The sequence below is a fragment of the Natator depressus genome, chromosome 8 (genome assembly GCF_965152275.1).
Source record: "Natator depressus isolate rNatDep1 chromosome 8, rNatDep2.hap1, whole genome shotgun sequence".
Classification (NCBI taxonomy): domain Eukaryota; kingdom Metazoa; phylum Chordata; order Testudines; family Cheloniidae; genus Natator; species Natator depressus.
This window is the reverse complement of record NC_134241.1, coordinates 21,656,196-21,716,701: the sequence shown is the minus strand read 5'-3', so window position 1 is coordinate 21,716,701 and position 60,506 is coordinate 21,656,196. Positions and strand designations below refer to the sequence as shown.

At 52.6% G+C, this 60,506-nt stretch overlaps 1 protein-coding gene across 2 annotated transcripts; it reads right to left on the bottom strand.

The window, feature by feature from the left end:
• Nucleotides 1-2,743: 2,743 nt before the first annotated feature.
• AFAP1L1 (actin filament associated protein 1 like 1) lies at nucleotides 2,744-58,053 on the bottom strand. 2 transcript variants are annotated; one of them, XM_074962103.1, is made up of 20 exons: nucleotides 57,929-58,015; nucleotides 56,114-56,213; nucleotides 23,672-23,800; nucleotides 21,855-21,938; nucleotides 21,121-21,218; nucleotides 20,601-20,712; nucleotides 19,223-19,321; nucleotides 18,131-18,342; nucleotides 17,142-17,321; nucleotides 15,526-15,621; nucleotides 14,988-15,072; nucleotides 14,313-14,465; nucleotides 10,518-10,729; nucleotides 9,291-9,436; nucleotides 8,415-8,493; nucleotides 8,053-8,164; nucleotides 7,155-7,319; nucleotides 5,519-5,697; nucleotides 4,258-4,386; nucleotides 2,744-2,972 (listed from the first exon to the last, which is right to left on the bottom strand). In XM_074962103.1, the coding sequence occupies exons 3-20, from the start codon at nucleotides 23,724-23,726 to the stop codon at nucleotides 2,949-2,951; spliced, it is 2,220 nt and encodes a 739-aa protein (XP_074818204.1). In that variant the 5' UTR covers nucleotides 23,727-23,800; nucleotides 56,114-56,213; nucleotides 57,929-58,015; the 3' UTR covers nucleotides 2,744-2,948. The 2 variants fall into 2 exon arrangements, with proteins under 2 accessions (XP_074818204.1, XP_074818205.1); XM_074962104.1 differs by lacking the exon at nucleotides 56,114-56,213 and having other exon boundaries at nucleotides 57,929-58,053.
• Between the last annotated feature and the right edge of the window lie 2,453 nt (nucleotides 58,054-60,506).

Here is a 60,506-nt window from a genome sequence, read left to right as displayed (position 1 = left end):
TGGCTGAGCTCAGTAAATGGGCAGTGCCTGGGTTCTGAACAGCAGTCTCTTTATTAGGGGAAAGGACACAGCTCCATGGAGTGCAGATGGTTCTTACAAAGGAAGCATGGGGCACAATGTGCTGAGCCAGGCGCCTTCCACCCCCACATCCAAAAGCAGGTGGCACAGGGCTACCCGGGCAGCAGGGAGGCCCACCAGGCGTGGCCATTCCCACGTTTCTGTCTCCACGTTCCTGCTTGTTTCCCTACCCCTCCCAGCTTCTGTTAAGGCGGCAGGGCTGAGAGACGCAGAGACTGAGCCCCCATCCCGTAATCATAGGGCACTGGGCAGGCACCGTACGGTGAAAGCCTTAGTTTCTTTGTGGGAAGTAGCAGCATATGTCTGGCTCATTAGTGAGCGAGCACACCTGTGCCCCTGCTGGGCTGAGTTATAGGAGAAAAGGATGGCTGCCTATCCTGAAGTGACACCTGCCTTCAGCCAGGAAGACCAAACAGAACTGCAGGAGACAGAGGGAGCAGTATGCCACGGCAGGGACATGCTGAGAGATGCTCTAGCATATGGCAGGAGCAGCTGTGGTTGCTCGGAGGGGGACAGTGTTTCAAGGAACAGAAGCATCCAGTTCCCCTTCTTCCCACGTCTTTGGAGACAAGGCCCAGCCTTCAGCCAAACTATCAATTAGCACCAATCACAGCATAGCCTTGGGCATAGCCAGGGCAGTGAGACCAGCAATGTTCTTTAGTAGCCTCAGCCATAGCATCCCACCACAGCTTGGAGACTATCTAGGGGCCAGGCCAAGGTTACTGTTGGGGGCAGGGAATGGGGAGTCTCCGCAAAACTGCACAAAACTGCACTAGGAAGGAGCACAGGGTTATCCAAGTGCGCCATTCACTTCTGTTCACTGATGCTGACTGCATCCGAGGCAGGGAAAAATCCCACTCAGGCACCTACTGGTGCAATACCCTGGTTTGACACTAAGACAACTGAGGCTAGCAAGAGGGAGAGTGAATCAATATTAACACTGCTGCAGCATAATCTACTCTGAACCGTACTTAGACTGACTGTAAACCAGCTTGAGCTCTTGTGTATGTGGATGCAGGGTGCATTCAAATTGGATGAAGAGCAAGTGATGTGGCTTCCCCTCCTCCCCCCATGTATTTCTTTAGTGCAGACACTAGCTGGGGGTGGGGGATTTACAACTACCAAACAGCTCACGGCCTGCAGCTGCAGGAAGGAACACACAGATGGTTTTGAGCCCAGCTGTTTACCAGCAGTTGCTATTTTTATTAATGGTTGCTTAGCTAGTTATCATACGAACACCCCGAGGCAGTGAGTTCCCCAGGTTCTGTTGTACTGAAAGCTTACTGGCACCGTGTTCCTGTACTGCACCAAAGAGTAAAGAGGAGTGCATTGGGCTTTCCCTCTAGCCCCCAGGCTTCCTGGTTCTGCTTACTCTTCTCCATACTACACTGGCTGAAATGGTTTCCCTTCTCTGTTCTTGCCCCCTTCCCTGGCCCTTCTCATCTGCCGCAGGCTGTCGCTGAAATGAAGGTGTCCTGCCCTGCATGCAGTGTTGAGGACGTGCCATTATTTCAGGCAATACCCTCATCTTCTCCCCCCCCCCACACCCCCCGCCCATCCCCTTCTCCACACAGCTCACCGTCTGACAGTGCTGTGAGGAGGCAGCTCCATATGGCCCCGCCAAGATGCTGAGCAAGGCCCAATGGGGGTGCTTTCAAATGTTGGCAGCAGAGCTTCCCCAGAGTTCATTCTCCAAAGGCAGTCAGCCCTTGCCCTGCACGGGGCAGCACTGCCCTGCACCACAGCCATTTCCAGCAGGAAGGAGACAAGAATTAGATAAAACAGTTGAGCCAGAAGCTACAAACTTGAGACAAGCTGGCGCCCCACTGCTCAGAGGTGCTGAGCACACAAGCTCCATGTGCAGTCAGGAGAAACTGGGGGGGAGCAGAGAATTAAGCCCAGGGTGGCTCATGAACCCCAAACACAAACATCCAAAATCAGTGGCCACTAAAGTTTTAGCCTCATCGCTGTAGTAGCTTCATAGCCTTCCTCTTCCCCCGTTGTGCTGAATTTACCTGACGTATAAAAAATATGAAAGGACACCTGCAATGAGACAGAAGAGACTGCAAAAGGGCAGAAGCACACCAACTAAGTCAGAAGCTCTAAGGGTTGGAGATCTAACAAACAATGCACAAGAAAGCCCCATGGTGACACGGTCGCCTTCTTCTAGGGCCTCTGGGCTTGGCCGCTGCAGAGGGAGGAGACTAGGCTAGCTCCACACAATCTCTGCTCTGGTTTGGGATAGAGGACTAACTGCGCCAATAGCCCAATCCAGTAAAAATCACACGTAAATAGCATCACTTCCATGTAATGCCTATAACGAAAGCTCACCCCACCCTTGCTGGAGGATAGATCATACTGACCCACATTTGAGAGAGGGGGGAAACTGAGCACCAGAAGGTAAAGCACAATCTAAAGTCACAGACCACCTGTGGCACAATCGAGACTAGAACCCAGGCGCTTGGACTCTGAGTTACCTGCACTCTCCCCTAGCTCACGCTCCCCCATGTTTCTGTTAGTTTGTTACCAAGAGCAAAACACATCAATGGGGATGGCTGACGTTCCAGTCCCAGTGGGGTGCTCCTCCCCAGAGCTGGGCATTCCAGCTGCATGGGAGCCTTACTCTTGAAAGATTCCCCCCGCCCCATTCCCAAATATCCCTCCCCTCTCCCCCACACCCAATCTTGTCTGCTTGCCAAATGTCCCCACCCTTGGAAGGTGGGTGCTTTCCCCATGCCCCCATCCCCCTGCTGGAGATCCAGGCTCGCCAGAATCCTCTTCCACTCTCCCTGGGGAAAAGGGGCTCGTGGCTCTTCAGTGTGTCCCAGGGCCCGAGTCTGTTTGCTGCAGGCAAGGCCTGGCTGCCCCAGTTAGGTTTGCTTCATCTCCCACTCCTGCAATGTAAGGAAAAGAAAAAAGTTTTCGGGCGTGTCAGCATGAAGAAAGAATCAGGCCCAACAGCTACAGCTACTGAGCCCCATGCTGTAGACCCTCAGGAGCCAGCAGGGGTATGTCTACCCTGCAATTGAACCCCCGTAGCCAGCCCACAGCAGCTGACTCAGGCTCGCGGGACTGGGGCTGTACAATTGCTGTGTAGACGTTCGGGCTCAGGCTGGAGCCTGGGCTCTGGGAGGGCAGAAAGATCCCAGCGCCTAGGCTCCAGCCTGAGCCCAAAATGTCCACATGGCAGTTTTATAGCCCCGCAGCCTGAGCCCCACGAGCCCCATTCAGCGGATACGGGCCAGCCGTGGGCGTTCAATTGAAGCACAGACGTACCCTGGTGGGCCAGGGTACAGTTCTGAGTAGCTTCTTTAGCTTGTGAGAGACTGTGTGGAAACTGGAGATGGGGAAAGCCTGAGGAGGCCCGATCTAGCTCCGCCATTCAGGGACCAAGCCAGGCCAGCTCCCTGCGCTACTGCCTGCTACAGGGCTTTGGCCACTCTAGATTCCACAGTCTTCAGTGACTGAGCCACCACCATTGCCCTGGAAGTCGGGTCATGAGTTGGCACTTCCATGAGCTCCCCCAGCCAGCCTGGTTCCTCCCAAGTCCCAAGGCTTCCCACCCCCTCAGCAGCCATAGGGCAGGCGGCTCTGCAGAACCTGGCAGAGCGACTGATGCATTAGAGCAGGGGTGGCCAGAATTTAACCAATGTACATTGCCAAAGAGCCACAGTAATACGTCAGCCCCCCCCCCCCCATCAGCTCCAGCGCCTCCCGCCCACCGGCAGCCCCGCCAATCAGCGCCTTTCCCTGCCCACCCCCGATCAGCTGTTTTGTGGCATGCAGGAGGCTCAGGGGCAGGGGGGAGCGAGGGCATGGCAGGCTCAGGGAAGGGAATGGGAAGGGGTGGAGCGGGGGCAGGGCCTGTGGCAGAGCCAGGGGTTGAGAAGTGAGCACCCCCCGGCACACTGGAAAGTTGGCGCCTATGGCTCCAGCCCCGGAGTTGGTGCCTATACAAGGAGCCGCATATTAACTTCTGAAGAGCTGCATGTGACTGCAGGGGTAGCCACAGGTTGGCCACCCCTGCAGTAGAGTGTGGTGTTGGGGGAAGCCAGGAATGGAAGTGGGAGAGGTGACCAGCTGATTCCCCGGCCTCAGGGTCTAGGGATGGTGCAGTGTCCAAACACCTGCTGGTGAGGCAGAGGAGGATGCTGCCAGGCAGGGAGAGCACAGCTGTACCTTGGCCTTCTGCAGCACTTTCCCCTTGTTGGCAGGGAGGATGGAGGGGCTCCTCTTCCTCATTTCTGCTGCACAGTTCACTGGGACCAAGTGCTCTGTGGGGTTCCCATTCGGCTTATTGCCAGTCTCCTGGGGGTGAGAATAACCCTTTAGAGACCCAGAAAGCAGTGACAGAAGGAGACAGGGAGACAGCTAGGGAACCCAGATTAAAGCACACTCCACAGCTTTCGAATGTGGCAAGGAACATTTACCATCCAGTAATGGACTGCTGGGATAGGCTGAACATTGAAGGGCACTGGCAGAGCTGGTGGGAGCCCAGGACTGGAACAGCAGAGGCGTTGAGGGGTCACCACACAGCTGGAGAAAATCCTAGGACTGGAATGGCCAAATAGCAAGACAGCCAGGGGCTGCAGGGCAGGGCTGCCTCGAGTGGGATGGGGTGAGCATAGCAGAGGGGAGGTTGCGGGTCTCAAGACTGAGGTGCATTGGCCCTCCGCTTGTATCCCTATGTCTCCCACCTGAAGCAGGCACAAGCCAACAGAAAGAAAGAAAAAAAAAAAAAAAAAAAAAAAAAAGAGAGTCCCACCCTTCTGCATTAGTAGGAGCATTGCCAGCAATTTGAGGGAAGTGATTATTCCCTTCTATTCGGCACTGGTGAGGCCACATATGGAGTATCACATCCAGTTTTGGGCCCCCCCACTACAGAAAGGATGTGGACAAAAATCGGAGAGAGTGTTCAGCGGAGGGCAACGAAAATGATTAGGGGGCTGGGACACATGACTTACGAGGAAAGGCGGAGGGAACTGGGCTTATTTATTCTGCAGGAGAGAAGAGTGAGGAGGGATTTGATAGCTGCTTTCAACTACCTGAAGGGGGGTTCTAAAGAGGATGGAGCTAGGCTGTTCTCAGTGGTGGCAGATGACAGAACAAGGAACAATACTCTCAAGTTGCAGTGGGGGAGGTCTAGGTTGGATATTAGGAAAAACTATTTCACTAGGAGGGTGGTGAAGCACTGGAATGGGTGACCTAGGGAGGTGGTGGAATCCCCATCCTTAAGAGGTTTAAGGCCTGGCTTGACAAAGCCCTGGCTGGGATGATTTAGTTGGGGATTGGTCCTGCTTTGAGCAGGGGGTTGGACTAGATGACCTCCTGAGGTCCCTTCCAACCCTGATATTCTATGAACCCTAGTCTTCTATGATTCTGCAGAAGAGCAGGAACCCTCTGGGAGACCAGGATTGTGGAAAGGAAGGCAACTCCGTACCCCATTTTCAGCTTTGCTGGTCATGATGAGCCCCAGAGCCGGCCCTCCTGCTAGCGACTGTTTCAGCCGGTCCTTCACCTCCGTCAGCTTGAGCTCCAGGTCCACGCGCTGCTCCTCCTTCCCTTTGCACTGCTCCTCCAGGGCCGCCACCCGCTCCTCCAGCTCCTTCAGCTTCCTCCCTGATTGAACGAGACAAGGAACAAGACCAATCAGGTCCCATCGGCTCAGTACAGAGCCGGGGAGAGAGAGAGTTAGTTTGTAGATTGAAGGAGACTTCAGAGCCCAAATTTACCACCCCCTCCAGTGAGTGTGGTTTGCAGGGGGCAGCAGTGATGTGCCAGCAGTTAGGAGATCGCAGATCAGCTGTTCTGGTGAGGGCCTGTTTCTAGTGTCAGATACCTGTTAACCACGCTCTGCTGCAGCCTCACTCCTTTGCTAGGATTTATTAGTACGGTAGAACCTCAGAGTTACGAGCACCAGAGTTACAAACTGACCCGTTAATCACACAATCAGGCAGCAGCAGAGATGAAAACTCCCAGTACAGTACAGTACAGTACGGTGTTAAATGTAAACTAACAACAAGTAAAGGGAAAGCAGCATATTTCTTCTGCATAGTAAAGTTTCAAAGCTGTATGAAGTCAACGTTCAGTTGTAAACTTTTGAAATAACCAGAATGTTTTGTTCAGAGTTACGAACACCTCGGGAATGGAGGTTGTTTGTAACTCTGAGGTTCTCCTGTGTAGTACTAGTACGTTTCCTGCTCTGGCTTTTCAACCTTAGAAGCTGAAAAGGAAACAATACAATGACCTGCCTCTTTTACTGGAGGGGGACACACCTGTTCGGCCACTAGGTGATGCTGTTAGGCACAGTTTGAGGTGGCCACAGCAGCAGGTGGTCAGATCCCCGCTGACTCAGCACGACAGCTGGGCCCCAATGTTCTGCCCAGCGGAGTGGAAAGCACTAGCCAGCCTGGCAGAGGGCTGAAGGCACCGCCCCGGCTCTGAAAGGGGTGCCAGGAACAAGGAGTACGAGGAACAAAGGAACACAGCAGCTCCAGCAGAGAGCTTTCTACTGTATCCATGCTGGTGCTGGGCCAGCAGGGAGCCAGCAGCACCAGGGCTGGGAAAGAAGATAGTACAGTCATGTGCAACCCCTATGGGGGAGCAGGGGTAGGAGTGGGAGTTTGCTGCTGAATAATAGTTGGCAACTACACTACTGGCTAGCAAAGAAGGGAGGTGGGCCAGTCTGCTCAGTTGGGAGGGGAGAGAGGAAGGGGCTTTCTCGGGTTCAGGGTGTGGCCAAGGAGATGACAGGACTGTCATGCTCATGAGAAGCCTGGAGGACCAGCAGGGAGCCTTACCGGTGGGTGGCCAGAGCTGGGACCAGAACAGGTCAGCAGCAGTAGGTCAGGCTAGGGGGCATTGGCAGAGCTGGATGGAGGAAACTTGCACCGTTTTGCTGGGTTCTATTCACCCTGACTCATCCCTGCTTTGCTGGGCATTAAAAATCCACCAGCCTCATTGCCGAGATGTTCTCTGGTCTAGTGACTGTTGCCATGATCCCCTATTGCGGGGCTCAGGTCAGATCAGCCAGGGGGGTATTTCCTCTCCTTCCCGAGCCACAGCAGGCTCCATACCTGTGCTGCTTTTCATGGCCTCCCGGAGCTCCCTCTTTTCCTTCCGCAGGGTCACCAGCTCATTCCGGATAGAAGCTCTCTCCTTCTCCAGCTTCTCTTTCTCCGTCAGGAACATCCTGGCATCCTCCTCGGCCCGGTTCTTCCCATACTTGTACTGGTTGGCATCTATAGAACAAGGACACAGCTGGTCAGGCAGGGAGTTTGCACACTGGCCTCTGCCTCGATCGAGGTGAGCGCAAATGCAGGCTCAGCGAGACGAGTTCAGGACTTGCAGCCTTGACGCCTCAGTTTCCATGATGGGAGTGTCACAGATGAGTCGGTCACTCCCAAGGCTCCACTAGGCCATGGTGGGGAGAAGGGGCTGCTTTTGGGAACAGGGGCATCACATCAGTCTTCCCAGGAGGCACAGGAGAACGCACTGAAGCCCATGCAGGATCAGCCTGAAACTGGCACCTCCTTCCCCACTGCCTGTGGAGGGGTCGCTTTTCGTTAGTGAATTCAGGGCAGGTGAAAGGTGCCAGAGGAGCAGCTGAGTCCCCACTCTGTCCTTAGCAGGGGCAGTTCACACTTCCCACTCACCACAGCAGGCCAACATACCAGAGCCCCAGCTGGTAAGGAGAAGCTGCAGGCCCCTCAGATCATGCTGCCAGTTACTCCAGTTCCTAAAGGACACGTGGCCACCTGTGACCATCACTAGCCCAGGTGGGACTAAGACCTCACCAGCTCATCTCATGGAACAGCCAGGGCTGGGAAGGGCTCCTGCCATTAGTGACCTGGGGCTCGATAGGAAATGGTGGCCAGAAATGGGAAGTCCCAATCCCTGAGCCAACTAGCCCCCTCCCATGTGGCTGAGGTTTGGTCCCAAAGCACATCGGCCAGCAGGCGAATCTCAACCTACTTGATGCATGTCTCTTGACTTTGACTTGCGGGTCCACACGGCGTGACGACTCACTGCAGGACGAGGCATGGCGCTTCACCTGGGCCCCGGACGGCCGCGGTGGCTCCTCTACCTGCATGGATGAATGCAATGAAAAACAGATCCCAGCAGAGACGCTGCATGGCATCACTACGAGGCAGGAGCAGAAATCCGCACTCAGGGCAGGGTGGCTGCTGAGAAACCATGGACCCCAAGTGCCACTGAGGGGAAGGGGGCGCCTGTCTCCCCAGCATTCAGTTACTTGGGGGTTGCAAGAGGTTGGGTGGGAGAAGGACCATGGCCTTTCTGGGGGGAGTGTGATAGGAAGCAAGCCACATTCCTACCTGCACCTTCTCGTAGGGGACGTCATCATACACCACCCGGGAGGAATCAGTCTGGCTCTCGTGGGAGGCGCTGGCCCACCTGGGGAGGAAGGGACGGGGAGATAAGAGTGAGTCAGCCCCTTCCCACACAGGGGCAACATGCCATCCTTCTCTAGCTCCTTCCACCCAAAGATCTCAAAGCAAACTTTGCAAACTTTCATGAGTTAGCCCTGCCTCCCCTCCCCCATGCAGTTCCCAAACCACTGCGAGCCAAGTCCTGCTTCAGGGAAATGAAGCCAGTCAGGCACTGCCACCCCACCTGGCCACATCCATGTGCAGGTAAAAGCCTCCCCACCCCCAGCTTGCCCTTTGTACACCCCGCCCACCTCCTCTCAGAGGCAGGTACCCCACACTTTTGGAAATGTGGTAGTAGATATCCCATTCCAGGGGCAAACGAGGCACAGAGATGCGGTGACTTGACCAAGTCCACTCAGCACAGCCAGAGCTGCCAGGTCCCAGTGCTGAGCGCCAGTCCCTAGACAGCTTTTAGAAGGCACACATGGCTCAGGGCTCCACAAATCATAACCCATCGCTGCTTTCCCCGCTGCATGTCCCTACCCCACAATGCTACTCATGCGGCAGGTGGTTTATTCTGGCTCTGAGGCTGCATTCAATGACTTGGGGCTTTGTTGCCATGAGGGTTTGAAGACACAAGATGCATCCATGGTGGAAGTGCTGGCTGGGATGGCCTCACAGGGAGTTTTGCTCTCCCAGGTCCAGGCAGAGAGGGAGTGGGCACCAGGTGAGCCTCATGCCGGAGCTGGATCACACCCACCCATCCACACCCCCCCATTGCCTTAACAAAAGCTCTGAAGCAATGGGAGGAGAGCCCCTTACAGATAGGAGTGTCGCACAGCAGTGACTATGTTGGCTATTGTCTCTACATCCACGTAATCATAGTGCAAGGCCTCCGGGGTTTTCTGGGAGCCAGTCTCAACCAGCAGGATGCCAAGCCAGCGGCCCAGATCTTCAGAGCAGTTTGCCTAGGGGGTGAGAAAGCCATCATCGTGAGCATCTGGGCCCTGGATATGCATCTCCCCTTCACATCCCTCCAGGTAGATGACCCATATCCTGCAGAGCATGGGCAGGGAGTTACAGCAATATTTCCCCTCACCCCCCAAAGCCTCCTTGCTTTGGGTCTCCCCACACCAGCCCAACCCATCCATGCCACACAAGAAAGCACAGGCCTCTGCTCATATGCAACACACGTGCTGAGACGCAGTACGTCTTCAACCCTGTGTAGTGAGGGGGTTCCCAGGGGAAATGGGAAGACGTTACCCTCCCTAGAGAATGAGGTTGCTCTCTCCACACGGTACCGAGCTGGATTCCATCAGCCCAAGCACCTGCCAAGCTCCACTCCTGTGTGGAGGAGCTGTTGGGTTGAAGCTAAGAGTCAAATGAGTTCATTCACCTGCCGTGATTTGCCTGGTTCAACCAATCCAGCAGCTTCTCTGTGCGGATACTATCAGCATCTGGGCTGCCCCTATACAGTCATTCAGACCCAAGTGAAATTACTTCGTATATTACATTCACTTGTCTGAAACACATTAACAGGGCGCCCCACGCATGCCTGCTTTAATCAATTATGGAATAAAAACTTCACATAGCCTAAGGGATCTTGCCAAAATAAAGATTAGATTTAAAAGACCCCAAATCCCTTGCTTGTGTAACGAGGTGCACCACAGATGATTAATGAAAGAATTTCAGAGGCTGCTCAGCATGGTTTATGTGATCGCCTGCATTCGGCTGGGCTCAGCAGTGAAACAGGACTTCGCTTTTTGGTTCTAGTCAATTTCACTTGCCCAGGCCACGCACCAGCACACCTGGCTGAGTTTGGGGTCTCAAAGCACATCCAGGGAAGGGGTAAGTTAAATTGTCCCTGGAGATTTCCCATTAGACTCTATTCTGTGTCTCTGTTCAGTTCTGGGTTTCGTTAAACCCTTAAGGAAACAAACAGCCCAGGATTTGGACCCAAACTGCCCGTCCATACCTTCCAGAGGGAGGCAGGAAAAGCCTCCACAGCCTGCGTGCCTCACTTGGAGCCGCTGAGAATGAAACACTCACCTCCAAGGCAGAGACCTCCTGCCCACTGCGAAGGATGCGGAAAGCAAGCGGGTGTTTAGGGCCCAGGCCTGGCACCACCTCGCAGCCACGCAGGACGATGGCATTCACGTGCGTCCGCAGGTCGGAGCGGTCCTTGTGGAAATAGAGCGTGTTGCCTTTCAAGCAACACCAACGCTCCTTCCAGCACTGGTTAACCAGGACATTCAGGTAACCTGCAGGGAGAGCCGGTTCCCCAAGGGAAGAGAGTCTCAGTGCATTTCAGCTGGACCTAATGAACCAACAAGCATGACGCTAAGGGGAAGAAGGTGAAAAGCGAGAGCCAATAGGGGCAGTGCAGGAGGCTCCAAAATGCTGTCTTGTCTCGCTGTACTTCTGTCAGAGGGTCTGTCTACACTGTAATTAGACACCCATGGCTGGCCTGTGCCAACGGACTCAGATTCACAGGGCTCGGGCTAAGGGGCTGTTTAATTGCAGTGTAGACGTTCAGGCTCAGGCTGCAGCTGGGACCTTCCCACCTCACAGGGTCCTAGAGCTGGGGCTCCAGCCCAAGCCCAAAACATGTAGACACAATTAAACAGCCCTGCAACCCAAGCCCCAGAAGCCCAAGTCAGCTGGCACAGGCCAGCCATGGGTGTCTAACTGCAGTGTAGACAAACCCAGAGTCTGAAATGCTGCTCTGCGATATCCTACCAAGATACGTCCAGGCCTGTCAGTGAATCACCGCCCTTCTCCCTACCTTTGGGTAGGCCTTGTTCCCCCACATTGTTCCGGCAGTGGAAGCACTCCACAAAGCACTGCACTGGGGCAGGACCCTCTCTCTGGGCACCAGGAGATCTGCCCCTTAAAACTGCAGAACTCAAAAATCAAAGGCCCAAGTGTGGCTTGGTCTTTAGTAAGTTCATACTCTGCAAAATCTCTGCCGAAGTCAACGGGATGTTTACCCAAGTAAGGACATTAGGATTTGTCCACAGAAACTACAGATGCAAAAACTCTATGCAGTCACCATGCTCATCCCCTCCCTTCTGGGGGCAGAATTCGTGAGGTAAATGGTCCAGTGGTTAGGGCACTAGCCTGGGACTCAGGAGACCGTTTCCAGCTCCACAGCAGATAGTCTGTGTGACTGATCACTTGGTCTCTGTGCCTCAGTTCCCCATGGGATAACAGCACATCCCTATCTCCCAGGGATGTAGCAAGGATAACTACATCCAAGATTGTGACGCACTTGGGTGTTATGGGAATGGGGGCCAGTATGAGTATCTCAGACAGACAGACATGGAGCTTCATTTATTTTCTTTAGCAGCATCTTATCTCAGAGGATGCTTATCTTTTGAGCAACTTACTAACTCAAAAAAACCAGGGTGGATGTGGCCCATTTCCAACAGTTGATAAGAAGGGGTGAATATCAATAGAGGGGGAAATTACTTTTTGTAGTAAAATGGGCCACATCCACCCTGATTGAATTGGCCTCATTAGCACTGACCCTCCACTTGGTAAGGCAACTCTCATCTTTTCATGTGCTGTATATTTATACCTGCCTACTGTATTTTCCACTCCATGCATCAGATGAAGTGGGTTTTAGCCCACAAAAGCTTATGCCCAAATAAATTTGTTAGTCTCTAAGGGGCCACAAGGACCCTAGTTTTTTTTTGCTGATATAGACTACCACGGCTACCACTATGAAACCTGTTACTAACTCATAGAATCATAGGGCTCGAAAGCACCTTGGGAAGTCATGAAGTCCAGCCCCCTGCACAGAGGCAGGGTCACGTAAACCTCGATCATCCCTGACAGGTGTGTCCAACCTGTTCTTAAAAGCCTCCAATGATGGGGATTCCACAACCTCCCCTGGAAGTCTATTCCAGGGCTTAACTACCTTTACAGTTAGAAAGTTTTTCCTAATATGTAACCTAAATATTCCTTGCTGCAGATAAAACAATTACTTCTTGTCCTACCTTCAGTGGGTATGAGGAGCAACCGATTCCCACCCTGTTTATAACAGCCGTTAACATATTTGGAGACTGTTATATCAGGTCCCTCCTTAGTCCTCTTTTCTCAAGACTAAACATGCTAGTATTTTTAATCTTTCCTCATAAAAGATTTAGAAAACCTGACCTATCATTTTTGTTATTCTCCTCTGGACTTTCTCCACTGTTAATAAACCCCAGAATAATTATAGCCTTTTTCGCAACTGCATTACATTGTCAACTCATTCAATTTGTGGTCCACTATGTGGTCCCAGATCTGCAGTACTACCATCTAGCCAGTTATTCCCCCTTTTGTAGCTGTGCATTTGATTTTTCCTTCCTAAGTGAAGTAGGTTGCACTTGTCTTTATTCAATTTCATCTTGTTGATTTCAGACTAATTCTTCAATTTGTCAAGGTTGCCTTGAATTCTAATCCTGTCCTCCAAAGTGCTTGCAACCTCACCCAGCTTGGTGTTATCTACACATTTTATAAGCATACTCCCCACTCCATTATCCAGGTCATTAATGAAAATATTGACTAGCACTAAACGCAGGACTGAGCCCTGTGGAACCCCACTAGATGCACCCTCCCAGTTGGACAGCAAGCCACTGATAACTACTCTGACTAAGTGACAATTGTCTTTCTACCAGTTGTGCTCCCACCTTATAGAAATTTCAGTTAGACCACATTTCCCTAGTTTGCTTATTAGAATGTCGTGTGGACTGTGCCAAAAGCTTTACTCAATCAAGACATATCACATCTACTGCTTCTCCCCACACACTAAGCCAGTAACCCTGTCAAAGAAGGAAATTAAGTTAGTCTGGCATGATTTGTTCTTGACAAATCCATGCTGGCTATTCCTTATAGCCAGGTGTTTACAAACTGGGTGTTTATAGCCAGGTGTTTACAAACTCTAGGTGTTTACAAACTGATTGTTTAATACAGGGATCGGCAACCTTTGGCACACGGCCTGCCAAGGTAAGCCCCCGGCGGGCCGGGCCGGTTTGTTTACCTGCCACGTCCGCAGGTTCGGCCGATCGCAGCTCCCACTGGCCGCGGTTCACCGCTCCAGGCCAATGGGGGCTGCGGGAAGCGGCGGCCAGCACAACCCTTGGCCCGCGCGGCTTCCCGCAGCCCCATTGGCCTGGAGCGGCAAACCACGACCAGTGGGAGCTGCGATCTGCCGAACCTGTGGATGTGGCAGTTAAACAAACCAGCCTGGTCCGCCAGGGGGCTTACCCTAGCAGGCCGCATGCCAAAGGTTGCCGATCCCTGTTTAATAACTTGCTCCAATTGTTTATGTAACTTGCAGGCTTTAGCTCTACTGCTCTAGCTTGGAAGAGAGAAAACCAAATCACCCTGTTCAAATGGCACTTAACATAGAGAGCACCTAACAGCTGTGTAGTCCCCAGCACCTCCACAGACGTGTACCCGGAGTGCTCTGCCCTGGGTGAAACAGTCTGGTCCTGCGATCATGGACTGGGGACACTGAGCTAGAAAAGGTGTGTGTGTCTGGGTGTATATACATAAGGGATGGAGGAGGTCAATCCCAGGCTACATGCTTGTAGCAGGAAATCCCCTTCCATGTCATGGCAGAGTCCCCGATGCTGTCACAGGGCTTGTGAGCGATGGGTGGAATTCAGAGGAAATAGTGAAATTCCCTGTCTTGGATAGCATCCCCATCCCTCTTCTGGGTGGTCTGGCCCGTGGGCAAGAGAAAGGCATTGTGGCACAGCTTACACCTGGCACCAAGTCCCCTAGGAACAACATCCACCTAGACCCAGGATACCCCCTTCTTGCTCCCATCTCCCCACAGCCCTAGGTACGAACCACAGTAGGGGAGGTCTTCCTCGGTGGAGGACGTCTGCGTGTCCTCAGGGGACGGCTTCTTTTTGGAGAAGCTGATGATCCTGGTGATTTTCCTCCCTGCTGCCCGGCTCACTGAGCCCTTCAGTTCAGCCAAGCCGCTCTTCTTGCCTTTCCCTGGGAACAGGGAGGAGAGCTCAGCTCAGGAGTAAACGGCAAGTCCCCCCACCAAGGCTGGCCAAAGCGGAGAGGTCACTATGGTGCTGTCCTTCAGGCTGGGATTTGCAATGAGAGCAGGAAGGGGTTTCGGGTGTCAGACAGTGGCAGGGAGGGGAGAGCAGAGTGGGAAGAGATACACTGACTGGGAAAGAGCAGGACATCCCCACCCCCAGCAACTGTTGCACTTCAGAGGACTGGCGCATGGAGCCAGGGGCAGATTAGGCAGAGGATGTAAATATTCCTCCGTGTCAGGGGCTTTAGCAACTCCACCACATGCAGCAGGGCCACATGGCAGTGCGGGGAAGCTGTGCCAGCAGGCGTGCCCCCTTCCTACCTCCCTGCAGCAGGCGGCTTATTGAGACAACTGCAGAGAGGTGATGAGGTGGGAGGATGCTTTCTGCAGTGGGGTGGACCCTCCCCTCCCCACAGCAGTGCCAGCTCATGGGCCCACAATGGTCAGAGCAGGGCTGGGGCTCTCACCGTGCTCCCTTCGACTCATGGGGGTGCAGTTCTCTCCTGCTGCCACGCTGTCCGAGTCAGATGCCTGTTTGTCTTGTGATAACCTCTGTGGGGAGGAGGGCAGGCATCCATTTCAGTGCAGTTCCTCTCCCAATCCCTTCCTCCCGCATGAGTCCCCATGGCTTTTAACCACTTCAATGCCGCACTGAGTGACCATCCCTGACCGGAGTTCTGCGAGTCTGGCAAAGGTCGGTGTCCAGCGTAGCTCCTGATAGCCCCACCCTAGGCAGGGGGACAGGAAAGGGCATATGCCCCACCCCCATCTCCATTCCAGGGCGGGCTGGGGAGGTGGTCTTGGCTCTTTGTCACCCATTGGAGAGGGTCCCCTTCTGCTATCATAGGGGGTGCCACAGAAGGGCCATGCAAACATTGGGAGCAAGGCTGATCTTGTAGAACCCAGAAACCCAGCCTTCAGCTGCCTGATTCCTGTGAGTTTAGTCACTGTTCCCTTCTGCTGTGTATCACTAACCCCCCAGGGGAGAGACAGAGAACAGGACACCTTGTCAAGATCCATCTTGCAATGTAGCACAGGGGATGTAGGGGCTTCAGTCCCACCTGTTCCTCCTCCATTGGCACTGCTCCCTTCCTTTATCACCTGTGGAGACAGACCACTCAGCACCGGCCTCTCAGGACCCATTGGGAGCGACTGAGCCCTGAGTCGTTACCCCAGTAACCGGGGAGCTCTGACCACACAGCTTGACCCAACCACAACAAACTGCATTTTGCTGTAGCTGTTTATGAATTATCCCTTCCTGGAATGATTGATCCAGTTCCCTGCTGCCTTCCAGAGGGGACAAAGTAGCATGTGGCACCCTGCAAAGCTCCCTTTGGAGCAGGGTCTTCTTAAAACTCCCTCCACAAAGTCCTGTTTGAGATAATAAACGGTTTGGCCGTTAAAAAGGTTTAGGGGCATTTAACGAGGACTCAGACTACAGTCAGAAAGGCCCCTTGGGTTCCAGCTAGCTGATCTGGGAGGCTTTGTCCATCTCCTACAGGGGTTCTGCCCAAGGTACCTATACAACCCCATCACCATAGATAGCGTCTGAGCACCTCACAATCTTATGTACTGATCCCCAGGAAGGCTGTAGCAGAGCAGGGAATTGAGCCTGCATCTCCTAAGTCCCAGACTAGGGCCTTGACCATCCTTCCTGTGAGGTTGTGGTGAGCCTAGGCTCTCTGGGGAGATGGACACGGCATGAGGACAGCCTACCCTACTTCAGCCTTCCCACGTCCCATCCCTGCCAGCCAGGGAAAGGAGAGGGGTGACGAAAAGCTGCTACAGTCAAAATGTGGGCAATAAGGGTGACCAGAACTTCTTGCTAATCTCCACACAGGTTCAGCCTGGGAGAAGTTCTCCCATCCCTCTCCCTCCCCCACATGGCCCTTCACCAAAGCACACGCAGTAGCCAGGTTGGGTAGGGCAGATCTGACAGTACCAGGAGCCCTGGAGTGCAGTGTAATGGGGCAGGGGGGGCAGAAATGGGGCAGGCTGGCGTCCCAATCTCTCAGCGGTGAAATGCCCCACATCGGCAGATTTGGGGCGGGCGGGGCTCATACTCCCCAGGGGCAAGATGGTGCTATTTAAACACACTCCTGTTTCAGGCCTTTACATGCTGCCAGCTCAGAGGCAGATCTGGTGACTTCACCAAACAGCTTCCAAGCTACACAGCCTCCCACTGGCAGAACAAAGGCAGGAAAAAGGAGGGGAGGGTAAACAAACAGCTCCCCTCTCCCTTTGCCCATGGGACTCCAGCCTATCACACAGGGAGCGGAAAGGGGCCAAGGCTCCCTGGGCCTGGTAGCTCGCCCCACAGCTGGTGTCCAGTCTGGCAGGAATGATAAAAGAAGGGTGGAAAATCCCTTCCCTTCAGAGATAAGGCAGCACTGGAAGCCAGGCCTTTCCCAGGAAGGCAGCTAACCTGCCTACCCACTTATGTCAGACAGCGATCACAGGAGCTAGGCCATGTACTGAGACAGCACCAGACCACGGAGGAGGTTCCACCAGAAGGACAAAGGCTGGTCAAATGGGGAAAGGCTGGATTTTGTGGGGGGAGGAAGCCTGTGTGGCCAGTGGCGTGGGCTAGGGAGAAAGGCATAAGCTGCAGTAAGAGGTACCTTCAGCCACTCCTCAGCCTGCTCTTTGCTCTGCACTGCCAGCACCAGGGCCTCGGCCCCTGGCAGAGAGAAACGCAGCTCATGCTTCTTGCGGCGCCCGTCCTTGGGCACATAGATGACACTGCAGGCGCTCAGGGGCACCTCCAGGTGTGGCTGCCGGTCCTTGGAGCTTTTGTAGCACTAAAAGAAGTGGAGACAATTGTTTCCCACAGAGTCGAGGCCTGACTGCATCTCCTGCCAGGCGGTGGAGCGTGAGCATGCTAGCACAAAGGGGGAATATCCCTGCTGAAGCTCTGTCTGCCCTTACACAGGGCTTCATCTAGCGACCTCGTAGTAATTCACAGAGGTGGCACAGTATCATTAGCCTCATTTTACAGAGGAGGAAGCTACAGGGGAGTGAATCAGCCAAAGTCACAGAAGGGGCCAGGACCAGAACCCAGGAGTCCCTGCTCGCACCAGCAGACAACACTCCCTTCCCAGAACCAGGAACAGAACCTGGATAGTCCTGTACCCTACCCTCTGGGCCACACGGTCTCCCAGCTAACTGACCTGCATGATGACTTTACTCATGACGTTTTGCATTAATTTTTCCAGTGACAAATATACAGGGTGAACCCAGATGGCTTCTAGGTAGAGATCTGGACTGTGGGCCTTGTGGTATAAATGCTTCCAGGGGTGCTGTTATCCTGCACGGCAGGTGTGGATTAGATATGTAACATTGCCATGAAAGGCAGTCTTGGCCCCACTCACATCCCCATGGAAGACACAATCTTTCATTTACTCAAACAATTCACTGAACATACATGGTTAGGCCACTTGAAAGCAGCAGCTTTGCCAATCCCTGCCTGTCCTTTGGTGCACTTGGCTCACTTGCACCCTATACACAGGAGGCTCCCCGTTTCTCCAGCCCAGGATCTCTCAGACTCTAGATTGCTCCAAAAATTTCCTGTATCCTGGGTCCCCCTGCACTCCAGAAGCTGAAGTCTCACCAGAAGTTTGTTGTCCTTGATGACCGTCAGCTGCTTGGCCCACTGCCCAAAGCGCTTCTTACGCAACAGGAAGGCACAAATCCTGCAGTCCTTCACCAAGTTCATAGAAGCTTCCTCTGATGGCCATTGGTGTGTCAGCCGCTGGCCCTTCCCATCCTCCTCCTCTTCATCGTATGACTCATAGGAGCTGCTCATCGCATCAGAGTCATTGTCTGGAAGGAAGCAGAGACCCTCCCAGTCACCCCAGGATGCTATTGACAACGGAGCTCCAATGCCCTGCACATGGAGTGGAAATTCAGCCTGGAGGATCACCTTCTCCTAGCAGTGTCTTGGGAGAGAAAGCCTTTGTGTGCGGGGAGGGGGCGGGGGGAATGGAGGATCAAACTCTGGATCAGCAGCAGTTCAACACTAACGATTTCCATTTTCCTCCAGCTCCTATCCAAGTTGCACTAGCGTTTCTCTTTATGAAATATGCAAAACATGGAGGGTTCTAAGTGACCTCTTACATGTGACAAACCTTCTCTTTAGATGGAGAGATGCTCTTGGAGAAAACCAATGGCTAGGACATGCAAGAGGCCTGACTGTTTGCTGAGCAGCCTGTGTAAGAGCAGCGTACATGTCTGAATTGCTCAGGGACTACTGACCTTCGAGAGATACTCCAGGATGCAGCTCTTTACCCAGGCAGCTGAAGAGACTGGACAAGGAAAGTCCCACCTCTTGGGTTGTGCTAGAGCTTTTCTCAGGCTGCTTGCTGCTGTCTTTGTTTTCATTGCACTGGTACTTTAACTCAAGTCAAGGGCTCCCAGAGCAGCAGGTGGGTGCCTCTTATACATGGTTATAAACTGCCAGAAATAAATAGACCCTGGCTCTCTTCCTCGCTCTCTTTGCAACACCTAGAGCGATTCCTGCCTTGAAGGCCACAGAACTACCACTGATGGTTACCACAGGGCTGTGGTCCACGCAGACGCTTAGGTACTCTTTGGCTCTGTGTGGGATTCCCCACCCCCATCCATCAGGCTGATGGCTCATCCCCTTTGGCTCTTTCCCCCTGGTTAGGCACCTGTCTTGAAGAGTCTTTGCCCTGGTACCTACAGGAGTTTTTCTGCTCCCCATTCATCCTGGTAACAGGGTAGTTGCTGTCGGCGTCCTCATAGTAGCCATCCTCGATTGAGTTGGGGGGACTGGAGCTATCTGCAATGAGAGCAAAGGGGGTGAAATTTGTGATGGAGACCCCGCATAGGGACTGGGATATTAACGGGGCACGTACATGGCACAGACACTGGTGACAGGGCCCATCAGAAGGCTGTGCTGAAGCAAGTCATGCCACTGCTTGGAGCTCTCACAGTTGCCAACATGAGCTCCGCAGCAAGGCCAAGTGTAATGGATTAGACATGGGTGCAGTTATAGCTGGATAGAAGCACGAAGTGGTGGCATAAGGGGAGGGACTTTGTCCACAGGCTAAGCTGAAAAAGCCTCAGCAGCAGAAAGCCTCCCTCCCTTCCTCTGCCAGCTCTCCAGGAGCCACCGGAAAGCTCCACCCACAGGAGGAAGGAGACCAGCTGCCAAGTGACCTGGTTTGGGAAAAGCACCCTGCTCCTTTCCTGACATTCCTCCAAGGTCGCAGCCACTCCCAGGGAGGCTCAGCACTCACTCCCCCTTCACCTACAGGGTCTGGGAGCGCTCCGTCCCCTTCCCCTCAGGCTGCCCTTCACACAGGCATGGAGCTCAGCAGCCAGGAGATGAGGGAGCGTTTGAGGGGCTAAATCCTACAGCTGAGAAGACCAAGCAAAACCTCCCACTTTGGGGAAACCTCTTGGTTTCTTCCTTCCCTTGGGGAGTGTTGGAGCCCCGGCCCAAGGGAGCTCAGGGCAGCTGCCCCATATCAGGCCCTGGACAGTACCTCCTTGGGAGCCCAGTAACATCACCCCTGAAGGGGCTGGCAGGTGTTGCTACTGGGTGGAAGATCCCCTTCACTCTCTCTGCACACAGCAGGAGCCAGGACTGGGGCTTTGTTCATTCCAAAAGCCTGAGAGAGACCAGGACTTGACGCAGATCAAAGCCAGCTCCCACTGAACCCTCTGCCCCTTAGTCACCCCCTCTCCCTGCCCTAAGCCATTAGGCCAGCTGTGGGAGAGACTGTCTTGCTTCAGGATCTCAAAGTTCCTGGTCACTCAGCCCTGACTGAGGCGTTTCCGGAGGGGTGGGTGCAAACAGCCCCTGGTACCACCACCACATGAGGATGGGAAGGCAGCAGGGACAGGAGTGCCATTGCCCCCACCCCAGGTCATTGCCTTCCCCAAGACAAGCCAGTGAGGGCTGCCCCCTGTGGGACTCTGGTGAGGGCTCCTTGTTTTGATAGGCTGGCCTGGGAGCTGCAGAGCCACTGTACAGACATGCCAGGGGCCAGCCCGCTGGGTGTTCTCCAGTCCCCTCCCCACAGGTGCTTCCTGTTTACCAGGGTCGGACTCACTGCGGGAGGTGATGTACTCGGGGGCCTTGCCTGGGCCCAGAGGTAGGGCCTCCTCGTAGTAATCTTCAGGTGGGGGGGTTGTGGGAAGCGGTGGAGGAGGGTCCCTAGGAGCCTACAAAGGAGACAGAGAGAGACCAGTGTGAATTAGAGTGAAGGAGCGGGACGGGACTGAGTTACAGGATGTCCAAGGGGCCATCAATAAGAGCTGTTCCCAAAACGGCAAGAGAAGGGTAACAAGTCTCCTCCCCATCCTCCTGGATCTGTGGGTGCCTCTCCCTGTCCAAGAGGTTATCAAACCCAGAGCCCAGCCCCTCCCCCTTTTGCTGTCTGCTTCCACCCACTCAGAGCAGGCAGGGACTGTGGCTTGAGAAGCCCCAGCCCAGCCACCCAGGAGCCCAGATCCACTGCCATAGTCACGTTCCAATCCAATTGCTTCCAATTCTTGTCCTTTCACTACCACATGACTGTGACAGGGCCTAATGACCTGTGGGGATGGAGATTTTGGGGTTGCTGGACTCACATTTTTAGATGGATGGCTTCTTGTGAGCTCCAAGCCAATGCCCTCGCTGGTGTCCCCATCGTCCTCCTGCATATCCTGGAGATCCCGCAGGTCACAGTCTGGAGGGGGGTTAGAGAAGAGATGCTAAGCCAAGCTATGATGCCAGGGACAGGGCTCCCCAGACAGACCTTCAAGGAAAGCCTCTCTCTTCCTCAGTGCTACATACACTGACCACCCCTAGCCCACACCAGAATTAGCCTGTTGTCACAAGAATGTCATTTATAGTCCACTTCATACCACATCATCATCTTCCCAAGCGGAACAAGCTTTGGGGTTTCTATAGGCGAGTTCGTATTTGGGTGCCCCAAAGTGAGCTAGATATTGGGGGGAGTGAAGGAACTGCCTAGACCAGTGTGACAGCAATGGGGTCACACCCTGCTTCGGGCAGTGGATCTGGTTTTATTGGTGCTGTGAATGTTCCCACTACACCAAGGTTACATCCTGCTCTTTCCATCCCTGCCCTGGGAGTGGTAACCTGGGCAGCCAACAAAGAGGGGCTAGAGCCCTTGAGTAAAGGATGGGGCTTCACTCCCAGTGCTGACGGAGTCAGCCCTCTGCCTGGGGTTGTGGGAGTTGAGCTCTCAGCCTTGTAGGCTGGAGCGATAGCTAGAAAGTCACGGCAGTTCAGCTGCATGGCCAGCGAGGTGTGGAAGGGGGTCTCCAGACCAGTGATGAGCTGGGTGAGCTGTACATACCAAACTCTTCGAAGAGGGACTCCACGAAGCTGGTGCTGTTCTGCAGGGCCGCTGTGTTGGCGTACATGTAGTCCAGAGCCTTCCCTGGGAAGGAGAAAAGATGTTACCGCTGTCGGGGAGAAGCAAAGTCAACTTCTGACTGCAGGGGCAGGGCAGGGTGGCATGGCCAGCACAGAGATCTCTTTGTTGGACCCCCCTCATCAAATGGGCACACGCCCAGCTCCCCAGGAGTTGTAACCCAAGAGACCACCGCAGCCACAGGGGCACCCAGCCCAGCTAATCAGACTGTGCATGCTCATGAGAGGCACCCCTCACGAGGGCACCTGGTTCCCAAGGACAGCAGCCCGAGGGAGGGGAGAGCAGCAGGGAGGTGGCTGGCGGAGGATTGGGAGTGCACAGAATGACACAGAGCCAGGATAACGAAGCAGAGGGGGAAAAATCTAAAACTCTCCATCCCACTGAAGATCATTTCAGAGGGTCCCACAGGGATAATTTTCACTCTGCCATGGGGAAGAGGCGGCCCTCCAGGTGTGAGGCCTGTTGGGATTTCTATGGAAATCCCCCCTCAGCAGAAACTGCCGGCAGGAAGGCCGGTGGGAATGAGCATTTCCACAGGAAATGCAGAGCAATTCCAGCCCAGTCACAACAATTCCCTTCCCTGGGCTGGGCCTGTTTGCACAGGAGCTGCCGGTGTCAGCACGCAGCGGCGTGCCAGGCGGCCTGACGTACACCTGCTGTGTAACTCGGGCGCCCGACAGCTGGGGAAAGGGGAAAAGAGGTCTCATGGGGGCCCTGCTGCGGCAGGGATCTGCCAGGGTTTGCCAAGGAGTAGCGCCAAAGGCCGACACGAGCAAGCGCTTCAGCCAAGGATACGGAGACCCGTCGCACCGAAATCAGAGAACTTTCCGTCCCAGAGCTCCCATCGCACGGCAGGTGAAGCCGTAATAAATACAGAGAGCTCGTCGGTACCCAGAAGGCTTGAATAAGTCAAAAGGGTAGAGCAGCAGGATCTTGCCAGCTATTATTTAAGGCCGGTATCTCTGCTACTCAAGGTCAACTGGAGGACTCTTTCTTTGCACAAAAAAACCACCAGAGGGAGTCATGCGCCTCATCAATAAAGGGGCCTGATATGCAGCCAAGCAATAAATGACTCTCTAGGGAGAGATCCAAGGGCTGGGCGCTCCACCTTCCTGGCTGGATGCTCTGCCTGATGAGCTAGAGGAGAGCCAATGCTAGTTCATTCATGCCTCACCTCAGTCTTCTGCATCCCCATTTTATATTCACTGCACTGGGTGAAGGAAAAGGCAGTTTCTACGGCTGCTCCAAATTACCTGGCTGCTGCAAAGGAGTCCAGTCCTGAACTGCAACCTCCCTCTGTCCCCAGCCAGGAGATCGCAATGTCTGTTTGCCATGGACAGTCCTTGGCTGAGACAAGCTTTTCTTCTCCCCAGCTCCATGGACAGATCTGTGAATCCCCCAGGACGGAGATAGGCTGCAGGAGTGAGGGCCTGGGAGCTGCCTACAGGCAGGCTTTACCCTAAAGCACCAAGAGGGGTTCTGACATCTAGTCTAATTTAGAACCAGGCTTTTCCATCCAGGGCATCCTCCAAAACGTAATGCTGTAACAGCAAGCGCACTGCACAGAGCAGGCCTGCGCTGAGGCTGTGCAGACTGGAGGTATGACACTGCCCCCCCGACTCTGAGTCGGGGCAGAGCCTCCTTTGTAAAGCCAGTTAAACCTCACGGCAGTCCTGGAGAGAAGTGGGGGGAGAAGAAGCTGAGGGTGGATAGAGTAGGGGCAAGGAGAGCTTACGGACCTGCAGGGGGCTGCAGCTTCTGCAGGATAGTGGAGACGGCCAGTTTCTTCTCCATGGTGGTAGCGCTCAGGTATTCATGATCCAGCAACTTGAGCAGCAAGCTGAGCTCCGGGAGGAGCTGGTCAAGCACTGGGGAAAGCAGCAGAGAGAACAGGAGTCAGGGAGCCAGCTGGGGGAGGAGAGAACAAGATGATCCAGGCTGAGGGTCTGGGCTACTACAGAGGCTGGAGGAGAAAAAGCAGCTTGGGGCAGGGACTCTGTGTTTTGAGTTTGTACAGTGCCTAGCACGATGGGGCCCTGGTCCATGATTGGGGCTCCTAGGTGCAACGGTGATACAAATAACAAAACACACACCACCTACTGTTTGGACAGAGATACAGCAGAGCCTACGAGGGAGCTGGAGACACAATAACTCCATTTCCGGCTGGTCCCACAGGAGGGCACCCATACTGTTAGGTCATCTGATCATCACCTGCTGGCAGGGAACCCTGCTCACTGCTTTTGGATGCCCTCTATAAAAAAAAAAACAAAAAACTCCTTTCGGGGGTCATTTACATATTGGTTTGAAGCCAGGGTCCATTTTTCAGACCCCCTGAGGTTTGGGGCCAAAGGGGACGTCAGATAAATAGTCTCCGGTAAACTAAATGCACTTAACCCAGAACTAAAACACATTGCACATGTACAAGCAGAGACAACTGCAGGTGAAGAGCAAAGGGGAAGATGGGCGAGCAGAGACTCTAAGGGTACGTCTACACTACGAAATTAGGTCAAATTTATAGAAGTTGATTTTTTAGAAAGCGATTTTATACAGTCAATTGTGTGTCCCCCCCCACACTAATGCACTAAGCGCGTTAAGTCGGCGGTGTGCGTCCACAGTACTGAGGCTAGCTTCGACTTTTGGAGCGTTGCACTGTGGGTAGCTATCCCACAGTTCCCGCAGTCTCCGCCGCCCATTGGAATTCTGGGTTAAGCTCCCGATGCCTGATGGGGCAAAAACATTGTCGCGGGTGGTTTTGGGTACATGGTCATCAGTCGCCCCTCCCTCCATGAAAGCAATGGCAGACAATCGTTTCACGCCTTTTTTCCATGCGGCCGCCATACTGCTTTCAGCAGATGGTGCAGTAGGACTGCTAACCGTCGTCATCGAACCACTGCTTCCGTTGCCACTCTGCTCTCCTGCTGGTCTCACAGGGCCGCTTCTGCTGCAACTCTGCTTGGCTGCTCTTGTCTCGTCATAACACAGCAAGCGTGCAGCCTGCTCAGCTGTTGTGTCCTGGCAGCAGATGGTGCAGGAGGTCTGCAAACCATCGTCATTGAACAACTGCTTCCGCTGCCACTCTGCTCTCCTGCAGATGCCATACCACAGCAAACATGGAGCCCGCTTAGATCACTGCAGCAATTATGAGCCTTGTAAACACCTCGCGCATTATCATGCGGTATATGCGGAACCAGAACCTGCAAAAGCAGGCGAGGAGGTGATGGCAGCATGGTGACAAAAGCGATGAGGACATGGACACAGACTTCTCTCAAAGCACAGGCCCCGACAATTTGGTCCTGGTGGCAATGGGGCAGGCTCATCCCATGGAACGCTGATTCTTGGCCCGTGAAACAAGCACAGACTGGTGGGACCGGATAGCGTTGCGGGTCTGGGATGATTCCCAGTGGCTGCGAAACTTTCGCATGCGTAAGGGCACTTTCATGGAACTTTGTGACTTGCTTTCCCCTGCCCTGAAGTGCAAGAATACCAAGATGAGAGCAGCCCTCACAGTTCACAAGCGAGTGGCGATAGCCCTCTGGAAGCTTGCAATGCCAGACAGCTACCGGTCAGTCGGGAATCAATGTGGAGTGGGCAAATCTACTGTGGGGGCTGCTGTGATCCAAGTAGCCAATGCAATCACTGAGCTGCTGCTATCAAGGGTAGTGACTCTGGGAAATGTGCGGGTCATAGTGGATGGCTTTGCTGCAATGGGATTCACTAACTGTGGTGGGGCCATAGACAGAACGCATATCCCTATCTTGGGACCAGACCACCAAGGCAGCCAGTACATAAACCGAAAGGGGTACTTTTCAATGGTGCTGCAAGCACTGGTGGATCACAAGGGACGTTTCACCAACATCAACATGGGATGGCCGGGAAAAGTACATGATGCTCTCATCTTCAGGAACTCTGGTCTGTATGAACAACTGCAGCAAGGGACTTACTTCCCAGACCAGAAAATAACCTTTGGGGATTTGAAATGCCTACAGTTATCCTTGGAGACCCAGCCTACTCCTTAATGCCATGGCTCATGAAGCCATACACAGGCACCCTGGACAGTAGTCAGGAGCTGTTCAAGCATAGGCTGAGCAAGTGCAGAATGGTGGTAGAATGTGCATTTGGACGTTTAAAAGTGCGCTGGTGCAGTTTACTGACTCGGTTAGACCTCCGTGAAACCAATACTCCCATTGTTTTTACTGCTTGCTGTGTGCTCCACAATATCTGTGAGAGTCAGGGGGAGATGTTTATGGAGGGGTGGGAAGTTGAGGCAAATCGCCTGGCCGCTGATTACACACAGCCAGACACCAGGGTGGTTAGAAGAGCACAGCAGGGCACGCTGCACATCAGAGAAGCTTTGAAAACCAGTTTCATGGCTGACCAGGCTACGGTGTGACAGTTCTGTTGGTTTCTTGATGAAAACCTGCCCCCTTGGTTCACTCTACTTCCCTGTAAGCCAACTGCCCTCCCCTCCCCGCTTCGATCACCACTTGCAGAGGCAATAGAGTCATTGTTGTTGCAAATTCATGCATTCTTTATTAATTCGTCACAGAAATGGGGGATAATTGCCAAGGTAGCATGGGAGGGGTGGGGGAGGAGGGAAGGACAAGGCCACACTGCACTTCAAAACTTGTTGAATGCCAGCCTCCTGTTGCTTGGGCAGTCCTCTGGGGTGGAGTGGTTGGGTGCCTGGAGGGGCCCCCCCTCCCATGTTCTTGGGCGTCTGGGTGAGGAGGCTATGGAACTTGGGGAGGAGGGCAGTTGTTTACACAGGGGCTTCAGTAGCCATCCATGCCTTTCCTGAATCTCAACCATACGCCAGAGCATATCAGTTTGATCCTCCAGTAGCCTCAGCATTACATCTTGCCTCCTCTCATCATGTTGCCGCCACCTTTCCTCTTGATCCCGCCACCCCTCCTGTTGCTCCCACCACCTGTCCTCGTGTTCATTTTGTGCTTTCCTGGACTCTGCCATTGTCTGCCTCCACGCATTCTGCTGGGCTTTCAGTTTGGGTGGACTGCATGAGCTCAGAGAACATTTCATCACGAGTGCATTTTTTTCGCCTTCTTATCTGCGCTAGCCTCTGGGACGGAGATGCTAGTGGCAGCTTTGAAACATTTGCAGCTGCGGGAGGAAAAAAAAGGGGATGGTAAAATTGAAAAAGACACATTGGCCATTTAAAAAGGAGGGGCTGATGTTTTCGGGTTAACATGTAGCACAAACCCAACTAACCCCCCCACACACCCAATTCTCTGGGATGATCGCTTCACCCCTCCCCCCACCACATGGCTAACAGCAGGGATGATTTCTTTTCAGCCACAGGCAAACCGCCCAGCAGGAACGGCCACCTCTGAATGTCCCCTTAATAAAATTCCCCTATTTCAACCAGGTGACCATGAATGATATCATTCTCCTGAGGATAACACAGAGAGATAAAGAATGGATGTTGCTTGAATGCCAGCAAACATCGGGACCACACGCTGCCATGCTTTCTTATGCAATGATTCCAGACTATGTGCTACTGGCCTGCCGTGGTAAAGTGTCCTACCATGGAGGATGAAATAAGGCTGCCCTCCCCAGAAACCTTTTGCAAAGACTTTGGGAGTAGATCCAGGACAGCTTCATTGAGATGTCCCTGGAGGATTTCCGCTCCATCCCCAGACATGTTGTTAACAGACTTTTCCAGTAGCTGTACTGGCTGCGAATGCATTCCAAGTCTTCAGGGCAAATCATTAAACATGCTTGCTTTTAAACTGTGTATTATATTTACAAAGGTACACTCACCAGAGGTGCCTTCTTTGCCTTGAAGGTCCAGGAGCCCAGCTCCAGGGTGATAAACAGTTCCTGGCTGTCAGGGAGAATGGTTTCTCCGCTTCTCTGGTGTGCGCTATCATCTTCCTTGTCCCCAAAATCCTCATCCCTGTTGCCTGAGACTCCCTTGCAGGAGTCCACGTACAGGTGTGGGGTAGCTGTAGGGGCACCCGCCGAGAATTGCATGCAGCTCATCATAGAAGCGGTGTGTCTAGGACTCTGACCCCGAGCGGGCGTTTGCCTCTTGGGTTTTTTGGTAGGCTTGCCTGAGCTCCTTAAGTTTCACACGGCACTGCTGTGGGTCCCTGTGATAGCCTCTGTCCTTCATGCCCTTGGAGATTTTTTAAAATATTTGGGACTTTCGTCTTTTGGAATGGAGTTCTGATAGCACGGATTCGTCTCCCCATACAGCGATCAGATCCAGTACCTTCCGTTCGGTCCACGCTGGAGCTCTTTTGCGATTCTGAGACTCCATGGTCACCTCTGCTGATGAGATCTGCACGGTCACCTGTGCTGATGACCTCACCTGGCCAAACAGGAAATGAGATTCAAAAGTTCCTGGGGCTTTTCCTGTCTACCTGGCCAGTGCATCTGAGTTGAGAGCACTGTCCAGAGCAGTCACAATGGAGCACTGCGGGATTGCTCCCGGAAGCCAATACCGTCTAATTGCGTCCACACTAAGCCAAATTCGACCCGGCAATGTCGATTTCAGCGCTAATCCCCTCATCGGGGAGGAGTACAGAAATAGATTTTAAGAGCTCATTAAGTCAACAAAAATGGCTTTGTTGTGTGGACGGGTACAGGGTTAAATCGATCTAACGCTGCTAAAGTTGAGCTAAACTCGTAGTGTAGACCAGGGCTTAAGGGTGTGTCTACACTGCCCATATCATGTGTGCAATGTAGTCACGCTTTATCGCCGGGGGAGAGCTCTCCTGGCTATAAAAAGATAGCCACCCCGAATGAGGGATGGTAGCTTTCTCGCTGGCAGCGCAGCTCCTGGCGATAAAGCGCTGTCTATAGCGGTGCTTTTCAGTGCTAAAACTTTTGCCGCTCAGGGGGGTGTTTTATCACACCCTTGAATGACTAAAGTTTTCGCGCTGAAAGTGGCAGTGTAGACACCACCCAAGCCTTGAGACTGAGCAGGTCTTAACCTGACACCCAGCTGCCAATAAGGATGGTGTCAAGACGTTATTTCCCCCTATTCCTTGACCTGAACTTCAATTCCTATCACGGTTTTTTAAATAACCCCCCTCCCTGAAAATTTGGGAATTACGTTCCTTATATTCCCCCCCCCCGTGAGGCATGGACACAGCACTGGTATTGTAGGGTAGCTCTTGGGTGCTGGAAGCCAGTTTCAGAGGAAGAGCATGGGAACAGATGTTTTGAAATCAGAGCTTCCCGAGGACCTTGCAGGCCTAGCATTCTGAGCCTTCTGACTTCGATGCAGAGAGGGGCTGCTTCAAAGAGTTACATATGATTGGTGTCGTTTTAAACTGGTTTAGGAGCCCCTTTTGCTTTGTGGCTTCTGCTTCAACAAGGCCAGCTGGCCAGAGACCCCTCAAGCAGTCTCTGGGCTCCTGCAGCTTTTCACACCCCTGCGTGGAATGCAGCAAAAGCCAGCTGGTATCGTCAGAGGTGCTAAAAATCAAGCTGCTGCTACAGAGCAGGGAGGGAGAGAGATAAGAGGGGCTGAAGGGTGGGGTTGATGTTGTGCAGAGCACCCTTTGTCATCCAGAGAGCGGCTGCTCTCCTGTCCAGACACCTCTTGGACAGTGTTTACTGTGCAAACACACACACATACAGACTCTTCAGACCTTGTGTCGCAGGCAGGAGACAGCTGGCCACCTGCAGAGCTCACTTGGGAACACTGGCCTATCAGATCACTATTCAAATGGCTCAGCAGGGCATTCCTCAACTTCTGATTGGCATATAATACAGTGCCCTTGTCTATTATTTATCACCCATATTACCATAGAGTAGAGGTGGGCAAACTACGGCCTGCGGGCCTGGCCTGCGGGACCATCCTGCCCGGCCCCTGAGCTCCTGGCCTGGGATGCTAGCCCCTGCTGTCCCCCCTCTCCCCCGCAGCTACGCAGTCACGCGGGCAGTGCTCTGGGCGGCGGGACTGTGCGCTCATGCAGGGCATGCTGCTCTGAGTGTCATGGTAAGGAGGCCGGGGGGCAGTCAGGGGACAGTTGGATAGGGGGTGTGGATAGGGGCGGGGCAGTCAGGGGACAGGGAGCAGAGGGGGTCTGAATAGGTGGTGGGGTCCCAGGGGGGCGGTTGGATGGGTCAGGGGTTCTGAGGGGGGCAGTCAGGGGGCACGAAGTGGGAGGGGTGGATAGGGGGCTGGGGCACAGCCTTCCCTACCTGGCCCTCCATACAGTTTTGCACCCCAATGTGGCCCTCGGGCCAAAAAGTTTGCCCACCCCTGCCATAGAGCCTAATGGTCCCAGCCAGTGTGGGGCCCCATTGCGTCACCTACTGTACAGGCAGACAACCCCTGCCCCAAAGGGCTCACAGTATTCTTGAATACCTACAGGAGGCCTCCAGGAGAGCTGACAATGCAGCATAGACTCAAGTGCCAGCAGCACACAGAAGACTCTCAGCTCTATAGTCTGTGTGTCAAATGGGAACTACACCATGGCCTAGTTTTCTCCATGCCTGGCCCAAGTCAGCAGTTAGGTGAAGAACAGCTGGCTAAAGTGGATCCTAGGCAATATTGGGGGGCGTGGGGAGGATACTAGCTAGATCAAAACACAAACTGAAACTGCTCCACAGAACTTGCCTCCACTCTAGGTTTGTCTTGGCTAGGTTTTAAAGGCGACGCTGTTAGTAACATGGTTTAATGGAGACAGAGGACGACTCTGCCCTGTCTCCATCAGGCGTTTGGGTATGTCAGCACAGCAAACGAAGGCACGACTAGCGCTGACAGGCATAGCCCTCAATCTAGCTAGCACTGATAGCAATAGCGGGGAAAATGCAGCAGCACAGGACAGCAAGTAGGAGTACAGGCTCGCTGGGGACCTGAGGTAAATACTCAGGTTGCGAGCCCATGCTGAAGCCTGTACCACCACATCTACACTACTCCTGTTGGTTGTACCAGCTAGATGCCCATGCTGGTGTCAATGCCTTCCTGTGCTACAATCACACTTTCACTGGTGGTGTAGAAGTACCCATCGAATGTGTGAAAAAGTGCCAGCTAACCCTGCACCTTTAAATCTTACTGATAGCAAGCCTACAACATCCCCTTCTTTTCAGGGCATCTGCCCTCAGACTGGCAAGTCACTACACTGCTCAGTGCTACTGGATACCCAAATAACCATGTGGTGAAACGGGCCCACTTCTCATCAGGTACAGACAGAAGACTGCAACCCCTCCTACAAGACACAGGCCTGGCTACCTTGATCTGCATTCATGACTTCTGCTTGATTATTGAAATTCATAGCTAGGAACAAAGCACTGGGTCCCAAAAGAGATTCCAGCTGGAACAAAACATGGCAGCCTGTCTGCTTCGCAATACAGACTGGCATGAACTTGCTCCTGGCACTGGCTCCCCATTGAATACAGAGCCCAGTTCCAGGTCTCTGTTCTGTTATCCAAAGCTCTCCATGGAATTGGCCCAACTACCCAAGAGATTGCCTCTCTGCCCATGGCCTCAGCCTCCAATGGCAGTAATGTTCCGCTGGAACCGTGAACCTGTTGACCTCAGATTAGTCCAGGAGGCAGACTGCACTTGGACTATGGCCACAAAGAATAAGAATGACCACGGAACTAACCACTTCCACAACTGAATGCAAGACTCATTTCTTCAACTTAGCTTTCCCGCTCTTTCCTACAGGGAAGAAAGAGACATCGTTATTTCTGGTTGGAGGGACTTGGAGGTGCTCAGACAATGTGCTGAGTTATGTTGGGGTGGAGGTGGGGAAAGCGGATCTATGAATCTATATAGTGAGCTACATTCCAATAAGCAGGTGTCTACCACATAGCTGTTAACCCAATTCCTTACTCGAGTTCCCATCTCCGTGCACCCCACAGCAGACAATACCCTAACCAGCCATATATACTACCAAAACACACTCTGCAGCTTTCATAGCGCTTCTCCGAGTATCCCTGAGGCTGAGCGGACTCGCTTCTCCCTCCCCAGCACAGAGCTACCATCCAGGGGTTTGGCCTGCATAGGGAGTGCAGGTTTAGGCTTGTCGGATTAGGGACGTGAGAGCTGGGGCGGATAAGATCCAAACAGGCCACAAACATCACACAGCCTGAACGAAGCTGCTGAGAGTTAACGTTTGCCCCTCTACTTTGTTCCATTATTTTTCATTTTCACGCTGTCCCAGGTCCTAGCGGGACCAAGTGCAAAAGTGCTGCGTGACTGGGCCATCCTTGTGGTACTGCTGGTCCAAATGGAAGCAGCATCTCGCTGGATCTCTCATGTGCAAGCCTCACACAAGATCTCCAGCCCAATTTTGCAGACTCAGGGGATTCTGAGGAGGTCTGGAAATGCATCTGAACTTCTGGGGGCTAGCTTCGATCTAAAACTAACCTTTAAGGTTTGCCCATCGCTAGTTATGGCACAGCAGAGACTTCAACACTTTAAAAAAAAAAAAAAAGGCAGCTCTTTGAGAGCAGAAGGCAAGTCAGATGCAGAGAACACCAGGGACAGGAAAAACCTGCCATTATAGAACAGCAAAGGGAAGAAACATCAGAAGCCAGATATAGAGTCTTTCTTTAGGCATGTCTGAGCAATCACCTGTTGCCAGCAAATCTGGGAGGACAGGAAAGTGTGAGCTAGGGAGGGAAAGGCTGAGGACCCAGTGGGAGAATTGCAGTTGAGCCAGCCACTCATCTCTGTGTTGACGTTAGTGTAAGTCATAGGACCTCCTTGCACCACAGTTACCCAGATGGTAAAGAATAGGCTGTGAAAAGAAACCAACCAACCAGGCCCAGCATGAGCCAAGATCCCCTGGAGGAAAGCATGGAGGAGGAGGAGGGGAGAAAGGACTTGCATGCCCCAGTCACTGCAGCTTGCTCGGAGGTAGAAAGCAGCATTCCCAAGCCAACAAGAGCTCTCTGCTGATTTCATACAGCTCAGCAAGCCCTCCACTTGGGACCCTGCCCCGTCGTGGGAACCTTCTCTCTCCAAACTACCTTCAGCCCAGCCCTTCCCCCACTGCCTCCAGGGAATCAGTGCATCATCAGCACAGCAACAAGATACCCCTGAACTAATCTGCCGCTGGTGGGATGAGTTTGTCAGCTGCTGTTACCCTCCCCGGCACACCCAGTTCTTGTCTTGCTTGTGGGAGGTCGGAAGAGGGAATAGGACAAGAACAAACTATACCCAAGCCCAAGTTCTCCTTTGATTTCATCATGGGTCCTGGAGACCCAATAATAATCCCTGCCAGCTGGTCACCATATGAGGCAAGAGTGTATTGAGTGCACCAGTGGTGGGTGCCAACCTGAAGTCAGGCTCTGAAGGGATCCAGGACGTCCCTCCTCTCATTCCAGGGCTACCAGCAAGTTTGGAAGGCAGAGATTAGTGAATCCCAGTTCAGGGAGCCAGAGGAATGTGCAGTGAACCCCATTGCTGCAGGGGTTGCCAAGACGATCCTGCACCAGTACAAACATCAGCCAGACCCTGTTCTGAGATGTGCACGAACTGTGAGTCAGCGAAATCAGAGCACAGCACGGTTCACAGCGGGATCCAGGTCTCCGCAGCCAGAGTGGTGGGAGGCGAGTTCCTGGGGCTGACCACAGGAGGATTCTAATGTGCTGACGAATGGAGCGGGGCGGACAGTCGAGATACGCAGCATGTGCATGCACCAGCCCCCCAGAACAAAGAGCTTCAGTTCTACGGCGTGTGGGAGGTGAACAATCTGGCACTCGAGGGGAGGGTGCCACCCCCTAGATTGGGATGCCTGCACAGCAATCCCCAAACCACACAGGCCTCTCGTTGCTATTCGAAATGAAAGCCTGGTGAGCCACCTGGCCTGGGGGGATTTGGTGTTGTTTTTAAACAGGACTGGCAGCGAGACCTGCCACAACACCTTGCCATCTGTGTTAAGGAGGTGCTGAAAGGAGTGAGCAGCTCCAAGCGGAGCTCAGTGGGGGTGCTCCGCCTCCTACGGGGTGAGTATCAAGGCAATGCTCCCGCATGGTGCTAGGGGGTGCTGTGCTGCATGAGGCATTGGAAAAGAAGGGTCCCCGATTGCTAATGTTCATTAAAGACCCTGTGGGCGTCTTGCAATAGTTGGGGGCAAAGCCCACGTCCTGTCCAAATGCCAATTCAGACAGCGGTCTACGGTTCCTAAATTCCCCCTGCAGCTTCCATGGGAAAACGGCTTTGCTGTGCAGCTTCAAGACAAGATTCTCCTTCACTTGGTGTGGTGTTGCTTTATGGCTGATGGCACCTGCCACCTTCCATCCCAGAGGCAGCTGCATTTCAACAGAGCTCAAAGGGATGCCAGTGTCTAAGCGCTTGCGGACGGAGTCCAGGCTGGTTTCTCAGGAGTTCAGCCTAGGCGAGGTAGGGCGAAGCTGACTTTCAGCCACCCCAAGCAGCTCAGGCTCCAGGCTGAACTGGGGGCCACAGCACAGGTCTCCCTTACGGCCGCCGTACACAGCGGGCTCTAGGTGCACTCGCACGCCTGCCCCCAGCACACCCCTCTGCCATTGCCAGCGCTGGAGGGAGATGGCGCAGGATCAGATGGAGCAGCTCTGCATGGGTGGGGGGGAATTCCGCCAGGGGCTGTTCCAAACCCTTTGTGCCCCAGGAGATGTAGACGGGGCCTTGTGAGCTCGTCATTGTTCAGCTGCTGGGCGGGGGCGTCTCCAGCTCATGTTCAGGCAGGTTATGTCTCCCTCCGGGGGAGGCTCTGCTCTGGAGGAAGGATGGAGAACTGAGCAGTAAGCAGGGGGCAGTGCTGGCCCAGCTCAAGAGGGAGGGACCCTGTAGAGGAACCCGTCTGGCTGCTACTCCCAGACATGGCGAGAGACATTGGCTTCTTCCAGATTTATTTCCAAAGATGCTCTGGTCTCAGATGGAGACTCTGTCCGTCACTGATGGGTTCACCAGCCTTGAAATACGGCTGCTTTGATAAATGGACTGAGAGGCAGAAGCTGTCTAGTTCCATGATCATGCTTGTGGCCTCTGCAGAAGCGGGAGCTTGTAGTCGCATGCGGCAGCCCCCTGGGAGCTGGCACTAAGCTAGGTTGGTCCATGGCCGTGGGGAGCAGCAATGCTAAGCAGGCAGCCCTGGCCAAGCTGGAGAGAATACAGCTAAGGTCCAGCTTTGCCAACTCTTCCGATTGTCTCTCAATGTTTGAGGGGTTTCTCAGAGCCCCAGCTCGTGGTGCCAGAGGACTGTGAGAATCTCGGCTTTCTTTTTAAAGTGAGCCCATGTCTAGCCCTCAGGATTGCAGAGAGCAGCCGGAAAACGGGAGCTCTAGAGGCTACGAACCAAAGACAAGAACCCAACATTTTCAACGTCGGTTTTTGGGGGGCCGGACTTGAGTTTTGTTCACTTTGTGGTGGTGATTCTGCAGATCTAGAGCCGATGTGGACTCTGAATCTGGTAGAAATGGGCCCAGCCACACCCAGGTTCCCTCTACTCTCTCCCCACCTCTCCTCTGACTGAAGATGACCAGACAGCAAATGTGAAAAATCAGGACAGGGGGTGGGGTAATAGAAGCCTATATAAGAAAAAGACCCAAAAATCGGGACTGTCCCTATAAAATTGGGACATCTGGTCACCCTACTCTGGCTGGACCTGAAGCCCTGACAGCTCTGGTTTCTGGGGGCAGGTTTCTAATCCAGGTCACTGCCTGTCCAGGATGCAGGCAGGATACGGCCCTCACAAGCCTCTTCCTGCCTCCTCAGCTGATGCACTTCTATCTCCACAAACCTTCTGTTTCCTTCTCCCTCACCAGAGCCAAGCTAGACATTAACCCCTTAGCACCTTGGCGGAGATGGATTTGTCAGTGCCTCTCTCTCCACCAACCTCCATGCAGGGGGTTTGCAGACGCCCTGCTCTATCGCTGGGCTCCAGACCATGAAGGGCTAGGAATCAGATCTCCACCCCTCTCCGGAAAGCTTAAGCAAGGCTTGGAAGCAGGCCCCACCCAGGTGGTCTGTGATGGGAGAAGGTGGTGTGTAACACTTGGCTGAGAGAGACCAGGGCTCCTGTGCACTATAAAACACAGCTGAACTCCTGAGTGGGAAAGAACAGAGACACGGGACCAGCCTGCTTAAAAAGTGTCAAGCTACTGCAGGAAACCCCCTCGCCTGCTAATGGCTCCAGAGCCACATGGCCCAGTGTGCTTGAGGTTAGGGTTGCCCATTTTGGTTGGACGTATTCCTGGAGGTTTCATCATATGACATTAATCTTTAATGAAAGGTTAATCTTTAATCCTGGAGGGTTGGCAACCCAGGCTCCAGACACCACCAACAAAATAAATGGATTTCTTCAAGTGCAGAAGCTGGGGGAGGGGTGGATGAGGTCAGATAGTATAACGGGCTGGGACAGTGCTCAGCTGCCACCTAATCAACCTTTCATTGTCCTCATTCTCCAGGAACCTGTGGTGCGGGGGGGGGGGGGGCAGTGTGTGTGCGCCTCCCAGTGGGACAATCTCTCTTCACAACCCCTTGAGGTCTACACTGGAATATCCCCTCAGGACACTGGACCAACAAACTGCAGCAAAACCACCACCACCACCACCACCACGAAACACAAGGATGCTCCACGGGCCAAGAAAGCAAATCACCCCTTTGGGGTGGAGGGGGGGGGTGTCATTCCTCCATAGCTCGGGGGGGGGTGACAAGCTGGTGGGGCACAAGGGTTGAATGAAGGCTCTGGGATCCTCCGTCTATTGTGCCCACTTGTCTTTTGGCACATAGCTGACCCAGGAGCCTTGTTGATAGGCTCTGGCGGCAGACAGGGAAATTCAGTCCAGCCAGTGTAGGGAGTGTGTCATCTATACACACCCTCCCACTCCCCCACATGGATGGGAAGTTTGCTGTCAAGACCCCACCTACCTGGCAGCCCCCACTATAGTTCTCTTCCCTTCCACTTCTCAATCCCTCCTCCCAGTCACTGACCCAGTTATCCGCTCTGTACGTTAACAGGGTTTCTGAAATAAAAGGGACACTCACAGCTGCCCAATACCTCTGCCCTCAGCCACCTTTAGTTATTAGCGGTTCACTCAGCTAAAGTGACATTGATGAGCTAAGTTAAAAATCACCCAGAGACATAAAATTCACTGTTCGCCCGAACGAGCTCACGTCATCTCCACATCCCACCACCAGCTGGGGCAAAACCAGGCTTAGGGAAAGGGAACAATGCAGCCCAGGAGCATCAACTCCTCTGGGCTGCCCTACTGCAGAACAACCCGTATGTCCCCTATAGCAGACCTTGGCCTTGGCGGTTAAGAAAAAAGCAATGCCCGAGGGCACTAAGAAACGCCCTCCTCCCATGCAAACAGGGCCATTCTAACAAGTGGGACCTTTGTCCTGAACCTTGCACACCCCTCCCTGCCGTGCCCAGACTAGCCACCCATACCGGGCGCTAGACCTCAGTCTGTGGTGCAGGCTAGGCCCTGGCCTCTTGCCAGCCTGAGTCACAGCCACCAGCTCCTGCCCGAGGGTGTCAGACTGGCAGAGGGTGAATGGGCAAGCGGCTGGTCTATTAATAGTCCCAAAGCTGGCGCAATGTGGTATGAGGGGGTGACGGGGAAGGGTCAGGAGACCCCGGCGTGTACACAAACTCCAAGCAGCGTCTGCAGAAGAGGCGAGAGCCCTGATAAGTGAGGCTTGTAATGCAGCATTGCAAGCTGGTGAGCTCATCCAGTACTGCCTTGACGGATGGCTCTGGAGTTGGGGTGCATGAAGCTAGGATCCGGACCGGCACTGAGGGCTCCTTTGTTTTCCCCTCGGCTGTCCCCGCCTGTCTCCCTTGTTAAACGCACACCAAAATACAAACTGAAGGGGGGAAAAGCCAATCAAAGAGGCCTGTGATCCCAGCTGGGGGCATGCGAGTCGCTGAGCTGAGTCTGCCCTGGGGGAGGGGAAGGAATTAATTTCCGACCTCGTTAGGCTCCCAACCCAGATAAGGTTAATGTGGTGGCTGCAGGAAATGAGAGAAGAGACTGTCTGAGGCTTGGCTCTCAAGGGGCTTTCCCCCACCCCCATTTTGCCAGCAGCTTTTGCTAGAGTTTGGGGTGCTAGGCAGGTAACCAAACTCCACTGATAGTGGGGAGTCCCATCTTCACCCTCACCTTCTCATTTATAATGGGGTGGTGCATGGTAGCAGGGAAATGCCAGGACCTTCCTACTCTTCAAGAGGGTACAGCCACGATACAGGAGGCGGGGGCTGGGGGCAATGGGGTAGGATATGGCACGCTGCTAAAGGGAAGATGCATCAAGGAAAGTCCCAGTTAAGGCAGGGAAATCTGAGACATTAGGTGTGCCTTGCATCTCCCCTCTCAACAATGCAGGATTGCTCCCTGTACTGTATTCTCCCATCTAAAATAGCTCAAGAAATGAGGCTTCTATCATTTTGTGAATTTTGTGTCTGCTGGCCAGGCCCCATGGCAAGCACTCAAACCCTTTCCCTCCCCCGTTTCTGGGGGGCACCACCACTGACCCACACAGCTCTATTAATGCTAAGAAAACCCAGGCAGCCATTCACTTCACCCCACACACACCTCCAAACCCTGTTCCCTTTAATGGGTTCCCTTCTGCTCTCATAGTTGCTCATCAGTTTGTATCTGAGCATAGTATAAACCCTAGGTAGGCTCCCACAATATTGCTCTGCTTCACTCAGCACTGTACAAGTGCTCTGTGCAGCCATAGACAAGTCCTCTCCAGCTGGTAAGACTTGGAGCACTGGAAGGAGTAGAGGGAAGAAGAAGAAAGGATGCCGGGTCAGCAGAAATGGACTTTGCATTAGCATAGTTCAGAGTCCCACCTCCCAGCACTGAAGCCCAAGTGACTAGATTGTCACCCGGAGGCAAATTACTCAATGGCAGGATGGAAACAGCTTCCAAGACAAGTACAACCAGTTAGTAGAGATCTACCTTCGTAAAATAGATTGTAATAGTTTGCCCTTCTCTAGCACCATCCATCATAGGAGCCGAAGCTCTGTACAGACATTAATTAATCCTTCTACAACCCTGTCAAAGTAGGCAAGTATTTTTACACTGATTTTGCAGATGGGGCAACCGAGGCATAGATCAATCACATGAGTTGCTCACGGTCACACAGCAGACCAGCGATAGACCAGGAAAAGGAATCCAGGAATCTTTCTGATTGGTAGATCACAGTCAGAAGTGGTCTTAGCTGTTTTGCCAGCAGGGCAGAAGATATTTTCACCCCCCTTTCTCCCCCCCCCCCCCCCCCCAAAAAAAAAAAAAAACCAAAAACCCAGCAGAGCAAACAACAGAGCTGGACAATCGAGAGCAGAGCAATATATATATAGCCAAGTGGCAAGCAGTTCAGTGCCCCCTGGAGGTCGGTACCCCAGTCCTGATTGCTCTCCCTCATGGATATTAAAGAAGTGACATATGCAAATCTACTTCTTTGAGATTTCTCTTTGCCCAAGAAATTGAAGACTCAGACCAGAGGCCCCCCGGGAACCAGAGCACCAGGGCAGGGGCTGTGCAGGGCCTTCCAAATGGCCTAGTGTTTTGGGGGGTTTAATGTTCCGAGTGGCTGGGCGTCTCGTGTTCTCCCTCGAAAGCATTTGTGTCAAACAAACAATTCTGGCCTCAGGGGCTCGATCAGCCGCAACCGTGAAACCACAGAGCCCTGGAACAGAAACAACAACTGAGACATCAAAAGGGCCTCCCTGCTCCCCAGAGGGGAAACTGAACTCCACATCAAAGCTGGCCAGAGGGTCTGAGCAGGTGAATGCAACCAACAGAAGACCCCACGCCCTCACCACAGAGAAGTAGCCTAGCTGATGAGGCATCTATAGGGGGCTTCCCACCCTTATCTGGCTTTAATGAATGGCTCTCACCTGTTTGTTTCTTCAGGGACTTCACTAACTTGCAACTGCTTGTTTTTAACCCCAGACTTAGTTACCTGGAGCCCTGCGGGGCTGAGAGGCCCCTGGAAGTAGGCGAGTCTAGGATGGAATAGTGACAGAGGCCTTTCTAGGGCAGGGGCAGCCTGGTCCCTCCCTTGGTATCCTGGACCTTCCCCAAGAGGGAGCTGGTTTCCAGGCCCTGCTTTTGGGATTTGGAAAAGGGAGGGAGGGAGGGATTTTTAGTTTGTGGGAGATAGGGAGTTGTGGAAGCAGCTGGTTTGGTGCTGGCACTGACTGCCATAGTGGGGAAGTGGAGGTGACTCAGCTGAGCTGTTGTGGGAAGCCCAAGCCTGGAGTAGCAGAGGTCAGGACTGAGATGCATTGGCAGAGCCAGTGAGGTGGGACAGCACTGGTCTGCCCACACCATGCCTGGCTCTGGCCAGTGCTATCAGCCCCTCGCTTTCTTGAATGCCAAAAATACCCCACCAGAAAGCAGATGCGCTGGCTTCCCTGCTGGCTGTGCAGTCAGCCCAACCCCTTCGGGGGGTGGGGTGGGGGTGTGTCTATCCTCCTGTGCAGAAGGGAGAGACTTGACCAGTCCTGCCATCGTGGGTGTACCTCCTCTTCTGTTTTGTTTCTTCAGTGCAGAGAGCTCTATCTTTGGAGCACCGCTATTTCCTCGGGGTGGGCATTCCCACATTGCCGTGCCATAAAGGCATTGTTTGGTAGCAGTTAGCAGCTGCTGGCCCTCCTCCGCGGTGCTGCTGCTGCTAGGCGCACTCCCATCCAACCTGCAAAGAGCAGGGCACAGGAGAGCTTTTGCAGCAGTTTCCCAACCAGCGGAGCCTCAGGGAGGTTTGTTTCACTTGGAAAGGGCAGTGGCCGGACTCGTGGCATTGATCCATACACACGGGCTGGTGAAACTACTATGTGATAAGGCCCAGCCACTTACAAGGACAGGTCCAAGCCGGTGACTAGGAGTCTCAGTGGGTTAATGCACTGGCCTTTCACCTTGGTTCTAATCCTGCCCGGAGGTCACAAGCAGGATACGGAGGCCCTCACCTGCCCCCGTGTAGGACAGGTGGGCATGGTGCCCCCTCCCAAGCCTGATTGGCCAGGGAAGAGCTGTAATGAAAGTTGAGGAGAAAGCATCTCTGGAACCCCCTGTATCTTCTCTGTGCTTGGACTCCCATCCCCAGGCCTGCAACACTAGAATCACTGAGCTGCTGAAGCCCCGACGTCCTGTCCCTTCCTTCCTGTGGCTGGACATTTACAAGCATTTCCTTCCGATCACAGGTGAAGGCCAGGAGTGGGAGAGTGAATGGGGGAAAATGATGACCATTGTTTGTAGCTAAAATAAAATACACACTTCCCGTTGCTGTAGGCAGGGCCCCAAGACAATGCAGCTGCCAGTGGAGGGCTGTTTAGAGCAGCAAACAAACCAGCAATAAACAGAAACATTTATAGTGCTACTGACCCTTGGAAAGCCATAAATAGCCAGGGAGCCCAGGGACAGCCATGGAAGGGAGTGAAAATTGGGGAAGACCAGGGGAAGGGGAATTAGCCTGCTACATTTCACTTTTACAAAGGTGAAAACTCACCCCTGCTGGAATTGCTCAGCTGCCTGGATAGAGTAATGCACAGAGAGCAGCTCTGATAATGCAAGATTCATTTGCTTATCATTTATTCAGTGAAATGTGGCCAGCTTCATCAGATAAATTATTCCCATCCACTCTGCATCCAGGCTAGTCCTAAACAGACAGCCTGCGGGCCCATAGGGGATTCTTCACACTAGAAGCCGGTTCTCCTAACTCCCAGACCCCGCCTGTCACACCATGTCTGGGTTTGGCTGTTCTGGCCACTTCAACTGTAGCTCACATCAAACCCGGGAGCCTGGTTTACTACAGCCAGGAAGGTAGGTCAGGACACCATGGTTCTTCCCTACTGGTTTGGGAAGTGCCCTTAGATCTTTAGAGTGCACCGGGACAGCTCCCCAGAGAAGAGTCATGTGAAGTGAGCTGTAGCTCACGAAAGCTTATGCTCAAATAAATTTGTTAGTCTCTAAGGTGCCACAAGTCCTCCTTTTCTTTATGTTTGTGACAATGCAGGCCCCTGCAACATGCTCTCAGAGGCACTCCTCCAGTTCCGCTGCCTGCCTCCCTCCCAACCCATCCACAAGCCAGCATTCAAGGTCTTGTTTATTCACTGTAAAAAGCTGCAATTGCTGGAGCAATTTGCTCAGGGCCCCTGCTCGTTCCCCACGCCTCTTCCATTCACAAGCTGCTTTCTTTTCAGTGGGGAAGGAGGTGGAGGGGGTGGAAAGCACAGGCCCCAACAGGCAAGGAAGTTCCCTGGCGTTGGAAAGCTCAGCTCTCCCACCATTGTTCCTTTGTGTTGGCTGTATTATTTTGAACTTCCAGAAGAATTGTTACGAAGCTGGGAACCTGCAAAGTTTGCTCCCCATTGGGCCTCTCCCAACGCCTCAAGGGAGGTCCATTGGCACATGCTGTAGTGTGGATGGGTGTCCTAGGAGGACTAGGTGTACACAGCTGGGGCAGCAAGAAACATGGCAGCAAAGAGGCTGAGAAACACAATGGGGAGAAGGAAGGACTTTCGGAATCCCCCACCACACCAAAGTCCCCCGCAGAGTGTGGGAATGAGAGGGCTCCCTGTGGCACCTGCTCCCCACGAGATAGCGCTCATGCTGTTGGCCACCCCCCCCCCCCAACGTGGCTGAGTTTCAGTGGTGATGCGTGCATGCAGATGAAGCACCTTGGGACTCACTCTTCTCTAGAGTGCTTCAGTCATTAAGAAGCCCACTTAGGTCTTACAAGATGTTTCCAGAACTGAAGGCCTTGGGGATTCATGCAAGCCTAGTACCCATACTCAGGCTCATCTGGATTGTCTGGCTAGAGAACACCCAACCCTCATCCCCTTCTATTATTCAAGTGCTGAATACTCTGAGGACTGGGTTACTAGAGGCAGTTTGCCCTGGAAGAGCCTCTGCTAGGCTGAGGTGCTCCTTGCGTAGCCCCTGACCCCGACACCGTTGTTGCATTCTAGTGCCCAATTGCTGAGCAGGAGCCAATGCTAAGCTCTCCTAAAAAACCATCTCCACTCATGTGTGGGTTTGCAAGCCTTCTGACCTCATTGGACCGCCCCGGAAGGGAATTTACCCACCCCACACATACAGCAATCCTCCCTGCAGCCTCTCCAAACAGGGGACTCTAGGATCAGAGACTGGCCAGCTTTGCCTTTCAGAACAGGTTAAAAATCTCCACCATAAGCCAACATTGTGTGAGTCAAGAGAGGGATGTGTGTCTCCCTGTCCCGTTGTGGTGATTAATAGCCTTACCTGATAACCCTAGAAAAATCAGCCTTGAAGGATTAACATGAGAGCCACTCAAAGGCAGGGGGAAAAGGGGGGCGGTGTGGTCTCAGTTCACAATGTAATTGCTAGCTGGTTTCTCTTTTTACACAGGATGAAGGAGCCTGCAGGTTTCAGAAGAGGCCCACTGGCTCCTTTGTCCTGTCCCAGTGCTGGGGAGAAGACATGGGAGAGCCAGAGATTAGATAGTAAGAAGGCTGCACCAGCACTGACCTACTATTCCTTCTTCACCCTTGGCTCCACCGCCGACCGTGACTCGCTGCTGAGAGCAGCTGGCAGCAATGGGCTCCCCTCTGGGCCAGGCTGAAATGCTAATGTAGATAGGCCAGACCATTTTCAGTAGTGTTACAGCTGCCAACGTTGCTGGCTGCACTGAGTTCAAGTTCAATTTGGCTCCCGACCTCATGAGTGCCAAGCTGTTTTCAGCACTAGTTGAGGGGACCAGGAGTCCCCCTGTTGATAAACGATTGCCTGGAATGGATCATTTTCCTGGCATAAATAGGGCTTTTGCTAGGGAGCGCTTATCACTTATTAGTGTCAAGTCTCTCAATCACACAGGAAGACGCAGAGATCCTGGCCCTAATTCTCAGTTATGAACTTGTGGCAGGAGCAAGGAGTGGGGGGGAGGAGGGGGCAGGACAGTGCAAGTCAAAAGTGAAGATGGGCCCTGGGAAGCCCACAATAGCTGTTGTTCAGTGTGTCCTACATGGCCTACACCCTTCCTCCTGCCCCATTTTCTATGCCAGGGAACAGTGCTGGTTTAGAGCTCTTCCATCAGCTCAGCCCCTTCACCAGCCAGAGAGGCCCAGAGAACAAATGGTATTCTCAGGGAGTTCATTCTACCCCCTTTAAGAAGCCAGAGCAGCAAAAAGGGGCCTTAGTGTAACAGGACGGGGCCTGCTACCTTCAGTTCATAAAACCGAGTGCACGTGCCAACAGTCCAAGACCCAAGGAAGGGGCTGGAGGGAGAAGGAGCCCACAGTTCTCCATTACAGTAAGGGATTCCAGCTCTGTTCAAGCTTATGAGGCATTTTGCTTTTAAGGTTGCCAACTGGCCCTTAGGAAGCAAAATACATATATCTCTACCATGTTCTCTAGTTTGGTAGGGGTCAAACCCCAAGTGGAGAGAGCTGGAGTTACAAACCATAAACTGATTTAGCACAAAAAGCCCTCCTCCTTTTGGACTCTCCAAGAGCCAGAACACACTGGATTTAGGGTAAAATCAGGCAATTTGATTGCAGCATGTGTAGACATACCTGAGCTAGCTTTGATCTAGATAGCTCTAACAATATCAGTAAAGCCACGGCAACACAGGCTAGCCACTTGAGTACATAAACCAGGGTCCCAGGTGGGCTTGGGCTCAGGCAGAAAGCCTGAGCCGACACCCACATTGCTGCGGCATCCCTGCTATTTGAGTTAGCGAAGGTACGTCTACACATGCTGCAGTCACACGTCTGACTGCAGTGTAGACGTACCCTAGAGACTGGGGTAGCTCCACTGATTCCAGTGGAGTCCCTCCTTACTTACCCCAGCACGCATGAAAGGACACTTGTTGGGGCCTGATTGTCTGCTGAACCAGGGGTTTTACCAGCGGCTCTTTAGCTCACACACACAGTGGGGTTCACTACCTGGCATTTAAATACTGTTTGCGTATACAGATAGTGAGGGAACAACAATTAAAAAAAACCCATTATGCTTCTTTCCTGTTCCCCATGGGCACCATTTGGAAAGCCCTGTAGGATGCGGGAGCATCAGGACACTGCTGCTGGGTAGTTTGGAAGCATTTGCACCCCGCTGCTCCCCACTTTGGTGCCACTCAAAGCTAAGGATTTGCAGATTATTGCAAGCAGCATAAAGGGGCTTGTGTGATCCTTTAGCTAACCACTTATGTATCTTCATCATTAAATGGACGGAAGTAGCCTGTGCATGAACCTCAAATCCACATCTAGTGACAGTAGGCAAAAACTCCAATGGACTTCAGAGCAACTCTCTACTCACTTAGACCAGGGCTGGATGAGGGCCAGCCCATTCTCCTCCAGACTGACTTCTGTCAACTCTTTGCACCTCCAGAGGTAAATCTTCAGCTCTGTGGAGTTTCGGTTTATCATCCCTTGCCCCACACATGAGCCCCTTCAGTTCACTGGTCAGACTGATTTCTCATTTGTGGCACGGTAGCTCCAATTAAGTCTGGAGTCACGCCAGGGATGCACTTGGCTGAAGGAGTGGTGTGTTGACTAGCTTTCAATAATCCAGCTACTGGGATCATTTTCAAACAAATGAAAACTCCAGGCCTAGGGCACCTGGGGGGAGAAAAGTGCTGCTCTTCACAACAGCATAACTAAACAATGGCTCAGACCCAAGAGATTCAGAACTATACCCTGGCATTTCTAGTGCCTTTCTCTGAACTTGTCGGAAGAGGAAGGTCTTCCACTAGGTCATGTCCTTGTGGTTGTCTGCTTCTTATAGCATCAATAGAAACAGGGGTGAGGGGGTGCGTTATGGTCACTGTATACTGAACAAACAGGTCAGTAGTTTGTACATGCAGCTAGTTTGCAGTTCCACATTGTGTCTGGGGAGTTGCACAGTTTGTGCATGTAATTACGTGGCTTAAAGAAATACAAAGAGCTGGTATTTATTGTCACCTGTAGGGTTCAGAATTAACATTCTATCAAGGTGAAATGGGACACTGTGCTGCTCCAGACAGACGTTCTGAGAAACCCCAGGCACTCACACTGGGAAACTTCTTCACAAGCACAAGGCCTATATATTTTTTTAAAAAAAAAGTAAAATTTTGCAGAATCAGAATCTGCCAAGGAGGCCGGATAATACTTAGCTGGGAGTGGCTAGGAGTAAGACACCCCAACCTAGTCCAAAAAGCACTTGTGGCTTTTACCCACACAAAGCTTCAGCCCTAGAAAAGCCAGACTGAAGGCTCCAGCATCGGATGTGGATGGGCAACATACCTTTCCTCATATGAGTAGCCATGCTGAAGTCAATGCAACAGCCCACATGCCTAGAGACTAGCTGCATAAGCAAGGGTCTGCTCTTGCAGACCCTGATTGCAGTTTGGTTGCGGAGTCAGTTGCTATCATATTTAGAAGTGAACTTGGAGCAAGACTAAATTTAAGACATTTTAGTGACTCAAGTCATTTTTCAACCAGTGAAAATCCAGACTAGCCATTAGAGCAGGGGACTGGGAGTCAGACTTCCTAGATTCTACACTGACTTCTGCCATTGGCTCAGTGAGAGATCTTGGGTCAGTCACCTCCCCCTGACCCTGCTCAGTGCCTCAGTTTCCCCATTGCTAAAAAAAGGATGATACTTCATGTCTTACAAGGATTTGTTGTGAAGCTTAATACCCCCAAGCATTTTAAAAGTGTGTAGATGAAAGATCCAGGAGAAGGGCTAATTATGTATTTTCTAGAGTTCCCAAATTAGGTTGTTTTTACTGGCATGAGCATCACACATGTGGACAGTAGGGATGCGCGTGCACACATACTTTAAAGAAAGTGTGTGTGTAAGATTTAATGGATGTTAACAAGAATAGCTAATAGAAATGTATGCAGTGGTGTAGTCCTATCGGTCCAAGGATATTAAAGGGACAAGGTGGATGAGGTAATATCTTTTACTGGACCAACTTGTGCTGGTGAGAGAGACAAGCTTTCCAGTTTACACAGAGCTCTTCTCTTCCGGTCTGGGAAAGGTACTCCAAGTGTCACAGCTAAATACAAGGTGGAACAGATTGTTGAGCTTAAGCAGTTAACACATATGTCAAGGGACCACTTAAGGTCAAGTGGCCTGTTGACACCCCTCCAGTCAAAGAGGAAAAAAGATGGGGGGGAGGCAGCTGGGGGTCATTGTTAGTGGGTTACAGGTTGTTGTAACAAGCCATAAATCCAGTGTATCTATTCAGTCCCTGATTTTTAGAGTCTAGCTAAATTATGAATTCAAGCTCCTAAACACATCTGTTGAAGGTGTTGTGGAGGTTTCTTCTGAAGATGAGGAGAGAGAGTTTTGTAAAAAGAGTTTACCCACAAGTGACAGGGTGTTTTTCTCTTATTTTCCCCATGTTAATCACTGCACTCTGGAATGAACTGTCTGGGGTAAACATCTTTAACAGTCCCTTGAAATAGATGTTAACTACTCATGCTAAACTCTTTTCAACCCTGTATTTAGTCCACCCTATATCTGTTTACACTATGGACCTTACAGTGGCACTGCTGCACTGGTGTAGCTGCATGATCTCCCGTGTAGCTGCTCTATGCCAGTGGGAGAGAGCTCTCCCATTGACACAATTAAACCACCCCCAACGAGCAGTGGTAGCTATGGCAGCGGGAAAGCATCTCCCACCCACATAGCGCTGTCCACACCAGCACTTTTGTTGGTGTAACTTATGTCACTCAGAGGGGTGTTTTCCACACGTAAATTATACTGACAAAAATGCTAGTGTAGACACAGCCTCACCTACCTTGTCTCTCTAATAGAGATAAAAGAATACAGCTGCCTTCACACTGATTCATAGAAATGGAAAAGCCCCATTAGGTTACCTAATCCATCTCCTGCCATTGGAGAATTGTTCTCTTCGGTATATTCTCCAGTGTGTAATAGAGAATAGCTGCACAAATTCAAAACATGAGCTATCCAGATAATTATTAACAGATCATTTAAACTCACACAAAACATCCCCAGTAATTGAATTGCATATAAAAAATAAATTAAATTCACACAGCTAGATACACAAGGGTTTGATGGTTGCTTTAGAGACCTTGAAGTCTGAGGATGGGGAGGCGCCTGAGAGAGATTATTAGCAGACTCTCTGAAAGGTTTTTGTGGTTTGTTACAGCTAACCAAGGAGAAAAAGCAAACTGAACTCTTCTGAAATGGACAAGTTGCAGCTGTCGGTCCACTGGTCAGAAGGGGGCTATTGTTTTGGATTTTCTTTGGCTGAGTAAAACAAAACAAAGAAAATACACTATTGTGTATATTCACAAACAGCGATGCCATGCCTGACTGCCCCTTGCGCAATGTAGAACAGGTCTGTTCACCTGCTATGGGAGACCCCTGCAGCTCAAAGCCATAGTGTGGCAAGTGGCTCCATCAGTGTTGAATTGCCCAACTTTGATCAGTTCCTATACCAGCCTTTGTCCCCCTTACCTCATCTGCTCTACAGCTATATACAAACACACAAACCCGCATTGTTTCCCAATCTGGTTACAAACATGGTTCCAATCTGTAGTATTGACTGGATTGTAACCATAGCCCATAGCTTTATAGGTACTTGAGACAGATTTTGCCCAGGTAAGGATTACAGGTTTGGGTCATTTGATTAGAGGCCAAATTATAATCTCATGTACAGTGTAAATCTGGAGTAGCCCCATTGAAGTCAATGGAGTCACACCAGTGTAAATCTGGTGCAATAGAGATCAGAATGTGGGTGTATATTTACAACCACTCGCTTGAGAGCACTTCATGATGTCTTAAACAATGAATGAAGAGAGAGGGCTGAAATGCCCTTTTAAAGGAATAGCCAGCCAGGGTGCAGACCTGCTGAGTAATGTATAAAAACAAACTTAAGACCAAAGGAGCGGGAGTGTTCAGATTACTCAGAACCCAGAGTAAACTCTTTTTCAAGCCAAATGCTGGCACCGGTCTCTTCAAAACAAACCCTGTGGAGTGCAGAAAGCAGCAGGTTTGCCTGGCCTCAGTGCATGGCCCTCCCCTTAGATAGGGGACAAGGGCCCAGGAGACCACAGAGACTGGAGCAGGGAGCTGCTCAGTGGCACAGTTCTGGAGGGCAAGCCAACACAGAGAGCCAGACCCCCTGTCAGGAGGGAAATGCGTCCCCCACCCCCCTGTAGTCTCTTTAAGCCCCCAGTTAAAGCTGTCCCAAGGGACATGCATTTCCGGCACTGGGGTTTTCTTTCCTGGATTGGTGTTGATTTTGGGAAACGAAAGGATGCAAATAGCTCATGAATAAAACCCACAGACAAGGGGGCTTCAAAGAGTCTCCGGGAAGCTGCAGCCGAACAGACAAGGACAGAGGTTTCCATCACCTCCTCTGGGAGGCAGAGGACAAACACGCAAACAGGAAGGGCTCTGTGGTATGGTAACACAGCTATTTATGCCTTCAAAGCACTCAGTGACCAGCTCTCTAGTGAGCTGTCCCAACCCCCAGCGAAGGAAAGGTGGGTCCATATCCTTAGCCCTATTTTGAAGATGGGGAAACTGAGGCAGACAGCCACGTGTGATACTTATACAAAGGGGGGACTGCCATCTAACTAGCGATGCCCTCACAGAGGTGACCTTAACAGAAACGTTCTGGGCTCATCAGAAGATTTCTCAGTGGAGTTAAAACGAAGGGATACCCACTGGGCAGTTGGATCTCAGGAGCTACCGATAGGCTGCTGAGGACAAAAAGCCATCTCTACAGGCACTAAGAGAACCTGGAGGCAACATCAGGAAACCCTCCCAGGCCGAAGCTTCCTCACTGCCAGAGCCATTAGCTCATGGTGCTGGGATAAGATCCAAAATACTGGGTTTGTCTTTGCTTACCCACCTCTCTCTCCGAAACCCTTTGGCTCCACCGTGCCCTCCCCATCAACCTCAAGCTCCAGGACAGCTAAGATCACCGCTAATTGTGTTCACTGCGGTGGAAATTCTGCACACTCGGCACTCCAGGGCTCAGTTACTCCTGCCATCATTACAGCTGGCCCCCTGGCATCACTTACTGCTGAACGCTGCAGAGACAAGGGCATGGCCTCGATGGTTAGCAAGGCACAAAGGTGGATCTCTAGAGATCCTGTAGGGCTTGAGTATCCTCTGGAAGGGGGTGGGGACCCTCCACTTCTATTAAAGTCAATGGGAGTTGAAACCACTCACAACCCTGCAGGATTAGGCTCATATAGATGTCACACAATATCCCAGTATGCTTAGAGTTAAATAATCCATCTTCAGGAGAGAACAGCTGAGGAAGGGGGAAAATAAGACACAGAAAAAATATGTTTAGATTTGGAAGAATCAGTGAGGGGATATGGGGAGACTGGTCCAGACTTCCATGAGCTGCAGAGCAAAAGGCTTTCACCAGCTGTGGCCAGAATGGATGAACAGAAAAGATGAAGCTGTCGCTAGAGCAGCAGAGGATGGAGCAGAGTGAGATCCAGCCCATGAGGTCAGCAAACCCATGGAGAGTTTAAAACCTCCTCACCCTGGGCAGTTTCGACCTAGAACCTGAGAATGAGTGGGGAGCCAAAAGGGGCCATGTATACAAGACACACAGCATTTGTGCAAATGACTTCTGAGCACCACAGGAGAGCAGCACAGAGTCTGTCGATGGCTCAGCCACCCTCAATAGCCCAGAGTGGGAGCTCCTTTTCGGAATTCTTTGCCAACCTCGGATTTTTTCCTGAAGCGAGGAGTTCCCGCTATACAGAGTCTCAGTTTAAAATAATAAATTTTTAAAAAAGCACAAGAAGAATTTGGAGGCACAGAGTTACATGAAAAAGTTCCCCAAAGCACCACTTTCTATGCCTGGCAAAGGCTGGCATGTGCAGCAGGCATGCACTGACACTGCACCCAACTAAACAGTGTTAGCAAGTGACCAGGAGCCCAAGGGCTGCTCTTAGTTTACACAACCTGGATCTAATTGCAGCACAGCCACCACAGCACCCTGCACCTTGAGCTAAGCAGCTACTGAAGAGCAGGATGCCGTGGCGAATGTGTGCAGGTAGCACTTTGCTCACTATCAATACACAGCATTGGTGTTTCGCAGGGAAAGTTGACATATTAGAGGGCCACAGAGAAAGCAAAGCTGCATGCTTGGGACAGCAGTGTGGTAGAAGGAGATTCTCCCATGAATGACTGTGCACACTGAAGGGATACTGTGGCCTGTGATTTGTGTTCCCAATAGATTCCTTCCAGCCCAGCTGAGAGCAGGATAAGGGTATTTTCTCAGCCGAGACAAGCCCTTCCCTTTCCGCTCATTGCGGAATGCCATCTGAAGAATCAGGTGCAGCATCAAGGTCATGGATTTCCTATCAGCTTAACCCTTCCTGTGCTGGAGAGGACAAGCCAGCTTATAACATTAACCAGGAAAAAACCCCAAACAAAACCAAGACACTGTATAGTCTTGGACGCATGCGGAGATTTCTGATTGGCGGTCACTGATGTCACGCAGGTTTATAGACAACAGATCTGGGCATTTCCAAGTCTGCATTTAATTTCAGGACGCAGTGCCTGCTCAGGGGACAGGAATTGGGGTTGGTGGTGTGCGTGGTAGCTTCTATTCCTGACTAGAGCAAGTCCTAAGCAGGTTTCTATCCCATGCTGTGCTTCAGTTCCCCCACTCTGTAAAACGATACTAGGCCGCTACAAAGTATCAGCAATGAAATTCAAGCCCCTTGAAATGAGATGTCACATTTTGGTTTATTTCATTGAATTTTACTAAAAACTTGCAAAGTTCCAGGATTTTAAAAGTTCAAAAATCCAGAAGCACCCCCCACCACACACACACTAGTCGAACCTTCCTTTCTAATGAATTACCAGGATGTCTCCCTGCTGTTCTGACTCTTGATTAGCAAAAGACATTTGGCATCACCCAGCAGTTGGGTTCACTGCGGTTCTGCTTTCAGGACCGAGTGTGTGAAAACAATGCTGTTGGAGGAAGAAAATCCATGGCATTTGTAAAATTTCTAATTGCAAAATTCATTACAGCAAAGATTAATTTTCACATCAGACTATATGAAACATCAATAGTCTCACTTATTTCCAGGAAAAGCCTGCCTTTTTTTTTTTTCCGCAACAAATGTTATGAAAAGCAAAATGTTGGGGCCACAGAGTGACTCAGAACTAAACTGCAAATACAGGGGAGTGAGAGGGTTGGTGAACCTTCTTAAATAATACACTTATTTATTTTCACACAGTGCTGGACAAGCCTTTCCTAGTGCCTAGAGGGAAGGATAAGGTTTAAATGAAGAGTGCTTTGAGCTCCTTGGCTGGAAGATGCTACAGAAGGGCAAAAAGATTTTAGTACTGTAAGTGGATGAAAGCCAATGCAGTCTCTTTGGCCTCATGTGGGTATCCACCAGTCCCAGGTGGCGTGGATGAACTCTGCTCATCAGACTTTTTGCAAGCTTGATGGGGTAGCGCACGGAGCTGTTTATTCATGCCGTGTTCCAGCGCGGCTGGGCTTGCGTCATCTACTGCAGCTGAACAACAGAGTCAGAGGGCCTTGACGCGAACAGAGTGATCATTCTGGAGAGTAGCATTTCCAGGTTACAGTGAGCTCTGGAAACTGGGCAGCGTTTCCACACAACACTTTATGCAGGACAGCCCTCTGAGTGATAAGTGGCCTGCCCTGCAATAGCCTGAGGAGTGTGGAACAAAACAGATATCCATTGCCAGCAAATAGTAAAGTGCACAGGCCTGCTCATGGCTTTTCCCCAACCCAAGTAGTCACCCTCTATTGATGTGAGGAGGCTGGCAACGTGCAGGATGGTATCACTCCAGATATCCAGACTGAGGTGCTGGGGAGGGAACCCAGCCACTGGAGTCACAGCTGTTCCTCTTTTCCCAGGATGGTCCTTTCTGAAATTTATTTGAAACTAGTGCTCTAGCAAAAGGCACTCAGGACAGAAAACTTTGTCCTAATTAGAGATAAGCCTGAACCAGAACCCCAGATCTAAATACTGCCACACTTGGGGCTCCAATCACATCTCTAGTTACAACCTCCTCTGATCCAGCAGATGCAAAGTAAGGAGAAGATTGTGGCTTAGGGATCTGGAGCTAGAGGAGCTTGAACTCAGCACTGAGCAGAAGCTGAGCAGCAGGGCATGGCTAGTTGCTGCTGGCCACTGCTGGGGTGGTATGTGCTGCCTTGTATGAGAGGATGATCAAGGATTCAGGAGTGTGAGGAAACGTGGTGGGGCACTGGAAGGTGGAGTCCCTCCACGGAGGTGCAAGCCTAGCAGGAAGCAGGGCCAGCCTCATGGGTGGGCAATGCCGGCAACAGCTCAGAGCACTGTGACCAGGGGCACTATGGTCAAGAGCTGTGTTTCTCAAACTGGTGGGGTCCCAACCCAAAAGGGGGTCACAAGGCTATCGTAGGGGGGCAGTCAGGAGAGTGGCAGCTGGACACCCAGCTCTGAAGGCAGCGCTGCTGCCAGCAGCAGCAGCGCAGAAGTAAGGGTGGCATGATATTGTAAAGATGGCACCAAAATACAAGCTCGCCCAGGGTGCCGTTTCCCCTAAAGCTAGGCCTGGCAGGAAGTCTTGTTTACAGAATGAGCTGCTGAAGTTACTGGAGATCCTAATGTCTGGGTGACGGTGGGCTCCTTGTTGCCTGCAGTTCCATTCACAGTGCCTGCCCGATTACCTTCATCTTCCCCTGGAATTGCTGCACTCCAGGCTGATGTTCTAAGGAGCATATGCAGCAATGGAAGCCCACCCAAAAGGATGGGCTTCCATTGCTCTTCTCTGGTTTGCACTGAGCTATAAAAAGCGGCTGCCTTTTAGTCCAGTTAGAATTGCAGTGGCTTAGTTTCCAGAAGAAGGAATGGCTGCAATGTGGGGGAGAGCTCTCCACTTGCCTTGGAAACCAACAGCTGGGCTGATACAATATTTCTCACCCCCCCCCCCACCCTCTCCACACGCCCTTCTGCGGGGCTGCATTTTAGTAGAGGCTGGGATTCCTGCAGCAGAATTTTAGGCAGCAGATCAAGTATGATCCAGGGTCCCTCCCACCAAGCCAGTGCCTCCTTGTTCCTGTGGTGAGATGAAGTCAACTTTAGCCCTGGTGCATCTCTACTGGCATCAGTGGATTTACACCAGGAGGAATTTGGCCTGAGAGCTGGAATTTTAGAGAAGCCAAAAAGTCAGGAAAGAGCAAGTAATGGCAAGAAGCAATGGGTCCACGAGGGCTGTATCCATAGCTATCTAACACAATGCTCAGATTAGTTGCTTGTGCTGGCCTGTCTCTTGTTAAACTAAATGGCCCCCTCCCTACACCACTCATGGCTTATTGCTAAAGACTCAAAAACAGGAACTTGTCAACAAGGGAGATCAGTGCAAACACATGCGTGCACACTCAGAGCATTATTACACAAATCACAAGAGTTTTCAAGTTCCACTGCTCAGGAGCTTACAGGAGGGAGCAGGAAAGCTGGACCCTTCCCTGGGGACAAGAGTTTTCCCACACACCCTCACTTGCAAAGCATTTGGCTCACCTGGAGCATGAAATCCAGTAAGGCTAAGGGCCAGAGAAGCACTAAGCAGGGATAAGGGGCAGAGCATGTGTGGCATGGAAGCAGCACTGGATGTGGCTAGAGGGCAGAACATAGGCAATGCAGGGGGGACATGACTTTTCTATCCAGGGTGGACATGACTTTTCTATCCAGGGTGAAGGACCCAGCCCTGCAGTTAGGAAAGGGGAGCCCCAGGACACATCTGAAGTTTCTCTCCAGTCACTGATGCTCCTTCCAGAAACCACACAAAGCATGGAGGGCTCTAAGAGCCTGCAGATGATAAACAGAAGGGCAGCAGGACGTTTAGATTAGCACAGAGCAGCCCGGGTGCCAATGGCAATTTATTGTAAACATGAAAGGAGAGAGTGCAAGTGCTGCTGAAGTTACCATAGAAGGCACCTAGGAGAGAGAAGCAGCAAAGCAGAGCTCAGCACAGGCAGACCTCAGCCCCTACTTGGAGAGTCACAGCTGGTATACACTGAAGAGTTACAGCGGCATAGCTATGTCTCACAGTTAAAAAGCCCTTAGCACAAGCCCCATGATGAGTCTGAGTCGGCTGCCCTGTGTCAGCCATGGCTGTCTAATTGCAGTGTAGACAGACCCTCAGAGTGCCCAACTGGAAACTCATCTTACTAGGGAACCCCCTTAGTAGGGAAATGCTGGCATTTCACAGACATTCAGCCACATTTTTAAGGGGCCACTGATTTCAAATGTCTGTTCGGAGATGCCTGAGAATCAGGCCTTGGGTGTCTCAAGTTGCACACTCAGGATCAGTGGCCTCTTTTGGAGGCTGTGTGTATCAGCCCTTTAATTCCTTCAGCCCATTAGTTTGTTAATCTGCTGGTCACAGGAGTGCAAATGTTAACACCCAGCAAAGGGGATACAATGGACTCCACTGAAATCCTCTGAAGTGAGGATGGGGAAAATTAACTTCTTTTTTTAAAATTCAGGCTGTGGCTTCACAAGCCCAAATAAAATGGCCACATACAAGGGGTTACAAGCACAGTACTGTGTCAGCTGCATACACCTCAACCCCTTCCTTTCCCGTGAGGTTAGGATTAGCCCCATTGCACAGGTGGGGAAACTGAGGCACGGAGAGGCAACATGACTCTTCCCCCAATTCCCAGAGGAAGTTAGTGGCAGAGCTTTCTGTAGCCTGATTCCCAGTTCCCTGATCTGACTCCCTAGACAGACACATGGTCCAAGTGGCCAAGGAATGACCCTTGAGCACCATTCTCAGTACGGTCCTGAGCACCACACACCCAGCAAGGCTACCTCACCTGAGAGAGCACCCCTGACCCAGCTGTGAGAAGTAGTCCCAGCTCCTTTGCTGACTAGGACAGGTCCCTATGCCAGATGGCTGTGCAGCAGATAGGGTGACCTGAGTTAGTTAATGAAGAAGAGGGCTGTCAGTCTTCCCCCCAAGCCCCATCCTTCACGGTGGACAGGCAGTCAGCTCTGAACACTGAGCAACCTTGCAATGAAAAATAATAATAAATCCCAACACAAGTTTCCACTGAGGAAACACCACCCATCCTTTTACATAAAGGGAAGGGAAACACTTGACCCTCAGAAGATTTGTCTGCTGCTAATGCAGGGCTCAATCCAGCTCAGAGCATTCCCACTTTTCACAGTAGAAGTGACCCCTTTGGGAGGCTCATTCTCCTAGTCTCTCCTTCATCCCACTGGCCCTGTACCAATGCTCTACAAAACGCTAACAGTGCTTACATTGGAGTCATCTTGCCTTTCTGGTCCAGGGATGCTCCTCCCAGATCTGAAAGTTGGGATCTTCATCACAAGTTGCTGGGTCAAGCAGATTTATTTATAACTACAAATCAAAGCCAAGTAGCTAAATGAGATTGGCTCCATAGACAGATGCAGGAATGCATATACATAGAGGAGATATGTATAGCACTTCCAGAAAGGATCAATAGCACTCCCATCTGAGAGCTACCCCTGCTCTGTCCTGGGTCAGGAAGCACCTTCCACAGATGGTCTCAGATGGCACTTCTCTCCTGGGCTGATTCACTCAATACAGAAACACAATCCTATATTACACTTGAATGCAATTATTTTTCTTACTGTTCTTATTCATCCCTTAAATTCTTAAAACATTTTTTAACAAAAAAGCTAGGCTACTTTCCATCATTAATTTCTCCCAGTTTGAACAGTGAAACATGGACCCTAAAGTCACTAACTTTTGTTTCTAGTCAAGGTTGCTCTCAGCTTCTCCAGCACTAGAAGAATACTGTGATATTTGTGTTGCCGACACTAAAGGGGAAGGCTTATTAGTTAAAGCTGCTGGCTCTGTAATTTCCAAAAAGTTTCAAGGAAACATCTCTATTGATCTTAGGTTTTTGTTAAAAATACATACAGAGCCTGGGCCAAATCTTGAAGTCCTGCTCAGGCAAGAAATCCCTATTGACTGCAATGAAGATATTGTCTGAGTAACGCCTGACTTAAATCAGTTTAAAGAGCCTCAGGGTTTGGCCCCGTTAGTCTGGGGATATATTGGGCCCAACAGCCTCCCTTTAAATGGCTAAGCCGAGGAGGGGAGCTGGTTTACAGCCCACCGCGCAGTGAGAATGTAGGACTCAATCTTCCAACACGGTCACGCAGCTCTTGATCCGCGAGCAGCCCCCCCGACCCCAGCGGGGCCACCCCCGCCAGCGAACGCCAACGCCCAGAGCACAACGCGCGTCGGCGCAGCGCCCCAGGCAGCACTGGGCCAAACAGCCCATCGCGGAAGGATCCGCCGCTGGGATTAGCGGGGCAGCACAAAGCACGTGTCTAGGAGCACAAGGCCATTGGGTGCCCAGGTGCCAGGCAGCGCCACCTGGCCGCAAGGACGCTGCTCGGGTTTCCCAGCCGTGCCTGGGTCCCTCGGAAGCGCCTTAGCGACGGGAGACAAAGACACCGGGTCGGCTGCCGTGCCAAGCGCTCCAGCCCCCCTGCGGTAACAGCCTCCCCACAGCGCTCTGGCTGCAACCCCCGCTGCCAGCCCGGGCGGGCGCTTGCTGCTGCCCCAAACACGCACGAGGCCCCCTGGGACGGGACCCAGCCCCTCAGCAGACCCCGGCGCGTCCCGCAAGCCGGATGCTCCCGCACACAATGGGCGGCCGCCCCCCGCGGAGAGCAGCGGTGGGTGTGGTAAGGCCCTTTCGGGCCAGGGGGTGGGAGGGGATCGGACCCTGTGCTGGGTGGTTATGTCCTGGGCCTGCCCCTAAGTCCCGGGGGTTCTGCCCGGGCTGGTGCAGGCACCTTCCAGCCCCGGGGCCGCAGGAGCGGTGCCGGGCGCACGCCGCGCTCAAAGCGAGGAGCAGGCAGCAGTCCCCAGCGCCGCGATCCCGCCGGCGGCTGGGCGCTAGGGACCGGGGCTGTTCCCGGGAGAACCCACCGCAGCGCCCAGACGGGGCACCTGCTCCCCGGCCCTGCCCGACAGAGCCAGTGCCCGCAGCCCCCCGGCCCGGGCTAACGCACCCAGCCCGTGCGGGGCAGCACGGCCCCGGCGCCCGGGCACAGCCCCGAGCGAGTTGCGCTTACCGCTCAGCCTGTCCATGCTGCCGACGGGCGCGAGGCGGCAGCGAGGGGTGCAGGGTCCCGGCCTGGAGCGCCCGGTGTCCGGCCAGAGGATGCGCCTGTCTCGCCTGGCACAGAGACGTCAACCTTTAAACCAGCTGCCCCGCCCGCCCTGCGCTTCCCCGGCTGGGTGCGGGGTCTTAGCGCCCGCCCAGCCCGGCCGCCGCACCAGCGGCACGACCCTGCGCTAGGCGCAGCGGGGAGGACACCTCTGCCGCCTCCTGCCCCTCCTCCCCCCCACATCTCCCCAGCCAGCCCCCGCCCAGCCACCTCTCCGGCCCCCATATTCCCCCAGCCAGCCCCCACCCCACCCCCTGCTCCTGCCCCCCAGCCAGCTTCCCCACCCCAGCCACCTCTCCGGCCCCCACATTCCCCCCAGGCAGCCCCTCGCCCTGTCCCCCACATTCTCCCCAGCCAGCCCCCACTCCAACCACCTCTCCTGCCCTCCCCATCCAGCCCTCACCTCTCCACTGCTCCTGCCCCCACATTTCCCCAGCCAGCCCCTCATCCTGCCCACCTCTCTTGCCCCCCACAGCCAGCCTCACACCCTCCCATGCTTCTGCCCCCCAAGGTCCACCCCACAGCCACACCTTCCACCCACACACCTCTCCTGCTCCCCCACAGCCAGCGCCTCACTCCACCCACACACTCCCCAAGCGCTTCCGCCCCCCTGCAGTAACAGCCTCCCCACAGCGCTCTGGCTGCAACCCCTGCTGCCAGCCCAGGCGGGCACTTGCTGCTGCCCCAAACACCCAGCCCCTCACCCCAGCCACCCAGCTCTCCTGTTCCCCCCTCTGAGCCAGCAGCACCTCACCCACCCCAATCCCTCAGCCTCTCACCGAGATCCCTAGGCACCGTGCTGCAACAACCTGTTCGCCATACACACACCAGCTTTTCTCCCCCTCCCCAATACCTGTCCACCGGCAAAGCTCAAATGTGGTGGGGCACTGAGCAAGCCAAGAGGAACGCAAGCAAGCCGCAGATCAGGCAGAGCTGGACAACGGGGGATACTTTTAACAAAAAAACAACTCTTGTTTCCTGAGTCAGCACTTTTACTGTACATAGCCTGCCTTATTGGAAATCCTGGGGTGAGTGCAAGTCTGTGTGGGGTGGAGGAAAGCTGAGTCTAAAATGAGGGGCAGTGATCAGGATGTTCTCCCCCTGCCCTTACACTAACCCCCTCCCCATACTCCCCCTTACCCATTTCCATAATGATAGAAGCAAGGCTTTCCTAGCCTGAGAAATAGGCCAGCTTTCAGTTTCCTCCCAGGTGAAACCCTAATCACTCTCCTTTCCCGCTGCTGTGCTTCTGTAACTCCCAAGCTGCTCTTCCTTTCAGGGTTCTGGGGTGTTTCCCTTGTACTCTGGATCTTGCATCACAGCTGGGGTGACAGGCGACACCTCACATGGCAGGCAGCATCTGGAGTAGTAGAATTCCCATAAGTACACAGTCTGTGTGGGAGTGAAGCCTGAGAAGTTCATCCTGATCTGGGCTGGGAATTCGTCACCTGCTTATCTTCTGCTGGCTTTACAGGATGGATCAGCGTAGGGCATGTTGTTGATAATCACTGGGACTGAACAGGCACACCTGGCAGTGCTCCTAGAATGCTTTTGTGAGGTTCAAGGGTGCAAGGGGTAGAGGTCAGCCACCAGCCAGTAACATTGACGCTTCTGGGCCCCAACCTGCGCAGACAAAGGGACTGGCATGTTTTGAGTCCACCACACCCAGGTGTGTGTTTGGGAAAGATGGATTTGCACTGTTGTCTACCCAGAATAGATGAACATGGACAGTGTCAGCGGAAACTCCCCCCACGACACTGCCTTCCCTATGTTTCAAAGTCGTTCTGGAAATACCAGCTCTGTCCAGAGAAGTTCAGACTCTCAGGTCTGCTGGTATCTCAGCCCCTGTGCTGAGATTGCAAACATGGGGGCCAGTTAGTGTTTCTCCTGGCAGTCATTTCCATGATGTGCACATTTGTCTGCAGAGAACTCCCAGACTCATGTCACGGGACGTTTCAGATCCTTGTGACTTTTAGGCACTACCACTCCCAGACCAGAGGTGAATGAGTGATACAGAGGCAAATAGCTCCATAGCCCATTAGCACCCCCAAGAGCCAACTATTCCCCAGAGGAGCCAGCTGCCTTCCCAGACACGCTCCCTCCCCAACCCCATCCGGGAACCCAGATTACTTTCTTTTCTCAGAGCACATTGGGTTTGCTGCAGCTAAACTGCAAATAGATCTTTTCCTCCAATTCAAATTCTGGTTAGTGGTGGAGGGCACACTCAGGCCACAGCCTTCAAAGCAACTATAGAAATGGCCAGCTGGGCCCAGACAGGCTTGTGGTTGTGGCCTGCAAAGCACTAAAATTAGCAGATTAGAACCAGCCAGAACAATGGTCTTCATGGAAAGGTTTTAATGCCCCCACCTCACCCTTCTCCTTGTGGTGAGCTCCTGGGGGAGCAGAGCATAAGGCAAACACTGCTCGCTGCAGGGACTGGCTCCTTCTTAGAATTCAGTAGGCTGCCTCGCTGGAGAAAAGA

Excerpts from the sequence above, each read along its gene's own strand:
- AFAP1L1 (XM_074962104.1), bottom strand. Across the intron at positions 21,939-23,671 it reads GAAGCTGCAGCCCCCTGCAG|GGAAGGCTCTGGACTACATG; the intron begins GTCCGTAAGCTC and ends TCTCCTTCCCAG. Across the intron at positions 18,343-19,222 it reads TGGGGAGCAGAAAAACTCCT|ACAATGACTCTGATGCGATG; the intron begins GTAGGTACCAGG and ends GCTTCCTTCCAG.